General features: G+C 38.3%; 1 protein-coding gene across 1 annotated transcript; it reads right to left on the bottom strand.

Moving 5' to 3' along the window:
- Window positions 1–25,475: 25,475 nt before the first annotated feature.
- Window positions 25,476–27,614, bottom strand: LOC113295860. Its single transcript, XM_026544190.1, has 2 exons — window positions 27,414–27,614; window positions 25,476–27,260 (listed from the first exon to the last, which is right to left on the bottom strand). Exons 1-2 carry the CDS (start codon window positions 27,612–27,614, stop codon window positions 25,476–25,478), a joined length of 1,986 nt encoding a protein of 661 aa, XP_026399975.1.
- Window positions 27,615–72,089: the final 44,475 nt, after the last annotated feature.

The following is a 72,089-nucleotide window of genomic DNA, read 5'->3' as shown; positions in this document are numbered from 1 at the left end:
TTTCATGAACTCATGAAAACTCCTTGACTCTAGCAATTTTCCTTGTTTGAGCAAAACTCATGGTTTCACGGTTTCATGAAAAATAATAAAAATAGGGAAAGGTGTTGCGGGACCAGGCTACCTGGCCGACCGGCCATGCCCTAGCCGTGGCCGGTCCCACACCTTACAATCCCTAGTCTTTCATAATTATTATTTCCCTCATCTCATGAAACTCCTCAATTTGAGCAAAATTCATGGTTTCTTCATATCTTCTCAAATATTGCTCAAACCATGAAAAAGCCAAAAAGTCAAATGGTCAATTTCAGTCAAATATCAAACTCTTCTGAAAATTCAAAATATTGCTCAAACACACATCATAAAATGCCGAAACTCTCAGGACTGAGACAAGAACATTATGGTGACACGGGCATGCTTCCTTGACCGACCAAGGACGGCCCTAAGGCTTGTAATGATCCGGTCCCACACATTATTATGATTTTGACCGAATTTCCTCAATTGCTCGTATTGGGTCCAAACACTTTCCAACCAACTTGGAATTTGCTCAAACGACCGTCCGCTAGTCCCACAACCACCAAGGGCCGGTTTCATGCCCTCTTGGTCGGTCCCTCACTTTTCCATAATTTGGTTTTATTACCTAATGCTCAAACGAGCACTATTTTAATAAATGTGAAACCGACATTTAATCATCATTCTTTCACCAACTGGTCAACTCAGAACCCTGGTGCACGCTCACTCTAGAAATTGGGCATCATATGGTCGTCCATTATCCCATGTGGTCGGTCCCTCCCTCACTCATGACCTATTTTCAGCAATTCATCAATTGACGAACAATTGACCAAAAATTAGGGTTTTGAACAAACGCTCTACAAATCATCATTCTGAGCAAGTTCAAACACTAATAAATTTATGTTGATCCAGCAATCAACATCTGAATTAATTATATAATATTCGATAGACTACCAATATTTTAATTAATATTTTATTGGGTCAAGTCACCAATAAATAATTCGCTGAATTGAGCAATACTTGCTCAGTTGCCCGAATATTGATCCAATTATCAATATTCCGTAGTTTATCAGTAATTCGCCGAATTGAGCAATACTTGCTCAGTTGCTCGAATATTGTTCCAACTATCAATGTTTAGTGATTTGACGAAACTAGCAACACTTGCTCAGTTGCTTGAATATTGATCTAACTATCAATGTTCAGTAATTCATCGAATCGATGCTCAGTCGTTGAATTTACAATCTTTTGCTAATATGCGCAATGTCAACATCATTCAAAGAAATATACGTCTCGACATACATGTTAGATCCATGAATCACTGAGCATTCATCAATCATGCTCAATTCAACAAAACCTAGACTCATTGTCTAATGAGTCAACAACTGACGAATAAAATACACGTAAATCATGCAGACTCCACGATTCATGAGACATCAATCACGTCACATGGGGGGGGGGGATATCAATTAGGGTTTTTGGTCTGGCGGCCTACGGCACGTGGATTCATCCACGATGAGAAATGTGAGTAAGTCGTGCAAACGGTTGAAGGAGTTAGCAAAGTAATGAGTGGACGGTTAACCAAGTCTTCGCACGACCTGGAACTGGTTTCACCATAATATCCCACTTTTCCACTCTTTCACTCAAGAAACCGTCATACTTACTGGGATCAATGTGTTCGCTATTCTGACAAAATAAATAAGTCTCTGGATCCATGATTAAAAGAGGATAATTTTTCAAGTCATCACTCTCAGAAATTCCATCAATCGACCAGAACTTACTTTGAAATCAACAGTTAACAGAAAACTTGCAGAAACCTTCAACACATCCACAACCCTTGATCATCATTGATCCCATACAATTCTCAGCTTCCCTCCTACAGATCAACCCATCTCTCTCTTTGTGACCGAATTGACTCTGGAACGGCCATTGACTTGGTTTAGGCCGGAGTCCTACAGGTTGGTCTCTCGAATCTAAGCACTCCCTTTGAAGTGCATCTGTGTGAGGTTAAGCAGTTTGCTCGGTTGAGGAGTCTCGACAACACGTCTGTCTCTTCAATTCCCTAAAAAACTAGTAAATCGTTTTTCCCCATCTACAATTCCCCGGATTGATATTGAACTTTTTTGTCCCTTTTTAAAAAAAAAAAATGGTTAACATTTGTTAGTACATAGGTGGTAGTTATTTATCCTAGTAAAAGACATTTACGCCCTTGAATTGACTTATTATAACTGAGTTAAATTGAGTCACCATGTTGAGTCATTACCGAGTTAAGTCGTGAGTCAGAGCAAAATCAGAACTCAAATATAACTCGATCTTTTGATAAGAGATGAAAAACCTTTGCAACTACTGTACGTGATTAGTGATGCAGATCGAGAGAATTTGTGGTGTGGGTTATTGCAAGCAGGTTATTGTGCGATAAAATTGGATATGGAGCTTTCACAAAAAACTGATGTATAGAGATCATCAATGGATACATTTCAGTTGTTGCATTCAACAATCAACACTTTTTATAACATTTTTCACCTGTAAATTGGATTAAATAACAAGCCATCTATCCTAAAACTACCATGAATATAAATTCTCTTCATTCCAAGGTCATTCATTCACAAAATCCAACGAAAACAAGTCAGTTATTCACTGTATTCTCTGCAAATTTCAAGATTTTTATAGCTTCAAATCTCAGTTGATGGTAGTCTAGGAGTAGTATTCTACTGATTTGAGATCTTATATTGGGTAAAAATATGGGATTTATTCCCTTGAATTCATCCAAAATTCGATCAATTCCATTGATGAGATCCCAATTTCACTACCAATTCCAAAAAAGCTTCTTTTGTTTCCTCACAGTAGAAGAAGATGTAATTGAATCTCCAATTACACCAACTTCACAATCCACCACCCAATCTCCATCACAACCCTAACCCTACCCAAAGTAGTTTAACTGGCTCCAAGGTCCTACTCGGTTTGGGAGCTTGGAGCAATGAATTCGGAGCTGGAACTCGCCTAAAATCGGCCTAATACTCGGATAAACTTACTAGAGGTTGAGTCCCGTTGATCATATATATTGCTACTAACATGACTTAAATCTAATTAAAATCATAATTTTAGCATTGTCATGTATTGATTAAGCAACACCAACAATTAAAACTATATATAAGTTCAACATAACATGCACTCAACATTACAACGATTAAAATAAATAAAAAAGTAAAATCGAAGAGTCGGCTAAAAGATCGCCTTAAACTATCGGCTTGGAATTGGAAATCACCAAGGTCATTTATCTTGTAACGAGTAATCGCTTGGAAATCGGGCTTGGATACCTTGTTGAACTAATCAGACCCTACCTCGAACTAATTTTAATTTTTGTTGTTGCTGATTTTTGTTTGAAAATTTGGTTTTGGTTGATGTGGATTTACATTTAAGAATGTGTACCAACTGTTCAAACTCAACAACAATTTAAAATAAACTTAAGTAATTTAGCCATTGTTAAGAAATCAATACAGTGGTAGGAGTCTTTTCTTTTAAAGAGCTCGGAGAAGGAGAAGGGAGAGGCGACAATGACAAAGTAGTTTTAGGTTGGGGAAATTGGGAATATGTCCCGTTTTCACTAATTTGTTTGGGAATCTATCCTATAACGGAAAAAAATTAAGAAATCTATCCTAGAGAGAAAAAACCGTTAGATGGTTAGTATCGCACATGTGTGGGATTACACATATGTCAATTTTACATTTTTACCCTCATAGTTGTGTATCTCCTGTACTCAACGTCTCTGTTGAGAAAGAAACCGAGAGAAACATTAGGGATTGACAGAGAGAAATCGAGAGACCAAGAGAAATAAAGAGGCAGATCGAGTGAAAGAGTTCAGATCAAGTTTGTTTTTGTGTTTTTGGTGATGAAGCAAGAACAGCTCGAATGGAAATTGGAATAGCTATTTTTTACATAAATTTGGTTAAAAAGACCAAAATCAACAATTCCTGGGTGAAAAGGACAGTTAGATTTTGATACTGTTTAAATGGACAAAAATATAAAAATATCCTGGATGTAATCAGTTTCATCCTGCCCATCTTCAAATATTTTTTTTATTTTTAATTTACACAGGATGCATCCAGTTTCATCCTTGCTATTTTTTAAGTTTATGTCAGGATGAATCCAGTTTCATCTTTGTCATTTTTTTTTGTGTCCATTTCACCCAAACTAATTATTACTTGTCCATTTGAACCGTGTTTTAAAAATATTTGGACAAATGACCCATTTTCCGTATTTTTTTAGCTAGGTAAACTAGTGGAATAGCTAGCATAGTGCATAATGCGATTTGTCTCCAATAATTAAAGCTACTGTGTGATCGATAGATAAAAACAGGATGTCAATCCACTATGCTAGCTAAATATACTGACTTATGTTATTTTGATTTTCTTTTACTTCAAAAATAAGAGCTGGAATCACTATCTTGGTTTGTCTGCACAGTTGGAATATTTTTTTGTCTTTGTTGAAATTTTCCCACTGCTATGTTCTCCCTCCAAGGTCTATATGCTCACTTTTGATTATGGTACTTGTTGCTATCTCATCAGCAGAAACAGTATATGGTGGTCATTTTTGCTAAAACTAAGAATTGTAGCGTATTTTTGCAATGAACATACAATTAGGTATGCAACTCAGATTTTAATTTCCAAATTCAGGTATCTAAGTTTGGATTCCAGGGAAACACTATTAAGTGAATGCCATTGTAGTTTAGTTTTTAATATCAACTTTTTAAGAGTGTACCATTAATTTCTAAGAGTGTACCATTCTACTGTCTTAACATAAGTTTACTTGTAAAAATATACAAGAGTAATAATACTTCTATCTGAAATTGTTTGTCATATACAGAAGTTTACAGCTAATGGTGCAAAGGTGGAGAGGTTAGATCCAACCCCAAGAGGAAGAAAGCTAGAATTGAGTGTGAGGTGAATGGAAGTTCTTTTGTCGCTACATCAACACCAAAAAAGATGCCCACTGGAACCAAGAGAGCAGGGCAAGTCTGTCCAACGACAACTCCAAAGGTTGCTACTTCATCATCTATACATCGGTTAAAAAGACTTGTATACATCAGCAGCAACTAGCAAGCTAAAAGGGAAACAAGACAACACTAGCACTAGTCAATGTTTTTGTTAAGATAATCTTCGTTCTTTTTATTTGTAGTCAAATCATCACAATTTTCCACAGTTGAGTTTTAACCTGGCTTAATTGGGGCCTATGCCACTTAATTGGGGTCTATGGATTTTTTCATCCACCCTATAAAGAATGATAAGGGGTGTCTAAGTTTGATGAAACTACCATTTTACCCTCTATCAAATATTAATACTACTAATTTGTCCCCATCAAATCCTAATCATAAAATTAAAAACTAAAATCAAAATCATAAAACTAAAATCATAAAATTTAAAAACTAAAATCAATCAAAATCATAAAACTAAAATCATAAAATTAAAAACTAAAATCAAAATCAAATTCATTTCCATCTCCACTTCAACTGATTTTTCTTCTTTTCTTCTCAACCTAATCCTATAAACTAGGTTTTAGTAACATAAAATTGCTCAAAAATTGAAAATTTTGAAATCAAATTTTTCCTGGTTTATCAGAATCGGTTAACGTTAATGTATATGTGGTCCGATTGCAAATAGAAACGGTTTATGTTGAATGCGAAATTGGGGGATATTGATTATTTCCCCCAACCCATGGTGTGTGCTAAGGGGTGATTTTTGGTATGAAAATACTAAAATACCCTTTGATTAATTTAAAAACATTATGAAAAGACCATTATACCCTTTCTCCTAAAACATAAAAATCAAATAACCAAAACATATCCCCCATTCTCTTATTCACTACCGGCACTCTTAGGGTTAGGTTTTGAAAAAAAAAATTCATCGTTCTTCATCGGTTCTTCGTCGATTCAAAAATTTCTTCGTCGATTAACCTACCCGAATCATAAACAATGCATCCCTGAAAGAAAACAAATGCCCAATCGAACTCAAAATCGATTGCTCAACAAAAACAGGAACAAAGAATTGTTAAGATTTCTCAAGAGCAAGAAGAAGAAGATTCGGAGAATCAACCTCTCGCAACCATGGCTTCTGTGAGAAGGTAAGTGATTTTAAACTACTTTATGAGTGTTTAAATCGATTTATAGCAGTGGGTTTAGGTTTGAATCGCGAACCCTAACTGAAACAATTGAGTTTCAGTGAGTACTGGCACTGAAATATGTATGAATACAGTGCCGGTTTTGTGTTCCGGCATTTAATCTTGGATGAATGCAATTCCGTTTCCAACCCCAGATTCACCTGAAACTGAATTTTTCCTACCGGCATAGAATTTGGGTCGAAGTCTATGCCGGTTTTTAGTACCGGCAGTCTTTAATAATAATTCGTGTATGCCGGTAGTGGACTTAAAACATAAAGGAGAGTTTATGAATTTGTCACCAGTACCGGCATAGATTTTGGGTTGCATTATATGCCGGTTTTGGGTACCGGCATTCTTTTGTAATAATTCGAGCATGCCGGTAGTGGACTTAAAACATACAGGAAAACTTAAGAATTTGTCACCTATACCGGCACAAATTTTAGGTTGATTTGTTTGCCAGTACAAAGTTACGACATGGAATTGATTTATTTCGAGACTGTCGGTAGTAGTCTTTTGATATCCAGGAGAATTACATATGACTACGGGCATTCTCGATAGTCAATGTTCACTGCCGGAACATTTAACCGGCGTGGTTAGTTTAAGTAAGTCAATGCCGGTACAAAAACTGAAAGTGAGTTGTCTCACATTCATTTCGTGTGCTTATGATATAGGTCAAAAGCCAAGGAATCTATCAAAAGAAAAACTAAAGATGCGGTCACTAAGAGAAGAAGGAAGGACGGTCTTGATACTCCTCAATCTCTCCCTCCTCGATGGAAAGATGAAGGTCGCAAAAGCGTTTGGGGGCTGAGACAAGAGGGATAATTTGGGAGAGTGGTGGTGACCGTAGTCGAGTTGTAATCCATGAGCACGATGATCAAGATGAGCAATATGAATAGGAAAGTGAGGATGAAGATAATGTGGTTCCTCCAAGTCAATTAGCAAGCCAAAGCGAAGTTGGTGGGCCAAGTCAACAACCAACACAAGGCAATGGCAAGAAGGGCAAAGTGAAAGTTAAAGGTTCCCACCTTCCTCATATTAATGACATGATACCTTACCTTGAACGTGGTAGAATTTGGGGTGAAGCTCCGGAACCGAAAACACTATTTAGATACAAGCACTCGTGGGCTCGTACTATCTATCAAACCTAAGTAAGCATTTTTTATCTTGTGCATATGTATTGTTGTGTATTTATGTAAAATATCTTAATTTTATTGTCTCCTAATTGTAGGATCATAAGAAGGTTGTACGTGTTTGCCGAAACCAAGCCGCGGATTGTTGGAAATTTTCCGAGGAATGTGAAGAGGTCCAACAAATAGTAATGGATTATGGTATATATGATTTGGTTGAAAATTATGTGAAGCCTGATTCTGTGACTGTCAATTGCTTCGTCGAAAGGTATCATGGTGAAATCGATACCATGCACTTCCCTTTTGGGGAGATGACCTTCATCCCCGAAGATGCTCAGGACATTCTAGGCTTGAGTGTTATCGGAAAATCAATTGCAGAAGGAGTTGAGTCTCTGGACCTAGAATGGTCGAAGTTGCACGCTCTGACTAACAAGCTATTTGGTTGGGACTACAAAACTTCTGTGGAGAGCTTTTATGAATCCACGTCTGGTAAGACAAAGACAATCAAGTTGACGCTGCTTAAGAAGAAGTTTGAAAACACAAAGCAAAGAAGTTTGGAGGATGGATGGGACCCTAAACAAATTCGTTATACTGCCGTTGCGTACCTGTTATACATCTTGGGCACTAGGGTATTCCCTGACACTAATGGCAACAGGGTTAGTGCGAACTACCTTCAGTACTTGGATCCGTTGGAGGATGTCTATGGGTATTCTTGGGGTACCACGGTAATGGAACATTTGATGACGGAGATGAGAAGGGCCTCTAAGGCTAAAACCAACCAATTTGTCGGGAATTTCACTCTACTGCAGGTAATTTTGTTTTTAAACTTATGTATTATGTATATTGTTCACATGTACCCTTATCGTGAACTTAGAAACAAAACTTATTGCTTCACCTTGGAATAAGTGTGGGCTTATGAACACTTCCCAACCTTGTTCAAGGACTGGACCTCCTTGAAGATCAAAGACCTTCCCGAACCCGATACGCCTATATCTAAGAGATACGAGTTCAACAATACTCCGATGCCCGGTAACATGGGTCGACTGATCGATATGAGATTGGATTTGGACGCGATGAGTACCAAAGATGTTGTGTTCGACCCTTACAAGGAGGTTAGATGAAACCACCAAGTTTTGAGGTTTGGTAACGTTGCATTCTACCATGGGTCGTTGTTCCACCCAAAAGGATACGTTATGGCCAATCCTACATGTGTGATGCGCCAACTTGGATATAAGAAATTATCACATATCTAGACGGACTCTTTTCAATGTTTTGTTCTTGACCTTTCTCGGTGCTTTTCAACTCCTAATCGGTTGCATGTAGAGTATAATCCAAAACCGGATCCAACAGATTGGAGGGATAGGGAACCACGTCGTTTGATAGATATTAGTCAGTGGGATAAATGAGAGCTTGCGGAAAACGGTGATGACGTTGATGCCGACTACATGGAAGATTACCTGCAATGTTCACATCCTTTTGTCGTCCGCCCGGATGACGTCCAAGTTCCACCCCGGAAACACCCTCCCGTTCCAACTCCCGCACAGGCATCACCTACGATCGCCCAACTTAATAAGACCGTTGGATTGCTAGTAAGTATTGTTAATTACTTAGTCGTTTAATGTAGACATAATTTTATATTACCATATATATACTAATTATGTGTTGTATGTATGAAACTAGCGACGTCGGCTTGGCAAGTTGAGGAAGCAGTTATGTTGCAAGTACGATGAAAGAGAGGGGCTATCCAATGAAGAAGTGAAGGAAGTCGTGGAGAAGCTTGATAAAATTGAAGAAACCGACCCTAGTGCAAGAGATGTGTTCGGGGAAATTAAGAAGAAACCGGCACAAAAGAAGCAAAAGACCAAGTGATTAACTATTTAGCTGTTTTCTTTTTCTGGATGGTGGTTGTTACGTCTTGAACAATTCCAAACTTGTTTTCGTTTGTACCTCATGGTTAACTCTTTAGTTGTTTGGCTTTATTTTAGTTTATGTTACCTGGATTAAGAACATTTAAGCAGAATCCAGTTGTTTGGTTTATGTTGAACATGTTTAGATTTCTTATGATTGCTTTATGTTGAACATGTTTAGATTTCTAGTGAAATGTTATTTTTGCAAGATTTATTTACGACTGCTGCCGACATGGAAAAGCTTAGGTTCAACAACGCCGGTACTCGTTCCGGCATGCACGGAAATTACAGTTCATTGCCGGTTCCTCGTACCGGAAATGAAATGTTTTATAAAACCGTACCGGAACTAGAAGATTAAAAATTTCATGTTCCTGTATAGAAATTGAAAGGTACCGGCATAGTCGTTTTTCTAACATCTATGCCAGTTTTATGATTTTTTCCAAATTTTCATAGTTGACAGAAAACCGGCACTGTAAGCTTGGTTGCTTCTATGCCGGCACTCTGCTAGTTTTGAGTATAAATCCATTTCAAACACTCTTTTATTTCATTCCTAAGTAGTCTATTACATTGGATTTGAAACTTTAAATTAAAACATGCTAAAAAACATAGAATGGATTACATTTGGTTAAAGATTATCTATTTCCATCCCTTTTCAACAATTGCGGAACCTTTGAGCGTTTCCCGAATCTGTTCGAAGACATCGTCCGGGATGGGGGTGTCAAGGATCATCTTCATTGGTTCTTCTTCTCTTTCAACATATTCCTTTCCCTTCATATAACACCCATCGATAGGCTTGCATTGACCCTTGTGGTTTTCTCTTGACTCTGCTAGTTCAACAGATTTTTCAAACCATTGAAACTCATCCCACTTTGGGTGATTCAAACACCTTAGAAACATTCTTCCATTTTCAGCATCATCAGTTTTTGCAATCCAAAACCGGCATGTTCCATCACAGCTTCTACACTTTGAATAAATAAAAGGACAGTCCATGGCTAGATGAGAAGGTGACTTGCAAATTTGACACTTGCAATGATGACTATGTAAGAGAAGATTATATTAGTTATGCGTCATAGTAGTGAAGATTATACTGTTAGTAATGTTTAATCTACTTACTTTGCAAATAGAGATAGATGATGAATATCCCATCCCTTGTGAAGCTTTAACCGTCTTGCTTTCTTGAGAGAAGGATTTTTTTTATTTGGTGGGTGGTTTGTGTAGATTTTTCCCAAGTAATGGGGAGTATTATATAGAAATGAATCACCGACGATCTTATTTTTCAAAAAAACTAGTCGTTTTTTTTACTGTTACAAACGCCGGCGTAGTCGCTATTATAGATCCAATGTCGGTTCCCTGGAACGGCATTGATTATTGTTGTAAAACCATGCTGGTAATGGTTGCATATTTGGCCCAATCTCTGTAAAGAAATTCCCTTGTACCGGCATGATTAGCTTATGGCAACACTGTACCGGTACTTGGTGCCGGCATCTTATGTCACAATTACTACAATGCCGGTTTTGGTGATTTTAAAAAAAAAAATAGTCGTTGAGGTTTTTCTCTATATAAAGTAAGCTAATACTTGGACCCAAAAGTCCTAAACTGGTGTGTTCTTATATATCTCCTTGAGCCTCTTAACTTAGAAACCCTAAACCCTAGAATAATTATCTATAAATAGCTTAGTATAGTACCTAATCCCATATACAACAAATGGCATCGTTCAACTTGGAGGAAGATTTAGCAATCACCCAAGCATGATAGCCGAAACTCGTCCTTCAACTATAGATAACAACACGCGGGATTCCATGTGGTTGAAGATTTTTAACAAATTTATTCACGGTTACGGTAACCGAAAGGAAGAACTGCCAAACAAATCGAGGAACGACACGACATCATCTTAAATGCGGTGGTTGAGTATCTAAAAATGAAACACCGGATCAATCACGCTACCCGCAATATATTGTCCCCTCAACAACTCGTAAGTATATTTATGATTAATTCGACATAATCTACTCGTTTGCAAATTTTATGTAACAAACAAAGTTTGTGTGTTGTTTTTGTAGCATGAAGCCGTGAAAACGCGTTACTTACAAGAAAATGGGGAAGCATTCATGTTTGAAGCCAACGTCAACCATATTGTAACCAAAGTCACGGAGTACCACCAGCTGGGTGAATCGGAGACGGATTCTTCTTAAGAAGATTAAAAGTTTAGTGGTGTTTGCTTAGGTTTTTAGGGCATTTGGTTAGGTATTTCGTAAGGTTTTGTGGGTAGATCTCCATGTAAACCCTCACGAGACTATAACTCGTCCACTAGGGTCGCCTAGGGGTTTAAAGGCTTGATGCACGTGCTAAGTGCATTCGTTGTTCCGTCGACAAGGATTACATTTGAAATAAATTAAATTTCCGGCATACTATGTTTACATAACCGGCATAGATCTTATATATTTATTACATGCCGGTATATAGTGTCAAAAATTATATGGTTTCTGTGTATAATAAACCATGTACCGGCATTGATGTTATAGATGACACAATGTCGGCTCCGTTTTCCGGCGGTTCGTTTATCCTTATTACTATGCCGGCAAATTCAAAATTCAAATTTTTGCAAGTACAACTTCATTGATTCAGTACAATAACGGCCATATTTGGGCACCATCCTATAAATACACTTGCTCTCCCTACAAAACAACACACACCTGGTTCCATATACTCTCCAAAGCTGATATCATTATATAATATTTCTAACTCTCCCAATACCTCAACATACAAAGCAATGGCATCCTTTGACTCAAATGAAGATTTGGCGATCACCAAATCTTGGTACGCGGAAACTCGAGCTAGGAGGCAGTCCTCCGTAAGGGTGGATTCCGTAACCTTTTGGGGTAAGGTATACAACAAATATATGCAAGAGTTCGGGAATGCGAATAGAAGAAGTGTTCAACAGATTCATGATAGGCACCAAGTCATTGAAAGTGCGATACTTGCTTATTTAGACATCCAAAAACCAATTTTCAACGATCCCACTTTAACTTGTCCATTGACCAATTTGTAAGTATTGTTGTGGTTTATTTTACGTGATCCATATTATTTGATCTTCCTACTAAACACCACTAACCAAGTAAGTTTGTGTTATGTTTTTGTAGCATGAAGTCATCAAAGCGCGCTACTTAGAGGAAAATGGGAAGCATTCGCATTCGATTCAAGCTACCAATTCATGGAATCCAAAATCCCGGAGTATGCCCCTGAGATGATGGAGAGTGTATCGTCCTCAGAAGAAGATTGATGGCTTTAGAAATTTTAGTGTATGTTTTGTGGGTAGATCTCTATGTAAACCCTCACGAGACTATAACTCGTCCACTAGGGTCGCCTAGGGGTTCAAAGGCTTGATGCACATGCTAAGTGCATTTGTTTTTCCGTCGACAAGGATTACATTTGAAATAAATTACATTTCCGACATTCTATGTTTCATAATTCCATGCCGGTATCCGGTACCGGCGTAGATATTATATATACTCTATATTATTGTATGCCGGAATTCAGTGTCAAAATTCTGAGTACAATAAACAATGTTCCGGCTTTTTAGTTATATACATTAGCGTGCCGGCAATTGGTTCCGGCATTGTCGAAAATATAACGTACACTGCCGGAATAGAGCATTCAATGCATAACGGATTTTTTTTTGAACCATAAACCAGTAAAGACCATTTCCGGCGTGGGATCTAAGATACTGACAATGCCGGAATGATAAAGTGGAAAAGAGCCATTGTGTCCTCATCTATTTAAAGGAATGGATACACCTGTTGCAGTTGATACCTCAAAAAAAAAATAGGTGAGCTCCAATACATTTCTCTCATGGCAAAGAAATCACGAACTACCGATTTCAGAGAATTTTTATATGAAAAAAAAAATCCACTCCGATAGGGAATCAATCATCATCCACCACCAACTCAATTCCCATGATACTAAAAAAAATTAAAAGGAAGGAGAAAACCACCAAGTCACTTGCCGCAATGGAAGAAGAGATACTTAGAAGGAAAAGATTAGAAGAAGAGGAAGCAATACAAGAAAAATATCGCAAAGAAACTAAAGAGATAATCGAACGTGTAAAACAAGCGAACACAGAAGCGGATGTTGAGGAAGAAACCGAATGGATTAAGAATTACTTCATAGTTTCGGATTTGCCGGAAGACCACCGCCCTTCAAACCTTTTTGGGGGTCTTGTTGCGGATGGTCCTTATATGTCGAGGTTATATGACGGTAAGTGCAAGAAACGCAAAATGGATTACGGGGATGAGTTTGTAGCGAATCAGACAATTGCCCTCATAAAATTGTTTCGCAAATACAACGAGTTTCTCGCAACATACCGAGATAATAGGTATCAAGCTCAGGCCGCATATACCAAATCGAGAAAAGAGCCTTTTAGGCATTTCGAAGCTGCGTTGTTTGTTGAATCTCGTACCAAGAAATTATATTAGTTGCAATTATCTTGAGATCTTTCATTTTATGTGTTTAATGTTTATGTGTAACGTTGTTTATGTGTTTAATGTTTTTTAGTTTATTTCCTTAGTATTAATATGAAGCCCAATTTGGGTCAGTTTCCTTGCTTAAACCTTCTGGAGAAGCGTTAATAATGAATCAAGAATCACTACCGACGTTGAACTTTGATCAACTTACTACGGCGGTTTTATGGTTACAATTGAAACTTATTGTCAGAATGACGACATTCAATTGTGCCATCTTTCCATGCCAGCATCCTGACTATTACAAACACAAGTTATGTGGCAGTTATAAACTCCTTCATTCCACTAATTTGACGGTTACAAACTATTTTATCCCACTTATTTGACGGTTATAAAATCCTTAATACCAGTTTATGCGTCGGTTACAAACTCCTTCATTATATTTAAGTGACGGTTATAGAAAGGAAATTATTCAATCTCCCTTTGTATTCACTCTCCCTTTTTGTTTCATCTTCTATACCAAAGACAATGGGTCGTCGCAAACCTCGTGAAAAACCCATAACCAATCCTGAAGAATCTGCTGATGATGGTGGTAAATCGAAATCAAAAGCGCAAGAAATTCCTGAGCCTGGAGAGTCTATTGGTGAGGCGAGAATAACACAATTGCTCCGGTAAGTGATGTATATGTTGAATTGAAGTATTTTTAGGGCTTATCCAAAGTGAAACTTGGTTGTTTAGTCTTTCTACTACACTAGAAGTAAATTTTGAAATCGAAATTTGAAGTTCAGTTACATGTTTGTTTCGCGGTAGAATTCAATTTGAAAATCATGCCAGATTATGTGTCTTGAATCCCTATTTTATTGCGTGAGCCTGCCGGCATGAATATTTAATTGAATACCATGTCGGTTGTAGTTGCCGGCGTTGTATATTTGATCAATACTATGACGTTTTCGTTAGCCTATTTTGTTAAAAACTCTGTACTAAAATTACATAGATCCGGCATACACAGTATCTATCTTACAATGCCGGCAGCGGTTCCGGCAGTGTCTATATGTGAACTTACTATGCCGGTTTTCTTTACCAAAAATTGTTAATTTTGTGTCTAAAATTCAAGACAACCTGCATGGATTTTTAATTATTTATAATACCGGATTAGTTCCCGGCATTGATGTTATATCCAATATATATGCCGTTTGTGATTATTTAACTCAGTTTACATATTGGAACATAGGTCTACAGAAGAACAAAAGAACAAAGGAAAAGGCAAAGCTGTTGTAGAAGCAAAACGTAAGTCTTCTCGATGTAGTCGTCCTGATCCAGCTACTGCTAAGGTCACAATTCGGATCAACCTATAAGCGACTCAACCAGCAGTGATGATGATGATGAGTGGGAACAATTACCTGTACCGGAACGAGCAGGTGGCTCATCCTCACAAGCAGGTGGCTTAAGAAAAACTGGTGTCGTAGTTGAAGCCCCTAAGTATAATGAAAAGGAACCCCCAGCCCACCTTCCTGATAAATATGACATGATTCCAGACCGAGATGATGGCAAATATTTGGGTGAACCGATAAACCCGCAACTCTTATTTGCTTACAAACACTCTTGGGCTCGTTGGATCTATCAAACTTATGTAAGACGTTTGCATCTTCTTATTATATTATTTATCTGTGATCGAGTGAATTTAATTAAGTTTGGTGTGTTTTTATAAGACCACAAGAAAACCTTCCGTGTTAGACGCCATCAACAATTGGATGTATGGCCTTTGAAGCTTGAGTGTGACGCTGTTAAAGCAGTAGTCAAAGCATCTGGGTTGTATCCCGCGATAAAAAATTATGTGGGCACTGATACCGTCGCGACGAACTGTTTTTTGGAGAGATTTTTTGGTGAAACTGATACCATGCATTTTCCTTTTGGCGAGATGACCATTATCCCTGAAGATGTCCAAAGGATAATAGGTCTTCAGGTTCTTGGGAAAGCCGTTAAGGTAGGAGATGAGTCTAAGGACCTAGGATGAGACAAGATCTATGAGCTGACTAAAAAGTTGTTTGGATGGGACAAGGAAACCACTTTGGAAAATATGTACAAGACAAACCGTTCCCAGACAAAGACTATCACATTCTTCAAACTCATTGAATTGTTTTGGAATACGAAGAATAAGGAACTGAATCCCGAACAAGTTCAGCAAACTGTCGCTGCTTATATGTTGTTCATCTTGGGAACCGCTATATTCCCTGACGCTAATGGTAACAGGGTGCATATGAACAACCTACAATACTTGGATCTGTTGGAAAAGGTTCATGAGTATTCACGGGGCACTGCTTTCTTGGCAGAAATGCGTCGAGCTTCTAAGGCGAACGCCCGTCAATTTAATGGGAATTTCACTGTAATTTAGGTATACTTTTTTGGTGACCGTTTTCATTAAATTTGTTAATTTCCAATTATTTATTTTCTTATACATTTCATTGGCATATGTGTGGGATTATGAACACTTCCCAAAATTGTTCATACGGTATAAAGGATTGAGTTCTTTCACTGAATATAAACAGAATAGGCCTCTAGGTCAGAAATACTTCTTCAACAATACTCCGAGGCCCAATAAAAAGAAACGTTTATGTGCAATGAGATTGGCTTTGAAATCGGTGGCTGTCCAAGATGTTGTGTTTGACCCATATAGGAATGCCAGAGGAGTTTACTTGCAAAGGCGTGACAATGTTTCATTTTACAACGGACCGTTATTTCATCCAAAAGTATTTGTTATGCAAAATCCTTGCCGTGTAATGCGACAACTTGGGTACAAGCAGAAAGATCTCACGGATACATCTTATCAGAAATTCTCTCATGACTTTCCTCAATGCCAATCAAATGATAACCATACTCTCATAGTTTACGACCCTAAACCTATTCTTGCGCATTGGAGTGAAAGGGAAGAACAAGGACTTGTGTTGGATAGGGCTGATTGGGAATTGGCTGAGAACGGTTATGAGAGTGAACCAACCTTCTTAAGAGGCCATCGGAAGTTCTCGCATCCTTATGTTGTACGCCCGGATATCGTAGATGTTCCTCCACCACCAGCACGTCCCTCCACAACTCCGGAAACTGTACCCGCACTTCTACAACTCGTTACATTGTTGGTACGTACATCTTGTTCATTATTATTCTTTTAATCTATATATATGAACTTATACAATTGTACATACTAAGTACATGTTTAAAATTTCCTTAACAGCGTCGGCGGATTGGAAATTTTTCAAAGTTCTTTAAGAAAAAGAACAAGAAAGGGGAGGTGCTGACCCAGAAAGAAATGGAGAACGTCGAGCAAAAGATAGACGAAATTGAAGATCCAGAGGAAAAAAACTTGTGGGGCGAAAGGAAGAAGAGGGTACACAAGAATCCAATAGCCGAGTGATCGTGTGTTTCTTCTATAGTATTAGTTTGGTTTGAACAATCTAGTGTTGGTTTATGTTTGTTTGTGAGTCTTGAACAATGTGTTTGTTTGTGTGTTTTGCTAAACTCTTTGCTTGACTTGGTTTATGTTTGATTTGTTTTCGGTTTGGAACCACATAACTTTGAAGTTTGTTCTTGTATACAATCTAGTATTTTTATTATATTTATTATGTTGACAAACTTGTGTCAAATTACCTCTTTTACAGAGTTTGAATGTGGCAAGATCACATAAATTTCTAAGTTTTCTCCAGTACCGGCATGCTCTAAAAGAGTAAAATCAATGTCGGTTTCCTAAATGAAAGAGTTCCGACATTCAAATGTGTTTGGATACTATGCCGATGGTATGCAATCTCCTTGGCAAATATGTTTTTCACAGAAAACCGACAATGTTATTATGTTAACTTCTATGCCGGCGAATTTACTGATTTCTCTGGATGTTTTTCTGTATTTCCGGCATGATTTCAAAACAATAATCTACGCCGGCACCATGGTTCCGGCGTCATAATTATAAAACACAACTACGCCGGTATTTACAATTCAAACTTCCAAAAAAACAAAAGGTTGCATATTAGTGAACCACATATATCGAAATTACTCATCATCGCTTCCACACGTATTAACTTGAATCTCCTCCTCTTGAAGAGGTTTCTTTGATAAGGCCAACGCATCCCAAAATTGGTGATTCTCCTCATACAATGCCATCCATCCCTTCCAGATATTGGGATCTAGATCCTTGTTTTTTATCATCCCACAAACAGGTGGAAATGGACAATTGTCCTTGAGTTTTGGAATAACGAAATGATTACCGTTCACGAACGCCAAAACAACTCTTCTCTTCTTAAGGTATCCTTCGCATTTTTGCCACTTTGGGGTAAATGTTACTTCTACGGCGGGGGTAAAATAATGAATAACACATCTAAATGTATCCGCCACTAGATGCCCACAAAGAGACATTCTCATCCAATATTGAGAAGGAAGAAAGTTCATCTCTTGCTCGGGCCCTAATACTTGGGCATGCATATCATCAAACCCCTCGCCTACACCGAGCAATTGCTCATAAAATCTCCTCTTGTTCACAAGTTGTTCGGCCATCCTCGTTCTATCATATCGACATGGTGTCATACCTTTACTAAACGCTGTGTCAAAGATTCCTAATTTTTCTGTCACAGCATGATAGCCACAATTTCCATCTCGATCGACATCATCCGTATATACAATATACTCGCGAATAACCTCAGGAAGTTGGTCTATGTAAGACTGTATCTTGGTATGATAACTTCTAATTGTCCTACCTGTTCTGGGATCCTTATACATCTTCATATTACCCTTTTCTAACTTGATTATATCCAAACCATCCTCTGCAATATCTACACTTGCACTGTCTTCGATATGTGATGGGAGTCCGTACTTCCTAGGCCTACCCCTTCGCCTTGGAACTAAAACTACATCAACTTTGCTATCACTTGGGTTTGTCACCACCTTTGCCTCGTCACCTTGTTGTTCTATGTCACTTGATGTTGATACCTTTGGAGGCCTACCCCTTTTCCTTGGAACCTTCGCTAGATTCGTATATGGGTATGGCTTCAGAATGCTCATCTTGTTTTTCTATGTCACTTGATGTTGATACCTTTGGAGGCCTACCCATTTTCCTTGGAACCTCCACTATATCGTCTATGGGTATGGATTCAGAATGGTCACCTTGTTGTTCTATGTCACTTGATGTTGATACCTTTGGAGGCCTACCCCTTTTCCTTGGAACCTCCGCTAGATCGACTATGGGTATGGCTTCGGAATGCTCACCTTGTTGTTCTATATCACTTGATGTTGATACATTTGGAGGCCTACCCCTTTTCCTTGGAACCTCCGCTACATCGACTATGGGTATGGCTTCGGAACGCTCACCTTTTTGTTCTTTGTAACTTGATGTTGATACATTTGGCGGCCTACCCCTCTTCATTGGAACCTCCGATGAGTTGGATTTTGGTGTGGATACGGAATCCTTCGTTTGTTGTTGACTTGATAGCGGTTCCTTCCTCGGCCTACCTATTTTGTTTGGAACCTGCGCTTCCACGAACCTTTGTTCCGAAATCTCACATGCGGTTAGATCTCGTTTCTTAGTTGTCGCGCGTTCTTCTTCACGTTGAGTCATTTCTTTCAATTCTACCCTTTGTATTCTCCTTGACATTTTAGTTTGTGGTCTACCTATTGGATCTCCCTTTCTTGGCTCTTCGCTTTGTGCGATCCATGGACGAGTAATTAGCCTTAGTTGGCTCAACAAGACTTTCCGGCTTACCGATGTGCCACATGAGTAAGCTTCGAAGAATTCCTTTGCTTCGTTCGTATCCCATGGAGATTGCCCGGGATCTCCCAAAGGGGGAGGATCGAAAGATAGTTTCTTCCAAAACGGATCAATAACCTCAATAGGTATCACTTCTTCATACTTCACAAGCATATGACGACACGGAAGCCCCAATGAAGACATGTCGGGACAAATACATACATCACCCGGTTTTCCGTAATTTACCTGATATTCTATTTGTCTCATCATATGTTTTATTGCCCAATGAGAGATGTTGAATTCTATTCCTTGGAGCAACTTACCATAACGAAGAAATTGAGTCATCCTTTCCATTGAGCTTTTCTCAAAAGCCTCCTTGATCCTATTGATATCAGCCTTAAAGTATTGCTCCATTGCCTTGACCGGACTGGATGAGATCAATAAATCTCCCATGAGCGGACTCCGCTGCACTAGTTGCTTCATTCTTGAAGTGTCTATACCGATTTCTCCATGCACGCACAAATTTTTTTCTTGAACTTATCCAACCATGGAGTCCGACAATACCAGACGGCAGTCGGATAAACTTCATTCCAATCGGCAATAAACTTCTCCAATCTCTTTTCGTACATAACCTCGGTAAGAGACCAATAAACTTTGTCCCATTCTCTTAGGAATTCCAACCACTTTTTATGATTTTCCGCATGTTCTTTGACCACTCGCTCCTTTATCTTGCCTCTCTCATCTTCTTCTTCTTCGGGGGATAGTTTGTTCTTTCGAACATCTTCCTCTAGTTTAACAATCATTCTCTTCTTAATATCCGCCTTAGTGGGTTCAAACAAGGCATGGAAAGTTTTTATGATATTTTGACGTATATGATATGTACATAGGAAATTGTGTACGTCCGGGAAGAAGTCGGATATTGCTTTCATCAATGCGTCATCTTGATCGGTTACGATGACCCTCGGAAGTTGATTTTCCCGGAAGAATAATTTTAATTGTCGTAATTCCCAATGATAATTATAGTCCCTCTCGTTTTCCATTAAACACCAAGCCAATGTGAATGTTACCTTGTCCGAGGTTTGCCCCACGATGTTGAACAACAGCATATTGTACTTGTTTGTCTTGTAGGTACAATCCATCAAAAGAACACCACAACATGTATTTGCCAATTGTGAAAGCAAAGGATGCGAAATGAATATTTGAAGGGACTTCTCGTCCGGCCCTCTTTTAGTGATACGCGTGTAGTTGTAATCCCAAGCTATCTTCTCAAATTCTTGCATAACGGACCTCCCTTCCCATTCCACCCTTCTAATAGTTCCTTGTGCGCTATAAATTGTACGTAGAGAAGACACGTTAGACACATCCTTTTCCTTGAAGCCTCTGAGAATTTGTCTAGGTTTGATAAGTGCTTTGGTCAATCTCTTTACATCCTCGAACTCATGAGGTTTTAGCTTCACAACTAGGGAGTGACCAACAAAATCTTTCAGATCCCGGTGGTTATGACAGCCACACAAAACCTCACAATCCCAATTGTTCATGTCATTTAAACGGAATACAATCTTAAACGGGCAATTATTCTTCCTCGTACGAGTCTTGTATACCCTATTAGTCTTCTTTGGATATACATAATCCTTTCTCTTGTGGCTATTCTTCTCCTTGTATTTCCCACTTCTCTCGCAAGCCATCTCAAAACGCCTCTTTGAACCTTCGATATTCCTCACCAACACACACATGTTCTTAAGAGCCGTCTCTTAAGCCCAAGCGATTGCTTCATTTCAATCTATTATTCCCTACATAAGATCAATTTCACGTTCATTAGAAGGTTCATTACTAGCAATCCATTGGTGAAGTTCAAGATACTAGGTGAAAAGTATTCTTTGGTCACATACCAGATGTATTTTATAGTATTCCGATGTATCCCGATGAAGCGGCTTTGCATTTTTTGGATCAATATATGTCACCACCTAAAGATCGAATGAAAATTAGTTCCAAACGAAATTAAAACACTATGCCGGAAACCCGTACCGGCATGCTCAACCAATGTTCCGGCATAGTCGAACTTAACCAAAACTGAAGACCAAATTTGAAACATATTCCGCATAAAAGATTCATTAGACAGCAACGCCGGAAGCCAAGGTGCCGGCATTCTCGTAATTTATTGTCCCAAGCCGGTACACGCTTCCGGCATTAAAAATAATTGATATGTAATGCCGGTATTTAGCTTTGGAAAACATTTATTCATGTATGTTTTTTTGGTAGGTACCGGCATTGTAAAATTGAAACTTAACAACGCCGGTTGCGCTGCCGGCATTCTCGAGATTGATGGTACCACGCCGGTAAGGAGTTCCGGCGTTGAGGTTTAATAATTTCCCATGCCGGTATTTGGTTTTAGATGGAAATGTTTCCTATATGTTTTTCATGCAGTTCCGGCATAAAAACCTATCAATGAAACCATGCCGGTTGAATATTCAGTAGTATATTCCTTGGTAGGTAAAAAAGTTAACTACGTACCGGCATAGTTTTTTGGTAGAATACTATGCCGGATCAATGTTCAAAATGGGGGATATCGCTCTACCGGCATGGTCGTAGTATGAATACCATGCAGGTATTGAGTCTGTCGGCATGGTATTCATACCATTTTTATGCCCGCACCTAGGTTTTACAGTTGAAAAAATGGCGGGTTTAAAGAAAAAAATCAATTTTTCAACCTCCTAGCAGCTTTACCTGTGTATTGGGGATGCTTGCATGTTGTGCAAGTTTACTTTCTTGTGTAGCTTCTTCGAAAAACTCTCCATACTCGTCAAAATCATCATTCAAGGGTGTTGGCTCAACAAAGAGTTGCAATTGAGAGTTGTTGTTGTTAGCTCCTTGTTGTAGTTGAGCTAAAGATTCAGCAGCTGCAATTCTCTCCTCAAAATCATCTTCCATTTTCACAAAAAAATTTCCACTCAAAAATATTTTTCCCTCCTTCTACTCTCACTCACTCACCCAAATTCAAATAAAACACACACTAATCATTTATCAAAAATCTTATGATTTTACTAATTATTATTAATCACTAATCCTGATTAGTGAGGGGTAGATTAGGTAATACGTAAAATACTTAGATAAGGAGTGACCCCGAATTGATATCTGGATCCAATTTTTGTCCTTTACTCATATCCCCCAATTGTTTTTTTATCCCCCAATTTCGCATTCTTTATGTTCATGCCCACAAAGACCGATTGTCCTTGACATGTTTTCTGGTTCGAGAAATTTGAACCAGAATCAGATTACATTAGCACTTATAAAAACCGATTGTTGATGTATAATGTTAGAATCGGATTTTATATGTGTGTCGAGTAAACCGATTGCTGTTCTTAATTTTTCTATATTTTTTTTTGTTAGAATCGGATTACATGAGCATTCTTATAAACCGATTCCTGTTGTGCAATGTCAGGAATCAGTTTTTATATATGTATCGTGTAAACCGATTTTGGTTAACCCAAAATAATTCTGCATGATTTTACCCAATTTGAAAACGAGTATAATTATATACTCGATTTGGAAACGAGTATAACTGTATACTCGATTTGAAAACGAGTACAACTTCTAATTTGAGTATAAGTTTATACTCGTTTTCAAAACGGGTACAACTTCTTAATTTGAGTATGAAGTCATACTCATTCTTAACTCGGGTATAAAATGAATTATTTGATGTTTAACAACACATAATTCACAGATAAAAAAGAAAAATTTTATCCCCAATCGATTTATGTTCATGCCCATATAAACCGATTCTGTATAATCGGTTAATTTTCATGTCCATATAAACCGATTCTGGGCAGAAGCAAGTTTCAAAAAATCTCTGTATGTTTTTGACGGTACAATCGGTTGATATCAATTACAACATAAACCGATTATGAGTTGGTGTTCTTCAAAAAATTTCAAAATTTTAAATTTTTTCATGTTTAGATGATTCACTAACACAGGTTAATTTCACATCTAACACAATATTTTACCACTAATCACCCGAATTAACACTAATTAATCAGGGATAAATTAGCCATTAAAAAATAGTTGATTAAGGGGTTTTTCATTTTACTCCAAAATGTCTTTTTTTTTTTTGTCACGTAGTGATAGGCCCAATTAATCCTTATAAGCCCCAATTTAGCCAGCAGTTTTAACTTCAGTTCTCAAATTGTTTTTAATGTTGTATTTTCCGCTCTTGCTTGATAGGGCGATGGGTGATTTCATACACCTAGCAAAGTTTGTCCTTCGTTGGACTTGTCAATGAGGCACGTTCATCATTTCACAGTGATTATTTCTTGTGAATACAGGCATGTTAAACATTTAGCATCGCTGTGCGCATTAATTAATTAATGGTTTTGTTGCCAGCTCCACAAAATTAACACAAACGCATTACACAAGAACTTCACACTTCAGATGATTTTATGCTGATGAAGCATGCAATAAAGCTAGCAGTCCGCTAGAAAACTCTACATTACTCCTGCTCGGGGAGTTGGTCAATACTGATTAATATCATTGCCAAAAGCGCGTGCTATCAAATGTTAAAAGTCCCCTAGGCCAAGGGCAAAAATGTAAATGTCAAGGGCAAGATTGTAAAATTCACGCATGTGTAATCCCACACATGTGAGCCGTTAACAATTTAACAGTTTTTTTCTCTCACCAGGATAAATTTCTTAATTTTTTTCGTTATGGAATAGATTCCCAAACGAATTAGTGAAAACGGGACATATTCTCAATTTAGGTTTATATCTGGATAAGGGTAACAAAATAATACTAATCAATTTTCCATGTTTTCTAATGAAATATAGGCTTGTTCCAACAAGATTGATTAATTTTGGTGGGTCCTAACGAAATTTATAAAAGTTGAGGCGTTTTATATGATTTTGAAAAAAAATGGGCTCTTTCTTATATCGAAAAACAAAGTGTTGTTGTTAGAGCATTGCTCGGTTGGACCCACCAAGCGTTGGTATGTCAAGGTTGGTTGTCATATTTTAGTATTAAAACTCAATTAGAGTCGCTTGATTAATATTACTAGAAACAACTTCATTTAGGTTAGACTAGAAAGTCTAGGAATGTTGAGACATACAAGTATTACTCTGAAGACCTAAAGAACGCGTAGACGTATCGACTACAATGAAGACATCATCCTTCCACTTGAGGTTAGTAATATTGACTTGACTTGTTTCCATTCCTATCGTTTATTTCAAGTCGTTCAGATTGAAAAAACAACATGCGAGGTTATATATATGATGCTTTAGTATTAGACTTGGTCATATTAGTATGATTAAAGTGTCAAACAAGTATATTGAATTACGAAGTATAACATTTATCTTTTGAACCTCGTAAATACGATATCGACATAATCTATATAACTTGTTACTTGATTGTTATTGGATATAGGTTTGATTTTCATCCTAGGAAACTATGTTTTATTACATTGGTTTAAGGATGTAGATATACGAACTTGTTTCATAATCGAAAGGAAATCAATAGGTGTTTTGGTCCGGTTTTCTATTGATACGTAATCGATCAGTGGTACCTAGAGTCAGTACTGCCCTGAACAAAGATAGGAAGAACACAAAGAAAAAAAAACAATAATAAACTGAAAAGAATACGTTTGTTGCTACTAACTTCATCTTCTTCTATTGATTTGAAAGAAAAACTCTACAAACCAATAACCTGGCTGCTCTCTCTCGTTTTTCTCTGCCTTTCTAGCTTACAAGTCTCCTCCTTTTATATGAGCGAGAACTTGCTGTAAAAGAAATAAAACTATGATTTTTTAGAACTCATCTAAACTAGGAATCCTATTCAAGTTAGGAAACCTCAAACTTCTAGGCTAAGTTAACAAACTTTACACCTCTTCTAGTATCTTCTAGATACTCTCTATCCGTAATATGACTCAATTAAATCTAGGATAATGATTAGCCTCAGCTAACAGCCTTAGATGTCCCTCTACTTCTCTTACTTTGCTTGTGTGAATATAATCTCCATGCTACTTAAGTCTTGTGCATATGACCTGCACATCTAATTCTAACTGTGAAGCTAAGGTTCACAACATTCTTCTTCTGCTACGATACTCTTGTATCATGGCTCCCCCATTTTAGGAAGCTGGAACTCCTGTGTAAGCTCTAAATTGCAGGTGAGGAAATTCAGCCTCCCCTTGTTCCTTGTTGAACCATCTTGCTTTACTTGGCACTTGTCCGACTCGCCCTACACGAAACATTATACAGTCTCCTCTTCTGGTGGGTGTCACCTTTGTTTCAATAATACAATCTTCTTCAAGAACTTCATCTCGTTCTATCCACAAGTCTTCTGCTAAAACATGTACTTTACCTTTCTCCTCAATAAATCTTTGAGCTCTAGTGCCTTCTTCTTTAATTCGCACTTGGTTATAACCAGATTCGAGATCAAGTTTGGTAAAGAACATTGCATCTCCAACAAGTGCAATCTCATGCTTAACACCTCTCTTGCGTGGTAAAATGACTTCTTCTTGGAACAAATCCACGAACTTCTTCTTTAGGGAACTTGGTTCACTTTGTTGCCTGGTGGAAAGTGTAGTATGTAATACCACTTTCTTTTCCTCTTTGATCACAGGCCTGATGACTAAAGAGAACTTCTCACAAGCGTTGATCAATCTCTTGACTTGGTTAGTGGTAACCAGTTTCATGGGTAAATGGGTTTTACTAGCCTGAACCCGAAAATCTTTTCCATCTTTCTTGAACAAATACACACGTTCTCTATGATAGAGAACAGCGTCACGTTCCCATAAATATGGATTTCCAAAAATAACTTGTGCTACATCCAATGGCACAACATCACAAACAATCTCATCAATGAACTTGTCAGTGATAGCAAATTTGAATCGACACTGCATTGATACCTGAAGTTCAGTATCCTTCTGTATCCATCCTAATGGGTAGGGTTTTGGATGTGGAGTTGTTGATAATCCCATTTGTTCCACCAGCTTTTCTGAAATTAAGTTCTTTTGGCTGCCAGAATCGATGATAGCCTCGACGATGCTTTGTTTTATTTTAATCTTGACATGGAACAATTCTTCATGTAGATTCTCTTGTCCTGCGTCTGTTAGCTTGGTCATCAACAAAAGCTTTGGGTCTGGATGATCTATTTCAGATATTATTTCGGTATCCACAGCTTCTGCAATCATAGTGTTCTTCTTAAAACTTCTTTGTCTTTCAGCCTCACGCAATTTCTTTGGTTTGAGATGAGGATAAAGAGTCCAGCAAGTGTCTTTTATATGACCTTTCTCCTTGCAATGATCACATACCTTTTCTTCTTGTTCATCTAATAGAGATTTGTCTTTATTAGTCTCAACCCTTATTTGAGTCATATCTTTCCCTCTCGTAACAAGTCTATTGTTGTCTGATCCTGCAGCACCTTTAACCTTCTGTTCAATGGCCACAGCTTTGTTTATAGCATCTTCAATGTCTTGTACACTGAAAAGTTTTAATTCTCTTCGTATATAATCTACGAGTCCACCATTGTATTTCCGGAATGTCTCATCACTAGTAATATCCACATCTAAAACTAAAGCTTGATTGTAGAATTCTGTAGTGTAATCTTGGACACTTTGTTGATATCGCTGTCGAAGGTGCTGCCACTTATACCATCTTTCATCCAAGTATCCCACAGGATAAAAGTGTTTCCTCATGAGATTCTTAAATTGATGCCAAGTCATGTTTTCTGTAACATACCTCTTCTTGTAAGCCTTCCACCATGTTGAGGCATGGTTTGATAACTTCAGACTTGCAAAACTGATCTTTTGTGATTCCACAAGTTGATGTACTGTGAAGTACGTTTCCAACTTGTCTAGCCATCCATCAAGTTTTTCATCTTCCATGACTCCATTATAGTCATATATCTCGAGCTTGAATTCAATTTTCAACCCTCCATATGGATTTTTATTGATTATGTCATCTTCTTCTTCTGATGAGCTTTCTTCATCATCTTCCTTTAAATATTCTTTTTCTCCCTTTGTAATTTCTTTTCTATGCTTAGGTTTTGACTTAGAAGTACTTGCCTTCACAAACGCAACAAGAGTATCTGCTAAATCTTGTATCTTGAGTTCAAGTTTAGCAAACTTGTCCTCATCTGACAGTTTCAGATTCTTATCATCTTCACTTCCCATCTTGGTTTTAGTACTTCCTCTAGGTTTTCTTCTGTCTGGTAGAACGACAATTGCTTCTCCTGATCGCGTATACTGTTCACGTGTTAAGACCATGTACCACAACTAACCCTAGAATTCAGAACGTGGCTCTGATACCACTTGATACGTGATCGATCAGTGGTACCTAGAGTCAGTACTGCCCGGAACAAAGATAGGAAGAACACAAAAAAAAGAAACAATAATAAACAGAAAATAATACGATTGTTGCTACTAAATTCTTCTTCTTCTATTGCTTTGAAAGAAAAACTCTCCAAGCCAATAACCTGGCTGCTCTCTCTCGTTTTTCTCTGCCTTTCTAGCTTACAAGTCTCTTCCTTTTATATGAGCGAGAACTTGTTGTAAAAGAAATAAAACTATGAGTTTTTAGAACTCATCTAAACTAGGAATCCTATTCAAGTTAGGAAACCTCAAACTTCTAGGCTAAGTTAACAAACTTTACACCTCTTCTAGTATCTCTAGATACTCTCTAGCCGTAATATGGCTCAATTAAATCTAGGCTAATGATTAGCCTCAGCTAATAACCTTAGTTGTCCCTCTACTTCTGTTACTTTGCTTGTGTGAATATAATCTTCACGCTACTTAAGTCCTGTGCATATGACCTGCACATCTAATACTAACTGTGAAGCTAATCTTCACATCATTCTTCTTCTGCTACGATACTCCTGTATCATCTATGAATATCTATTGGATGACCAATTCGAACCTAAGGAGGGAATTCAGGTAGAACCGATCTTAACTTATGTTGAGAGTCAAGGTATAACCAATCGCTACCATTATTTGGATACTTGGTAGAACCAATCCTAGCTTTTGTTGGTAGTCGTGGTAGAACCGTTCCTTACCTATATTGGGACTCATAGTGGAACCGATCCTAGCTTTTGTTGGGAGTCATAGTAGAATCGATCATTACCTATATTGGGAGTCATGGTAGAACCAATCCTAGCCTATGTTGAGAGTCATGGTAGAACTGGTCCCTAGAGCAAAACCGATTTTCAATATTCACATATTACTTTAAGATTTTGTGTGAGTTTGGAATTAGGGTTTGCGAGGTCGGAAAGTTTTGGATGTCTATATAATTTGAACATATGCATAATTCTTATAATTGATTGTTTAAAGATATTCCTTGATACTCAAGGTGATCCCAAACTGAAATATTGGAGAATCCTTTAATTAAGATTTTCGAATTATATGTTTTTGATTTTCCAGCAATCAAAACATATCTCTAGAAAAACTATATTAGTTAAGTGCTAAATTAATATTAGATATTTTTTAAAGAGAGATTTCAGAATTACAGGTCGGATATTGGTTGGAAACATGAAAACCAAAATTAGGTACTTTATTGCATATCTTGAGAATCTTTTGGTTTTGGAATTTCCTGGTTGTCCAAACAACCTTGATCTATTAATAGTGAAGTTTGTTATTCTTCCAAACTATCTTTAGCCAAGCAAACTTCATCTTTTTGTTATTTTTGGTGGAGCCGACTACTAGTATTATTTGTAATATAATGTCGAAGAGGAAAGTTCTCTAATTAGGAGAAATCTCTTGCGTCCACTCGTTTAAAGATTTTTGTGGGATCAAGAAGCTCTAGCAAGTACCGTTAGTGAGAAACTAGATAATTTCATTGTTATTTTAGTTTTCGATTATTGATTAGATTTACTAACGATTGTTGAAACCTTTATTGCACCTAGTTTGATTATTCTTGAGAGCCTTCTCTTCTGACATAAGGTCACTCAAACTAGATCAAAGTATTGACGGGATCTTCAGAACTGTTTTTGGATCTGAGGAAAACTTGTGATAATCCATTGTTAACAGACTCCATTTTGTGCGTGATAGATCATAAGTGGAATCAAGTTTTGTGTGCAGTTACAATTGAAGACAAGAAGATTTTTCTGATTGGTTTCAAATCTTGTGATATTAGTGCACGTATTTTAATTGGTTGGGATCAGACTACGATCATATTTATCTTTGGTAGATTTGATTAAGTAGTCGTATAAATCGCCAACTATCATTTGGTGATATTCTTCAATATCCGAATTTGATAGCTTGTGAATCTAGATCTGATTATTTTGGATCTTGATTGATCTTATCCGACAAAGGAGTTTACTTGTTAAACGGAAGAGCCTTTGTCAAAACTCAACATATCTTTATTCTTAAACACTAGGTATCACCCTCGGCCTACGGCCAAATCTCAACCTTTTTCGACTATTGTTTCTTGTTCAATAGGTCAGACCATATCCTCCAATAATATTTTAATCATCCTGTAAGTTAATAGGGCCCATGACCCTGGTGTTTAGTTAGTCGATCGGGTCATAGTATCGTGTTTCGTTACCCAGGTTCTAGTAACCGGGAACTACCAGACATTAGTAACGGCCCAATGTTTAATTTATCGGGTCATAGTAGCATGTTTACCTAGTCGATCGGGTCATAGTATCGTGTTTCGTTACCCAGGTTCTAGTAACCGGGAACTACCAGACATTAGTAACGACCCAATGTTTAATTTATCGGGTCATAGTAGCATATTTACCTAGTCGGTTCATAGTAACTGGTGCTACAACTCCGACAATTGGGAACGGCCACAATGTTCTGTTAGTGGGGTCATAGTAGCCGTGTCTAGGGCCTTGATATTTAGTTAGTTGGCTTATAGTACCATGTTCAGTTAATCAACTGGTCATATATAGTAAGAACAACACCAAATTCTTCTGGAGTAATGAATAACAATGACTCATACTGATGCTCATTTTTTCTTGAACACCTTTATCTGCCAGAAGAGTTAATTCTTCTCTGCTCGATGATTTCTAGCTCATTACCTTGAGTATATATTGATGGGTTAGAAAATGAATTACCTAGTGACTGACTCTGCTAGTTTTGTCATCAATGAATCTCTATTATTAAGGTACCTTGGATTTTGTAATGACCCTATATGTACGAGCAACGACTCCAAACAAAGGCATTGATTGAGATCTAATAGCAGTGTCTGTAAATTACTTGGGCTAATGATAAAATCAGGTAGCACTTTAATCTCAGAATGGGAGAGACGAATGTGCCTTAAATTTTTTAAAGATCGAATATCTTTGAGAATCTTTCCAAAGCTAATGCATTGACGCGGTTATTGATGGTGGTTTTTAATTCAGGGTTAAAACTATAAAATTTTATATATATGTGCCTTTGTTCTGCATAGAAATAGAGTCATTGATCGAATTTTAGATAGTGGTAAATAGAGTTGTCGTTCACTCGGACTTTGTTGGATTGATTTTAGGCTTAAATATAAAACGTACTCAAAAATAAGGATATATATATATACAAATTTTGTGACGGGATGAAGAGATGACTGGGACTCGGGATTCCACCAATTCTCACATCCATGCGATTCAACTATTAATTCCAGACAATTAAAACTCATAAAATAACAAACATCGACTAAATCTTTGCCAAGGTAGATTTTATAAAGAATTATATGTAAATCACAAGCATGACGCATCTAAAGTACCTAAGACTAAGCATGCGACATCTAACGAAATCACAAATAATCAAGAAAAATCATAAATCAATTATAATAATGCAAATAGTCATAAAGGAATTAAATAGAATTACCACATGGGTGAAAAACAGCTTCCTCCGTCGTCCCAGGTACAAAGCAGTGTGTTTGTAACAGTTATAATTGTTACAGAACCCACTGTTACAGACATACACTTAACAGACTGTTGCGAGTTCGAAATAGTTGTTACAAAAACTGTTACAAAGATATTGAATTTGAAACTATAGGTAACGGTTTTCTGCGACTGCTTTTAACTGCTGTTTCGTATTCTTCTTCTTCAATGGCAGCAGCAGAGACAAGCTCTGCAACTCCCAATCCTCAGCCTCTGTTCGAACCCCTCACCCTCCATTCTCTCTCTGATGTCAGCTGCTCTCTTTAAACTCGACAGGCCCATGAAATCTTCGAGAATATATTCAATTAATTCATTATTTTTCACGACAATAACATGAGAATAATTTCCCTGTTTAGGTTCTTTACGCGTCTGCTGGCCATAGAACTCTCCCTATTTAAATCTTACACGCTCTAAACACGTTTCCAATTCAAGTGGAACACCTAAAAACTCGTGCCATCCTCAGTTGAACTCGGGAAAGAAGAAGGAAAACCCGAGACTCTCTGTTTCTTCAAACTCAACGTTCTAACCAAACACAATCGATTCCAACACACGTACCATCCCAGTTAAGTCGTAACAGGATAATCACACCCCAATCCAATGAAAAAATCCGACCAAAGCCTTCCCAAATCACTTCTAGCAATTCCGATAATAACACCCAATACTTGCCCTGTATCACTCAAATCAGTGATTCCAGCTAATTCTGTTTGAAACGAACTCCATTAGCATCCCTGTTGAGCCCAATGGAACAACCCAAATCAATTTCAGGGTTTAAGTCTCATTAAAACCGATCCAAAAAGCAAACCTAATTCTGCCAGAAGAGAACCAGTTTTCCCGCCAAAGCACAATATCTGAATTCTTGAAGATGGCCTCCCCTTATCCTCTGATGGGGTTCCATTAGCACTTCCCTGGACATGGGATGCCCCTTAGTAATTGAGGTGCCCCTTAGTAATTCTTCCGGGGTCCAAATAGCACTTTTTGAGCAACTTTTCTACACAAGTGTATTTCTCCAAAAACACCTACACAAACATAAAAACACCATAATAAGTACAAAATCAAGCACTAACAATAGAGACACTGAGGACAATTCAGACACAAAAATGTGTCTATCATCCATTTAAAAGTGATGAGTGCCTACCACCTCTTTACTTACATATATATTGAAAAATTCAGTATACTTATATAGATAATTTATTCAGAATAGTGTTGGTTGCAAAATCCCAGACATTCCGTAAATTTTATTAATCTCCCACCTGCATTATTCACTAATGCATGGCTTGCTGAGTATTTTTCCGATGCTATGTTCTCAGTTGAACTCTTAAAATTGACATGATATGACAACTAATGTTCGTTCTCAGCTAAGCAGCATGAGTTTCCCGAAGTGTCAGGACTAAGATGTGCATGAAAGTACTCAATCAGAAGCACGCAAGCTGCGCTGTTCTCTGAGAATAAAACTAGTGATTTTGTATCAATCCACAAAATTCAAAAAAAAAATTGATTAATTTTTTCTAACCTAATTTTATCAAATTACAAAAATTTGGTTTTTTGCGACCTGCGCAATATCTCGATCCCTATTGGTCAAGACTAAACCTAGGCAAACTAAAAAATTGATCCATCATGGAACTAGTAGTAACAGACTCCTACTAAAAGTTGAAAAACAAGAAATAAAGGGGAAAATGCGACAAGTGAAGACAGCAGCAAAAGGGGCGCGGCCGCGCCACTTGGCCGGCCGGTTTTCCCTAGCTTGCGCCGCCTATTACCGTCCGGCCATACCCCATGTTGATGTCTGTCGTCCCCTCTTTCCCACTGGCCAATCAAATTGCTCCAAAGTTGCAGCCTACACTTTTAGTTAAGCATGGAAGTTGGCTGGTCGGTGTGCTTAGTTTCTTAAGAAATTGATCTAGACTGTCCACGTCAGTCTTAAAACGATCACGACCATACAGTTTAGCCGACCGATTTATCAACCTTAGCCTCCTCCTGGCGCGACCAAACAAGCTCCAAGATATTCACCGACGGGCCTTCTGTTATTTCAGTCAATCAGAACTCTCCTAGCCCACAACCAACATCCACAATTGCTAGCCAAAGTAGGCTAGTCGAGCATCCTGAAAAGGGTCTTAATTAGGTCAAGACCGCCCATCGCAGTCTTAAATTAATCACGTCCATCCAACTTGGCCGGCCGGATCGAACATCTTAGATCTAATCTGGGCCGACCAATGGGGTGCCGTTATGTTCACCAGCGGCCCATCTTTGACTTAAACCAGTCACATTGCTTCTAGCCTACGCGATGCGTTCCGAATCATTAGCCAAAGTAAGCTAGTCATGCGGCCTATAAAAGTGTCACATAAATTCAACGACAATCAATAACTGTCGCAGATCATCCCAACCATCCAACTTGGCTAGCTGATTTGACCGACTGAGATCTGATTTTGGGCGACCAGTAAGATGCCGTTGTGATCACCATCCGCCCTTATTCCATGAGGACTGATCGACTCTCTCTCAACTTGCTCGAATGGCCCCTGAAAGCTGCTCAAAGATGATCGGCCGCGTTCCTCTTAAGACCGTAAAATCCGCGACCAACCAAAACAGACTCTAAACAACGATGCTTCATGAGCATCGATTATTTTGAGCTGCTTGCTTAAAAGCGATGCTTTACGAGCATCGAATACAAGCAATATTTTATGAATATCGATTTCACAATTAACTTAATTATTTAACTTAAGAGAATTGCATGCTATTTTTTGCGGCAAGTCTCACGACTTGACTTGTTGCATATGACTGCCCGCCGCCTAGCCTGCACGTGATTGGTCGAAATATTTAGGTCTTGCAAACAAGACTCGTTCAGCAACTACCATGTAGGATTTGTTTCATTCCTCATGTAACTTGCTACATATTTTCTACAAAATACTGGAGGCATCAAACATGTCACAAACTGGGGGATGTTCATCAGGGTATTGGTCTGGCGGTTTACAGCGTGCGGCGTGCAACACGCCTATTATGAGAAAGTGTCAGGAAAGGCAGACAGTTAGTAGTAAGAAGTAGTGGGAGTAAAATCAACCAGTCTTCCCTTCATAACAGGGACGTGGTTTTCACCATTTTGCACGATCTCCACTTCTCCAATACTTAACTGCTTCCACTTCCTATGAAATCAGATTGTTCGATTATGACTTGTACAAATAGATTTTCAATCTATTTCAACAAACATGAGTTCATTAACACAAGTATCCAGAAAACACCAAGAACTTATAGCTTACATTCTGCAAGCGGGTTCTACATTCTGATACAAGTCATAAAACAACCACATTTTCATAGTTCATCATTCTGATCTCAACACCTTCTTTGTTTCCCTTTCTAAGATCAACCCTTCTCCTTCATTTTGTGACCGAAGCAAGACTGGAACGACCATTCCTTGGTTTAGGCCAGAATTGTACAAATTGATCTATCGAATCTAAAGTACTTCTGTGCAATACATTTGTTTAGGGTTTAGATTCGTTTCTCGGCGGCACACCCAATTTACCATTTTCAACAGAATCAGTCTTTAACCTACTACAAATTGGCGGCCATAGTGGGAGATTAATCTCTCTGTTACAAAATCAATTTCCCAATTTTCATTTCAATTATCCCAATTTAAAAATGGTGGATCTTAGGTCTGGATCAGTAACTAATCCTGATGCTACTGGCGCTGGCAATACTCCAGGCACCAATATTATTGTTGCTGACACCAATGTACCGCTTGCCAGCACCGTCAATACATCCCATGGCGTTACATCCTCTACCACAAACACCAGTGGCACCAGAAACATACCCTATGGTGTGACACCTCCTGTCACTAGAGCCAGAGCCGCTGCTACTTTTCCTAACGTTTCTTCGAGCGTAACACCTCCAATCACCACTAGAGCTACTACCACTCCTCCGTCAGGAAAGGAGGCTGGAGGAGACCGAGGAAACCAACATCCCATTACCATTGTTGATTTAATGGAAAGACAAGAAGTCCTTGCTAAAGCTCAAACATACATGGCTACAACTCAGAAAGAAGTGCTCACTTTCCTCAAGACGCTAATAGAGCGGCTACCACCAGAACCGCGTCAGCCTCAAGTGGAGTAGACAAGGAATGCTTTCATGACTCCTGGCGCAAGCACTTCGACCGGGCGTGACTTTATGGATGAAGAGGCTCGCGTTGCTCCTGAATGTCCATCATAAAGGAATCAATGATCCAACTTTATTACACGTGAAAAATTGGAACGACTTCTCCAGAATCGAGGCAAGGAAAACCCGGCTACCATTCATCATCACCAACCTCCTTACCCTTATAATGTGCAAAGATTTCCTCTTCCAAGAGAATATTCCTATTCTCAGTTTTTCCTTAATAACGGTACTGGTAACGCTCGTGAATCACATATCTCGTTTTTTGAAATCACTAGGAGAACATGAATACAATCACGTCATTCGCCTGAAAGAATTCTCAAAATCACTCACTGGAAGAGCGTACACCTGGTACAACAACATTACACCAAACAACATAACCAATTGGTGTGAGATGGTTACCGCTTTATACAAGAAATATTTCTTTGTGTCTGAGCAAATCACTCTATCAGACGTAGGAAGAATGTTTCAGCGAAACAATGAGCATCCAAATGATTATGTCAAGAGGTTCATAATTTAGGCACTGGATTGTCACGATCCAAATGTGGCTGAACAACAATTGGTGGAGTTATGCATTAACGGTATGGTACGCGTCTATCGCGCTTTACTAGAGAACCTGCGCTTCAAACATTCTCTGAACTCCATGAACCTGCTAAGCGGTTGGCTACAACAGCACCATCCTTGATGGAAAGAACAAGACCCTCCAGGAATGAAGATGCACGCGAGACTCGAGGAAGCATACGTCTCGTCAACAAAAAATACAATACTCAACCCTCTGTAAGCGTGGTGGGTGAAGGAGGAAAGAGAAAGTCTCCAGCTGTGGAACAACAACCCAAACGTGCGGCACCAGCACAGCAGACAACTCAACCCCGAAAGGCTGCGACTAAGACTCCTGCGCAATAACAAGAAACTGGAGAGGCTGCTCCAAACTTTCTATTTCCAATCGAAGAAGTAATCGAGCTCCTAGAGGAATGGATTCAAGATGATGCTATTAAGCTACCTCTTATCAGACGTCCACCAACCAAGAAAGAAATGGAAGACCCCAAATATTGTCGTTACCATAGGTTCGTCAATCACCCCACCAGTAACTGCAACAAATTGAAACACAATTTTAAAGAGAGGGGAGCTTCAAATGGGCACTGAGGGAGTTCACAAAGATCCTCTTCCTGTTAGGAGCTGCATGCTTTCTGGGGACTCCATCCACAAAACCGTGCAGTCTATGATGGAGCATTTATGTGAGATCCTCTATTTCTCCAAGGAGCAGCGTCAAGACATGTTTACAGCCCTCAACCCTGTTGTATCAGGCAAGTGGCTGTTTTCATTTGGGGAAGCTGCTCCCAAATCCCAACCTCTCCTGGAAGATACGGCTGGTAAATGTAAATGGGACTCCTAACCATTGCTCATTTGAAAGGTGTCGAGTTCGGTAGCACATTGATCGATGCGGCCTCTGACTTCAAAATTGTCACCATCAAGACTCTGAGAGCTGCAGGGATTTCAAAGCAAGAAGTTATTCACTGCCTAACTGTGATCAAAAACTCAGAGTGAGTGCCCAAAAGTGCCTATGGTTACATCAATCTCGAAATCAAGGTAGGAGACGCCCTAAAGTATGCCAAGTTTCATATTGTTAAGGAATACCCAGATTATGATATGGTTCTGGGGCGCTTATGAATACATGACAACAAAGAGAAACTGTGAGTATGTCCTTTGCCAATTTCTATATCTGAGAGGGTCTCCAACAAGCCGTCCAATCCTGAAGATTATTTGTTGTCGTATGGACAACTCGCAAACGTGACGCAATTACCTGGAGAGAGTGTAGCAGCATTTGTTCGCATATTTTAAACGCAAGTAAGTCTTGTTGAACAACCCTTTTTACAACCAGTCATTCCCCATTCCGTCAAGACCTGGGGACTTGATCTGATTATCAACCCAGCTATCACTAGGCGATGTGAGTGGGGTGCCAGTCCTTTCAAATATTTTATCAAGTTTTTAGAAATTGTCTCAGCCGAAGATAATAAATCTAAGAGTCAAGTACCTATACAACACCCAAATACCTTTCAAGTTAGAGATATGGTAGTAAGGATTACTACTCAACATGCTCCACCCGATTTCCCAGAAGGAAAAGACGAGTCGTACCTAGTGACAGAGTTATCTTGGGAGGCTACTGCAAGCTCATCAACGCTGACGAACTGGAAGGCGTCGTAATATACGCCAGGTGGCTCAAATCTTTCAATACCTAAGATACCGTGTCCCCTTTTCCCTAGAATTTCCTCTAGCATTTCCATTTTCATGCAATATTTGTAATTATCCCAAAATGATTGCACTGGCTTGCATTCATAATTAGGATTTTAGTTTATCAGTTAATCGAAGCATTATTTCTTTTCAGAAAATTACTCTTGAATCATTTCAAAACAAAGTCTCAAATAAACTCAAAATTCTCACGAAACAATTATCTACTAGCTCAAAACCCGAAAATCGAACCATGGAGGAAGCATCTCCTATCTTTCAAAAAGTACCTAAGAGGGGAATATGTAAAGGGAAAAGAAAGAACAAAATATTCAAGGGAAATCTTCCAGTAGTTGTACATCCTTCTAAGAGAAAGCATTCATGCCCTGAAGAGCAGCCTGCTTCAACTTCAATTCCTGAGACAATCTCTCAACTTACGCCTCTCTCTTACTAATGGGATCCGTGGAAGAAGTCTCATCCATTTTAATCTGAAACTTTTGGACTTTAGAGATCCCTTCACATATCCAGCGAGCGTTGAATCCGAAATTAAAGCACATGTACTGATAATACTCTCAATATGCAACTACTTTTTCAGAAACGCTAGCACGCTAAAATCTCTAAGCAACGCGTGATCTGCAAGGAGAATATCAAAAGAAAAGTTACAGGTTCACGGCTGAATCCTTAACCATTATTGTTGTTTTTGCTACTTTAGAGTTGTTGTTACTAGGGTTACATGTGTTAAATATCATCATGGAAGTGATATCCCTTCTCATGAAAAGAAAGCACGGTTCTCCCAGTCTTCTTGACCATCGCCGCTTATGTGTCATCTTCTGTCTGCCATATCGCCTCAATAAAGTGGGAAGGGATTGAATTGCAAAATAAAGATACTAATCATGACATTCGAAGAATGGATATTGTGTGCGGAGATTCTATCGTAACCATACCGAAGAATGCTACATCTAAAGTTTCAAAGTATTATGAGGTTTTTTTATAAATTTGGATTTCTTAGTCATGGAGGTTTCATTCATTCATTCAACTGGAAACATAAAATCATGAAAGCAGCATGAATGAAGAATTATTATTCGAAGAAGTCCTAGATCCAGCCATATGAAGCAAAACTACTAAATATCAAAGGAGCATCTGCAAACTACGAAAAAGATGCTCATCTACGAAAGAAATCACAAAGTGGAAAAATCTAGTTATCAGCATTAAGACTAGGATTAATTTCGCCTTCACCGGAGTCCTCTTTAGAAACTGCTTCAACATCTCCTTCAGAAGCCTCTCTTCTATCCTTTTTGGAAGCTTCTTCCAGATCTCCTTCAGAAGCCGCTTCTCCATCCTCTTCGAAAGCTGCTCCAACACATTATTCAGAAGCTTCTCCTACATCCTTTTCGGAAGCCGCTTCAACATCCATTTCAGAAAATTTTTCAACAACCTTTTGAGGGCATGCCCCATGATAGGGTTCTTCCACATCAGAGTTGAGAATTATGACGCCGTTATGAATAGGGTAATCATGTTCATGTTCATCCGGAAGCTGTTTATGCTCAACCCTTCGTCACTTTAGTCGAGCAGCAAATCTCTCACCCTGGAGATCGTTGGCTGAGATGCTTCATCGCGTCTCCACTTTTCCTCCATGCTAACCGAAGCCAAGAAAGCTTGAACACGTTCTCGAACGATACTCATATGTATGGGGGACATACCATGTATAGCTTGTCTAGCTTCACGAAATGGATGATCTATTTTAGCCAATACCTCTTCGAATACGGTCATCCTGGGTTCGTCGACTTCAAAATTCTTTTCCGGAGAGTTGGATGAATATTCAGGGGTTCCCATCATATACTGCAGAAAGCATAAGATCACGGTTATGTCAATAACCAACGCGGCGGACGATCTAATTTTTTTTACAAAAGAAGACGAAGTACTTACCTGCCAATGGAAGAAAGAAGAAAAGTACAACATTGTGATGATTGGTGTGAGAAGAATGACCCAAGTGCTTCCTTTTATATTCAGCAAATCTGCAAAATCCGGGAAAGGAAAGGACTCTCTATCTGCCGTGTATACAGGCTTTGAATGCGGGATATCATCCGACTATATGCTCATCTACCTGGAACTAATTGGCGCATGCTAAAGAGGACGATTGCTACTTGTCTCGATATTTCACTAAACATTTCATGCTCAAAGACCAAACGGCCTCTCTCCTGGTAACGTCTGTCTATTATTCTCATGAATTTTCATCTGTCACCATCTAGTGCTTACCCCGCAATAATATCACTGTTACGTGCTAAGCATGGGACTTAATGTTGATGGTGGTTTTTAGTTCAGGGTTAAAACTGTAAAACCCTATAATTACGTGCCTTTGTTCGACAAATAAATAGATCAATTTAAAAGTGATGAGTGCCTACGCCTCTTTACTTACATATGTATTGAGCAATTCAATATACTTATACATATAATTAATTCAGAATAGTGTTGGTTGCAAAATCCCAGAGATTCTGTAAATTTTATTAATCTCCCACCTGTATTATTTACTAATGCATGGCTTGTTGAGTATTTTTCCTATGCTAAGTTCTCAGCTGAACTCTTAATATTGACATGATATGACAACTAATGTTCGTTCTCGGATGAGCAGCATGAGTTTCCCGAAGTGTCAGGATTAAGATGTGCATGAAATTACTCAATCAGAAGCACGCAAGCTGCGCTGCTCTCTGAGAATAAAATTAGTGATTTTGTATCAATGCAAAAAATTGATTAATTTTGTGTCAGCTTGCAAAATTCATTTTTTCTAACCTATCAGATTACAAAAATTAGATTTTTTGCGGCATGCGTAATATCTCGATCCCTATTGGTCGAGACTAAACCTAGGCAAACTAGGAAATTGATCCATCATGGAACTAGTAGTAGCAGAATCCTACTAAAAGTTGGAAAACAAGAAATAAAGGGGAAACCGTGACAAATGAAGACAACTTCCAAAGGGGCGCGGCCGCACCACTTGGTCGGTCGGTTTTCCCTAGCTTGCGCTGCCTATCACCGTCCGGCCATACCCCATGTTGTTTTCTGTCGGCCCCTCTTTCCCACTGGCCAATCAAATTGCTCCAAAGTCGCACCCTACACTTTTAATTAAGAATGGAAGTTGGCTGGTCTGCATGCTTAGTTTCTTGAGAAATTAAATCTAGACTGTCCGTGTCAGTCTTAAAACGATCATGGCCATACGGTTTATCCGTCCGATTTATCAAGCTTAGCCTCCTCCTGTAGCGACCAAACAAGCTCCACGATATTCACTGATGGGCCTTCTGTTATTTCAGCCAATCAGAACTCTCCTAGCCCGCAGCCAGCATCCATAATTGCTAGCCAAAGTAGGCTAGTCGAGCGGCCTGAAAAAGGTCTTAATTAGGTCAAGACCGCCCATGGCACTCTTAAATCAATCACGGCCATACAACTTGGCCGGACGGATTGAACGACTTAGATCTAATCTGGGCTGACCAACGGGGTGTCGTTATTTTTACCGGCGGCCCCATCTTTGACTTCAACCTGTCACATCGCTTTTAGTCTACGCGTTACGCTCCGAATCATTAGCCAAAGTAATCTAGTCATGCGACCTACAAAGGTCTTAAATAACTTCAACGTCGATCAATAGTTGCCGCAAATCATCCCAAGCATCCAACTTGGGTAGATGATTTGACCGACTTAGATCTGATTTTGGACGACCAGTAAGATGCCATTGTGATCACCGGACGCCCTTCTTCCATGAGGACTGATCGACTCTCTCTCAACTTGCTCGAATGGCCCCCGGAAGTTGCTCAAAGATGGTCGGCCGCGTTCCTCTTAAGACAGTGAATTCCGCGACCAACCCAAAACAGGCTCTAAATAACGATGCTTCATGAGCATTGATTATTTTGAGTTGCTTGCTTAAAAGCGATGCTTTATGAGCATCGAATACAAGCAATATTTTATGAATATCGATTTCACAAATAATTTAATTATTTAACTTAAGAGCATTGCATGCTATTTTTTGCGGCAAGTCTCACGACTTGACTTGTTACATATGACTGCCCGCCGCCTAGCCTGCGCGTGATTGGTCGAAATATTTAGGTCTTGCAAACAAGACTCGCTTAGCAACTACCATGTAGGATTTGTTCCATTCCTCATGTAACTTGCTATATATTTTCTACAAAATACTTGAGACATCAAACATGTCACAAACTGGGGGATGTTCATCAGGGTATTGGTCTGGCGATTTACAGCGTGCGGCGTGCAACACAACCATTATGAGAAAGTTTCAGGAAAGGCGGAAAGTTAGTAGTAAGAAGTAGTAGGAGTAAAATCGACCAGTCTTCCCTTTATAATAGGGACGTGGTTTTCACCATTTTGCACGATCTCCACTTCTCCAATACTCAAATGCTTCCACTTCCTATGAGATCAGATTGTTCGATTATGACTTGTATAAATAGATTTTCAATCTATTTCAACAGACAGGAGTTCATTAACACAAGTATCCAGGAAACACCAAGAACTTATAGCTTACATTCTGCAAGCGGGTTCTACATTATGATATAAGTCATAAAACAACCACATTTTCATACTTCATCATTCTGATATCAACACCTTCTTTGCTTCCCTCCCCAAGATCAACCCTTCTCCTTCATTTTGTGACTGAAGCAAGACTGGAACGACCATTTCTTGTTTTAGGCCAGAATTGTACAGATTGATCTCTCGAATCTAAAGTACTCCTGCGCAGTACATTTATTTAGAGTTTAGATTCGTTTCTCGGTGGCACAGCCAATTTACCATTTTTAATAGAATCAGTTTTTATCCTACTACAACGGTATTAATGTCTCAAGATTTAAAGACAATTGATTAACCATCATATCCTTCACCAATAACAAAACATAATTACGAGAGGTACCTCAAATGTTTAAACTCAACAACTGAAGATGGAATTTATTAGAGTGTGTAAACCTAGCAGCAGTTCATTGGTAGAAGAGATATGCTTATTGGTCTAGGAGGTGGTATATATATGGTGCAACAACATCTGGTTTTCATGCAAATCTTACGGCGGTTGCGGCTCCCACAATTTCCACCTGGTGCATCAAATTGTCTTCCAACAAATCTTATGTCGTTGTGACACCAATAAATTGTTGTCCACCAACAACAAACATAGTCTGATTTTGAAGTATCATCTTCTTGTTTTACTCCTCCAAGGGTTCTTCCAGATGCTCATAATTGTTTGATGAGGCTTATATCGCTAAAATTAACAAAGCGTGTGAGCTTATGAGATCTCTACCTGATGATGATCCACGTATTTTAAAATAAAAAACCAAGTTGATCTCCACTGTGCTTATTGCAATGTTGTTTTTGATCAAATTTTAGTTGGTTTCCCTCATTTGGAAATCCAAGTTTATAAATGTTGGTTTCTTATTCCATTCCATAGATAATATCTTTACTTCCATGAGAAAATCTTGGGTTTGTTTTATCGTTTTCGAACTGGGATTTTCCTACGGCTATAACAAATCTGGGTTCTCTTGACACAGATTTCGTGATACTCTGCTGCATCAACCACCAACGTTACTTGATCTTAATGCCAGTTTGGTTATATCCAATCACTCATTACACGTAGTCTTACTACTATGTAGCCCCGAGCGGAATCTGGTGGAAAGAGACACCCACACTTTTCCTAGGATCTCGAGATTAATTAAGCAAATTAGGAAAGGTAGTCCCTGCAATAAGGTTAACCATGATTAGTTTAAGTGGTTAAGTTTGGGTTAGCTTTGGTCGGGCCTGGATACTCTTTATAGATGTTTATGGATGTCCGGATTTGTCTCACCCTTTTTCGACGTGTGGATCTTTCCACAGATAGAGGAAACATTTTCTTATAATATAGATTATAAACTAATTACCGAACATCTTTGTTCCTTTATCGTTTGGAACACTATCAAAAGAAGTTGAGTGCTTAAGACTTTACATAAGTAAAGAAACTCAAGATAGTGACTGTTATCTTGGGATTCACGTGCGTTGGCCATACAGTTGTAGGCGCATAGATACTGATAGAACTAAGTAACTAGGGGTAGATTACTTGGTCTCAACTATACGAAGTTGGCTTTGTTTTTTTTCTTCATATCGGCTTAATTATGAGAGTATTTAAAACTGGATTAGGTCCCAGGGTTTTTCTGCATTTGTGGTTTCCTCATTAACAAAATCTTGTTGTGTTATTTACTTTACTTTAGCATTATAATTGTTAAGTTATAATAAAGTAAATAACACTTGTTAATTAACCAAGACACTTGATAGTAATCCTATAGTATATCGGTTTTATATCGTAACTATTATCAAGTGTATACCTTGTTGTCGTATTGTCTCGAATTTTTCCATAGACGATCGCTCAAGGTATCATACTTATAGGTTGATACGAAAAGATTGTGGTGTACTTGGGTATCCTCGTCATTTCAGTGGCATTTCTTTAAATTCTCTTAATAAAATTAAAAATAAGGGATAATAAAATTAATTAAAAATAAGAAAATCTAACATGAATGGAATTTATTGTAATTCTAACATTGACCATGGGTTGTTTTTTTTTCCTCCAAACCTCATTGCCGGATAACAGAACTACCACCTTGTTGTATTTCTTTTTTCAGGGGTTTTTGGAATAATTTCCACATCCGAATCAGATAATATCATTTTCTTGTCTCGACAGCTGATGCTTGTCGTGAGTGCAAAAAATTAAATCACTTATTTCCACACAATTAACTGATAACATAATGGAAGCAAGGATCGTTCCCACGAAGAGCAGGGAGTTTCCAGTTGTCAAATGTCACAAATGGGGGGTTTTGTTTATAGGTTATAAAGCAAAGTAAATAATAAAACAATTAATAAAGATGTAATCAAGGATGAGGAGTATGATCGAGAAATCCTTCTTCGTTACTAAACATTCATCAAAGTAATATATTTATCTATTCATCATCAATCACATATTATCATCAACTGTAGGATAACAGCTAGATCAATGTTATCCCCGAAATTCGTTTTACCGCTGGGTACATAAGTTCTCGCCTACCAGATTCTATTTTTCTAAACCACCTAGATGTAACATAGTCAAATGATTTAAGGTTTATGAATTTAGGTCAATCCTAGCTGTTAAACTCTTAGATCAAGGTCCACTTAGTAGTGTTGTCTTTATTCGCAAATGCTCCACAAAATCCCTCTGCAAAGTTGGTAGGCTAAGAAGAGATACCTACAATTATACTAACCGCAAGTACATGGTGTCAACAATGTAAACATGGCAAATACGGATCGAACCCACAGAGACTAGGTCGGTGTAATGTTGAATTTCAGAGCCTTACTTTACTAATTCAAATCAGGGTATTTGTCGATACGACGAGATGTTTTGCAAAGAGAATTGACTCAAGAACAGAATGTAATTTAAATGAAAGTTTAAACACTTGATAATATGGCACTAGAGCTATTAATTCCACCACTTAACCTACCCTAGATTATTAAGCTAATGAACTGTTCTTGCTCCTTATAATGGACATCAGTTAAGATTCAAGTCTGTTGCTAGCCTAAGGTGGTCTCAAATGGATAGTTTAGTCACAACTAAGATATCAATTCCTAGCATCAATTGTCTTATTACAGCACAACTAATCACAAATTGAAAACAATCAATGAAGCATGAGTTGATACAACAACAGATAATTGTTTTAACAACCTAGGATGCAATACATACTAGGTGGAAGTTATAAGTTGCAACATTAAGATTAAACTGATCCCTATTCAACTAAGCTCTTACAAGAACATTTTCATTATCATAAACAACTAGAAGTAAGCTAAGGGCTTCATCTAAGCCCTAGCTAAGAAAGTTAGAACATGGCTTTGATAGAAACAGATGAAGTTTTGATATTCATAAAATGCAGACTCTTCTTTTTTCAAATGATTTCTACTAAGTCACTCAACAACAAAATCAAGAGATGAAAACTAAGTTATGCTCTCCTCACTCCCTGCTTTCCCAATACACAACATAACCCCTCATTTTATACATAGATTTCTCCCCCTTTTCTCAATCCCTAATATCAACAGAAACAATATAAAATTCTTGGGATTTTGTTCTCGAAATTCACCACTTTGTAAGACTCTTCATTCATGTACCGCCACTGCACTATCTTCACCCATTTGACTGATGTTGTCGCTGTTTGATTTCAAACCTAATTGTATATTGCTTAATCATCACATCCACCCTATTTCGTCAATTGTGCGCAGCTGCTGTTGATATTTGCAGAGAGTAACAAAATCAAATCTCTAGCTTGTCAATTCCGTCGCTTTTGAAAACCAAACAACCGACCTCTTCTTGTAGGAGTCAAATCCTAGGGTTATGACTGAAATGGATGGTAGAGATAAATATAAAAGATAAGCAACTAGACTGACAGGGGAAAAGTGGTGATAGAGGTATGGGTTTGATAGATTTGACATGCTAAGAAAATTGTGAGATAAAGATAAGCCAAGTAAATTTCTGGGAAAGAAGCACACAGAGAAAGAAACTTGTTTCTCGTGTGTGAGATCGGGTTGAGATGAACGATGGTGATGTACTCTGGTGTTTAGCATGAATACTTCGTTTTTGGTATATGAGAATGGGACTTGGACCTGGCTTCCTTTCTTTAACTCCCAACATGGGTATCACTTGGATTTCGGACCATTACTTCATTTCATGATCAGATTCTTCTTCTTCTTGAGCTTCTCATCCACTAGCAATGTTATTAACTTCATAAATCTACCGGCTTCCTGGATGTCTTCTCCATTACACGCATCTGCTTACATCTAGCTCGACAAGGTATAACAGCTCCACTTTATGCATATCCCATGTTTAGACCATTCTTTTCATTCCCCTATTGTTACAAAACAAAAATCAGGACAATTGCCACACATTTTACTTGCAACGAAAAAGAGATTCAAAATACATTATTTGGCACAAATACAAGCAATTAGTGCAACAAAATATCATAAACACCTACAAAATGATAAGAAAGTATGCAATATTAGGTTCCCATCAAAGGTATCACGATTTCTAGTTGTGTATAGGTTGTTCGACTATCATACTTATCTCACAATTCTTTTACAATCAATAGATCAATCAGCTAATCGATTTAGCATGCATCCCAAACCATCAATTAATCAATCATAAACAATAATAATGATAAAAACAATCGATAATCTTGTGAAGAAATCAAAATAGATTCATATATTAAATCAAATCATGTTTAGAACTTAAAATTCATTCTCAATCAAATTAGAATTTAGCTACTCATGGATTTAATGAAACCCATGAAATACATGAGAGATAACCAAAGAGAAAAAGATTCGGTGATGGAAGAACCCAAAACCCTGGCTTTCTGTCCTTGTCTTCTTGTCTCCACTTTTGTTCTAAATTAAACGTTTGTTCGGAGCTCCTTAGAAAGTATTTGGAAGTATCCTTATATATCCCTAAGAATATTAGGGTTTAAGAATACTTCAGAACTAAGTTTTCCATATTTGGCAAGTATTTTCGTCACTTTTTGGAGGTGGGGATTAGTCCTACCCTAGATCCCGAAATAGGTAGGGATCAATTCCTACTTGATCGCCAAACTGTTTTTTCCCATAATTTTTGCATACGAACTCGGAATGACCTCATTATTTTTGCGTTCATATCGTCTATTCATTCTCTAAAACATATAAATGAATACTCCTGAATTTGATAGATTTCATTTTGGTCCTTAGTCCATGCTCACGTTTATGTCCGTTTCAGCACTTTTTTCGCTCCTTTTAGATGATTCTACATAAATAAGACAAATAAAAGAAAACAAGAGTAACAAGTGATGAGTGCCAAATATTGTATATATTTATCCCTTTTTGTTGGCATTTTAACTCATCTTTTGTGCATTAATTCTACATTTTATCCCATATTCTGTATTTTCATTGTTTTCAAGAATAAATATTTTTATTAATTAATTTTGCATTTTTAGGTAATAAATAAAGTTCGGATGAGTCGCGGAGCGAAAAGAGCAGAAAAGTAGTGAAAAGCCGGGAGAAATCACGCAAGGAAGCCGCGAAGAATGGTACGCACAACCTCATTTTCTACACACAAAAGCGCCTCCGTTCTCAGCCGTCAGATCAGTTCTCAGAAGCATCCGATGGTCGCTCCTTCATAGAGCATCAAAATCTGAAGTCTCTGCCAAGCACCACAGCGCTGAAATTCCAAGCCTTCAGATTAGATGGTTGTTGAATCCAACGGTCGCTCCCTTGCTATTCATCAACGTTTGATATCTCCGCCTTACACTACAACACCTAACCCCATCTAGAGCCGTTAACTTCGTCGTATAAAAAAATCCAGCGGTCGCTACAAGCTTCACTTCATCTCACCGTCCGATTGATCTTTCATCTCCCTATCCCACGGCTCAGCGTCGCAGATCATCAAACTCGATACACTCGCCTCACACCCTAGCGACCGAGCACCTACACCTCAACCAAACGCACCCTTCCCTTCTCCATCGAACCATCTCCTCCATCACCCCCTCTGCAGAACCGCCATGCCCCGTACCACCACCATCATCACCACCTCTCCCTGACGCCCCCAAATCACTCCACTATTTTCTCCCCAAATCACTCTACCTATACCCATCATCACTATCACGTTTTACATCAACTAATCTCCTCAATTTCTCATCTCTGCCGACTGAAACCCTAGGTGAGAAATTGAAGATATAAGTTGATGTTAGAGCAACAATTGGAGCGGGAGATGACTCAGGAAGAGAAATAGAAGGATGGGTCGACGAGATGGAGCGATAATTTCATCAACAGTAGGTAATTGGCAAAACCTAATTTTACTGACTTTGGGGAAAATTGGGGGAAAAGCTAATTTTGTGTAATGGGTATAAATTGGTGTTGGGGGAAGCATTAGGAGGAGACTTTTTACCTCTCTGGACTAGCCAGTAGAGAATTGAACAAAATTTTATGAACTGAAAATTTCAGTGCTTGTATGTTTGTATGTTTGTATGTTGCAATTTGCTTATGTGTTGTAGTCATTTGTTTTGCTGCAATTTATGTTTAAATTATCTATGTTAGTGTATGCATGTTGTCACTTCATGGTTAGCATGAGCTAATCATTTTCAGGCCAAGGCTCAGTGAAGCCTTGTGCACTGTCAAGTGTGAATGAACTAGAGAGTTGCTTCCTGTTGCTGTGTTGTGAAGGTGTATTTGAGAGAGGCCAATGCTTATAGAGCCTGTGATTGGCTGTACTGTCAAAAGACAGCCAATGCTAGGGGTAGCCTAGCAAGCAAGTTGGTGTTCTCTCATTTCTAGTTGTATGCTTAGGAAAGAACTTAACCTAGACCATGTTACTTGATTAGGATACAAGGTGGATCATATGCTTTGGCTTGCCCACCACTTCTCTTTTAATCAATCTTAATTTCAGTCACTTTTTCAAGTTCTGTGTTTTTGCATTTCAGCTTTATTTTCATGCCTTTTATGTTCCTGCATCTTGTAGCTACTGTGCACTGAAGGCAGTGCACAATCTTGCCTCTTGCCCTTGGCTGCCAAGCCTTGGTAGTTTGTTGCTTTTTCTTAACTGCTCCTTTGTTGCCTTACCCTGCATTTTTGGTTCTTGCTTATCTTTCCTTGCTTTGGTTCTTAACCTGCTTCTCTTTTGCCTTACTTTATGTTCTTGTTTCTCTGCCTGCAACCTTGCCTGCCCTTAGCTTATTACACATCTTAGTTAGGAAAACTTCTCATATGCTCCTCTCCCTGTGGACAAACCCCTACTCACTCTTTTATTACAAATATTGACCTTGTATACTTGCAAGCATATTGTGTGCATCTAGAATTCACACCAACAAGGTAATATGAAAGAAACATAGCAAATACAAGCATGTAATTGATAACAAAAGTACAGTAAATCATGCACTTATCAACATCGGGTTACTTTTTTTTTTTCTGAAAACATTTTCTTATTATAATTAGATAATATGATTATTGTTTCTTCGGTGATCCCTGGAGATATACTTATTTGTGAAATTTTATGAATCTCAAAATTATTCTTCCCCCAATGTCGCTTGATCGGTAATCCCTGGAGATATACTTATTTGTGAAATTTTATTAATCTCAAAACTATTCTTCCCCCACGTCTGCTTGGTTACTCTTATGCATGTGGAATACATATTGATAACCTTCTATCTTTTCTGATATCTTCTTTCAGATCTCTTCTCTATTTTCCCACATTTGTATAAGATATTTATTAGTAATCATAAATAGAAAATAATATAAGTTTACCCATGGTTTGGTTATTAAATAAATGGTTCTTTCATCGTACGATGAAATATGCATAGAGAATTACACGTGTTATGTTCGTAGTAGTAAAAAATAAATTACTTTGTCTATAAAAAATATAGTGAAAATGCATATACATTGAACGGTATTACGGCTACTCTGAATGTTTTAATTCCATTAAATAATAAGCTGGTTTGGCAAAACTGGCTGTTAGACCTGATTTTTATCTACTTGAACAGCTTCGTCAAGGCGAGCCTCCTTTTCAGGTGAACGAAGGGTGATTGGTGTAGGTGGTTCCAACTTTTTGTGAACAAACTTGATCAGTTTCTATCAGTGATCACTCTCCCCAAGTGGTCATTTCAACAATTTGTGCAAATGACTTAAAGTTCGCACACACACAAAAAAAAGATGAGCTACCACAATACAAAATAAAAAACTAAAATTAATAAGTGAATGAAGTACAAAATAACTTTCCAGAAACATATAATGCATTATCTATCTGTATCATCCTATAACTTCCTCAAACCTATGATAGGGTCGCTAGTACTCTTTGTAGATGCTAAAGACATATGCCTCAAAGACTCAAACATGTCGTTGTTAAAATGGAAGATATGGACTTCAATAAATAACTTAGAAACTGCAATACATAATGTTTACATACCATGAGAAGATGAAGAATCAAACATGTAGTTGCAGGAAATCCTACAACACACCCCTTGTATTATCATGACTATGATTTCTAGATCTAAACTTATTTGATATGAAAATAAAGATAAAGATAATGAAAATAAAAAAATAAGACACAAGATTTACGTGGTTCGATCAATTTGATCTACATCCACGGGGTTAGGTTTCACTATGATCATTGAATTACATATGAATTACATCGAGACTCCATTAATGAGTATTTGGAGCTCTCTCCCTCTCTCTGGTTTTTGGGTAAGAATAAGAAGATAATAATAATACAAGTTACTTTTCTCTCTCCTACCTTTCTCTTTATATAGGATGCCACCTAGTGGATGACAACTAATGTACAACTAACATTTCCCCTAATTTCGGATCTGTCTTGTGGTATTTTCACAAGCTTACAAATGTAACATTCACAACATTCCTAATTTTCACACGATCATCATACTTTTCTCATGTTTAAGTTAATGTCATCTGTTATGTCGTTTCTGAAATCATCCTGCGATGTCTTCGCGATGTGTTGTTAATAATTTCACAAGCATATTCTTTTGTGCGAGATTCTGATCCTAAATCTTGCCTCTTTTTTCTTGAATATTGCTTGAAAAGCGATCTTTAAGAAAAAATCCACCTTGTTGTAGTTGTTGGAGGAACGAGCGAAAGAATATTGGACTTGAAAAGTACGTACTTGCCTCTATTCTTTTGTGAAGTTCTGGAACGTTGCGAAATAAATAAGAAGTATCAACCCTTGAAGTATGCGAAGTATGAAGTATCCTTGAAGAAGTATAAGAAGTACTCAATCCTCGAAATATATAAGAAGTATGAAGTATCCTTTGAGAAGTATAAGAAGTATTCAATCCTTGAAATATATAAGAAGTATGAAGTATGAAGTATCCTTTGAGAAGTATAAGAAGTACTCAATCCTCGAAATATAAGAAGTATCCGTCCTTGAATGAGGATAATAAGTATTGCCTCTATTCATGCGAAATTATTACTCCATTTTTGGAGATTCTTGCCGAGAAGATAAAGAACATAAAATGTTTTCTTGGTAATCCATAGTTGCCTATGTTCTTTATTTATGAGGGTAGAATCCTTGAGAAAATGTTGAATGTGCGAATTGTTTCTTCATTCTTATCTTGCCCCTGTCTCATGTTTTGTGCTCATGCGATAGTATAATCTCTTCAAATTGCTTATAATTGTGCGAAATAATTGAGCGAGATAATCACATCATTCGAAATAATCACATTCTGCGAAATTCTGACACATTCTACGAAATTTCGAATCATTCTGCGAAATTCTGAGTAATCCTGAATAATTCTGCTAAATTCTGCGATATTATTGCGAAGTTCTGCAATATTATTCCGTACAGTTTTGTAAAGTACTTGTGCGAATATAATGCTTATGTGATGATTATGTTATGAAATGTGTATGCGATGTTTATGCTATGAAATGCTTATGCAATGCGAGTATGATGCTTGTATGATGAGAATGCTTATCTATTGCAATGTATAGCTAATGTTTGTGTTACTTAGCTCATTTTGCACGCTAAAATTGATGTAGCTTTAAATTTCCTCCATTCTCCATTTCTCTGGCTTTTTCTTTAGTGTATGCATTCCTCTTCGTGTAGTTATTGTTCCTCACAAGTTCTTACTTGTGTTTCATCTTTCCTTTTTCCTGCACTATTAGTATCTCATAACAGTATGATCATAGTATCAAGTCTGCGGCATTTTCACCGCCTTAGTTTCATTTCCATATACATATTCGCAAGCTTATTTTCTTACATATAATCATCTTCGCAAGTTTATTTGCGTACCCTCTTCTGTGGTCTTATTTTGCCTTCCTAGTTAAAGGTCTTATTTTGGCACCTCTTGTCATTGCGACAAAATCGCAGGACGTATTTGCACTTTCATGCAAAAGCGCATTGATCTTGCCTTAACTTTTTTTTTGTATTATTTCCTCTTCAGTATTGTTGCGGAAATATGGCAGGCCTAAATATTCTTGCGAAAATAAAGCCCCATGACATTGCCGTCTTGCGACGAAATCGCAGGACGTCCTTACACTTTCATGTACTGACCCATTGATCTCGTTTTATCTTTTTCTCTAGTATTATTGCCTCTTCAGGATTGTGGCACAAATATGACAAGCCTTAATACCCTTGCGAGTAAAAAGACTCATGAGATTTGCGTCTTAAGACACTTATCAGCTCCCTAATGGAGGGTGCTGCCCTTATCTCCCCCATGGTTGCCCCTTCAAGGAGGCGTACTTCTACCATACAAGGTTAGCTCCTCCCATCCGGTCTTAACAACAACCAGTTATTTTCGCAGCCTCTTATCCCTTTTGCCTATAGGGCTTATGGTTACGAGACTGCACCCTAAGTGGGGTTTTCTTCGGGCCAAGTGCAGTATAAGCCAAGACTTGTCAAGAATGGCAAGGTACGCTCCATACGCCCCTGACACTCTTGACTCAACCGTGTACCTCGGCGCCTTGATCATATTCCGCACTCCTTGGGAGAGTCCTTATTACCTTAGTCACCCAACCTAAGTCATATGCTTAAGCTGAGAATCCAAGGTGCCTTTCCCGGATGGGCTTTATTGACCCCAAATCTCCATGACTCAGGTTCCGGTGGCGGTGTAGCCTTTCCCTGAGCCATGCAACAGGTACCCCCTTATATGACGTACTTTAGGTCTTACATTTTCCTCTTGCGAAATTGTATTCGCGAACTAGGGTGTATGCCATAAAGGTTCGCCCCTTTCTCTTTTTGTTTCTGCGAAATTTTCGCGTCTCTTTGTTTCTGCGAAATGTTCGCGTTTCTTTATTCTCTCATTCATATTTTCATTTTTGTCATCTCTTTCATTCATTCTTTCATTTCTGTCATCTCTTTCATTCATTCTTTCATCCTCATAATATCATATCATTTGAATCAAAATAAATATTCAAGAGAAATTCTAATACATGGTAACTCTGAAATCTTTGTAGTTGTGAAATCTTTGTAATTCTGCGATCCTATCGCGTTTTGTAAATCAAATCAAAAATCTTTTTATTCTCTGCAAAAGAAATATTCTTGAGAAACATATAAATTGAATTTTCTCAGTTTTCTGTAATTTTGAAATCTCGAAATCTCTGTAATTTTGAAGTCTTTGTAATCTTGAAATCTTAGTAATCTTTATAATCTTTGAAATCTTGAAATCTTTGTAATCGTGCGATTGAATCGCTTTTTGTAAATCAAATAAAAAATCTTTTATTTTCTGTAAAAGTAAAATGTTCAAGGAAAGTGGTACTTAGCTTTTATGTGATTCGCTGTTGTTGTCAATCTCGCGCGAAAAATACGTTGCATGAAATATAAATGTCGCTTAGCAAAAATAGATGTGAGAGGCAAGAATTGAACCCGCGACCTGTTACTTGCATATTCTCACACCATACCAATTGTGCTAAGCCTCTCTTGCGAAATAATCAGAGTTCTTGTGAAGTAATCAAATTCCAACTGTGTGAGAGGTAATTCTGTATAAATTTCGCGTAAAAAAACTATCATGCGAGAAAAAAGAATTGATCTCGCGACCTGCTGCTTGCATTCATGCCTCCTGACCAACTGTGCAAGCTTCTTCTTTGCGAAATATCTCTGCGAAATTATCATCAACTCTCTTCTGTACGAAATAATCAAAGAAATATCTGTGCGAAAAAATATGCAGGTGTTGGGAATTGATCACACGACCATGAACTCGTTAACTTCGCAGATGACCAATTGTGATGCCTCTTGTTTGCGAAATAATGAAACAATATTGCGAAATTATTCATTTCTTCGCTCTCTGTAAAAAAGAAGAAAACTATGTTCGCAGGCGAATTCGAACTTGCGACCACTAACGCACATACTGCTCTCTGGACCAATTTTGCAAGAACCTCTCTGCGAAATTAACGCATAACCTTTTTCCTTATTCTTTTATTCTCCCATGCAAATGAGAAGAAAATGAAAAATATGTGTCTCTGCGAATTCGAACCCGTGACCTAGTTGTTGTTCACTCAGCCTTGAACCATCTGTGCGAATTTTTGTTTGTGATAGAAATTGTAGCATCTGCCTCTTATCTTTTCTTCGTCCTTCCTTAACTTCTTTCACATTTGCCTTCTTCTCCTGAACATGAAAATCTTCCACTGAAACTTCCATTTTTTCCTTAAATTTCACCACAACAACTAATTTTTTTCTCTCCCTCTTTTCATGTCTTTGAATTGTTGATGATGTTTACTCCCTGAAAGTGTGATTTCTTCCATGAAATTTCCATTTTTGAACTTAAACTTTGTAGATCTAGAAAATATGAACAATAGCTAATCTTCATGGAAATTTTTTGAACCAACAAGCTACAGGAGGGATAAATCCTTTACTCCTCCCTGTTTCTAGCGCCAAAAATGTAGTTGCAGGAAATCCTACAACATACCCCTTGTATTATCATGACTATGATTTCTAGATCTAAACTTATTTGATATGAAAATAAAGATAAAGATAATGAAAATAGAAAATAATACACAAGATTTACGTGGTTCGATCAATTTGATCTACATCCACGGGGTTAGGTTTCACTATGATCATTGAATTACATATGAATTACATTGAGACTCCATTAATGAGTATTTGGAGCTCTCTCCCTATCTCTGGTTTTTGGGTAAGAATAAGAAGATAATAATAATACCAGTTACTTTTCTCTCTCCTACCTTTCTCTTTATATAGGATGCTACCTACTGGATGACAGCTAATGTACAACTAACATTTCCCCTAATTTCGGATCTGGCTTGCGGTATTTTCGCAAGCTTACAAATGTAACATTCGCAACATTCCTAATTTTTGCACGATCATCATACTTTTCTCATGTTTAAGTTGATGTCATCTGTTATGTCGTTTCTAAAATCATCCTGTGATGTCTTCGCGATGTGTTGTTAATAATTTCGCAAGCATATTCTTCTGTGCGAGATTCTGATCCTACAAAAAAATAACGATGATTATAGTTTCCAGTACTCTACCTACTACATTGCCATAAAAAGCAGCTGAAAACCAATAACTAAAATATTTAGTTTCAAAATAGGCCCATGCCTAGTCGTAACGTAATTAACGCAATTACTTCAGCATTCATGGCCATAAATAGATTGATAGTGATTGGCCTAGAACTGATGAACAAAACTTGCACGGTTAATGATTTATCAACCAAACATGAACGTCGAACTCATGTCATGGTATCAACACGGAGGGACATAAAAAATTACAAAGCTGACAATGGTAGTTCAAATTTTCACAAAAGAGAAAAAATGATTAGGGTGTGTCGACCCTATTTCTCCCCTACAATGACTGTGAAAATGAAAATAGGATAATTCAGAAATCCAGAGTCGTTCTTAGGGAATGAAAATACCAGAATCTACCTTTCAATCATTCATCTTATATTATTATTGGACTTCATCGAGCAAACCGGCCGCAATTCAAGCTCCATCTTATGCCAAGAGGATAGCTGGAGTAAAACTGTAAAAGCAATTAAAATCTTAACTTTTTAGGTGAGTAAAAAACTCTACATATTGAACTTCGTAGTCCTACGTGAAAAGAGAGAGGTATCCAAATACACCACAATATTTTAAATGTCAACCTATAAGTCTTATACATTGTGTGATTGTCTATGGACGAGGTCGAGACAATACAACAACAAGATATTTACTTGACAATAGTTACGGTAATAAAACCGATCTACTATAAGGATCAATGTCAAGTAATTCGGATTAACATACAATGGTATTATTTACTTAATTATAATAACAATTGTAATACGAAAATAAAGTAAATAACACACACAAGATTTTGTTAACGAGAAAACCGCAAATGCAGAAAAACCCAGGTGCCTAGTCCAATTTTGAATAGTCTCATAATTAAGCCGCTATACAAAATCTAATGCCAAATTCGTATAGTTGAGACCAAATATACTATCCCTAGCTACTTAGTTACCTCAGTATCCCTGCGCCTTCGACTTTTAGAGCCACGTTGTAGATGGGGGAAAACGATTTGCTGGTTTTTACGGAATTGAGGAGACTACCGTGCGGAGACTCCTTGAACCGAGCGAAATGTTGAACCTCACACAGATGCACTGCAAGAAGGGAGTGCTTTAAGTTCGAGAGATCAATCTGAAGGACTCCGGCCTAAACCAAGACAATGGCCGTTCCAGAGTCAACTCAGTCACAAGAGAGGATGGGTTGATCTGTAGGAGGAAAGATGAGAAATGTGTGAGATCAATGGTGATCTGAGATTGTAGGTGTGTTTTGTATTCTGCGTAGGAAAGTTCTGAATGATTGAATTTACTCAGTTGAGAGTGATTGTTCAAACGATGAGTTCGTGTAGACGAAAGATTGTATGTATGAACTTGTCGAGAAATTCTTGTGTAGCAGAATGTTGTCCCTTTCAATCATGATTCAGAGGCATTTTATATTGCTGAATTGAAAACATCATGATCCCATGAAGTGTGACAGTTGTCGGAGTCAAAGAGTGGGGAAGTGGAAATCATGTTAAAACCAGTTGCTCATCGTGCAGAGACTTGGTTAATTTTCGACCCACTACTTCGCTAACTCCTCCAACTGATTGCACGACTTGCTCACATTCTCATGGTGTGCATGAATACACGTGACGTAGACCGCCGGACCAAAACCCTAGTTAATATCCCCCATGTGACACGATTGATATCTCGTGATTGTGGAGTCAGTTGCTGACTTTATGGGACGATGAGTCCTTGTATTGTTGAGTTGAACGTGATTTGCAAATATTCTGAGACTCAAGAATTGAACATGTCTGTTGAGACAAAGGTTTCATTGTCGAATAAATGTTGATAACCTAAGACGAGCAAACTGTGTTGCTGAATTGTTGAATATTGATAGTTGAACCAATATTCCTTAGTCTGAGCAAATATTGCTAGTCTGAGCAAATATTGCTCGTCTGAGCGAATGTTTCTCATATGATGAATTGTTGGTGGCAGGACTAAATAAAATATTAATTTAAAATACTGGCGGCTAGGCCGAGCATAATAATAATAAAGGTGTTGATCACGAGATCAGCATAAAATTATTAGTGTTTGAATCTGCTCAGAATTATGTTGTTGCAGAGCTCTGGATTCGAAACCCTAATTTTGATAAATTGATGATTTATTGACAATCGATCACAGATTGAAGGAGGGACCAGCTACACGGAATGACGAGTCCACCATGTAACGCCCAGATGCTCGGATGAGCAAAATACCAAAGTATCCTGAAGACCAGTTGGTGAAAGGATGATTAAATGCTGGTTTATTCATTTATTATAATAAAGCTCGTGTGAGCGTTAGGTAGTAAAACCGGATTATGAAGAGATGAGGGACCGACCAAAGGGTCATGGGACCGGCTCTTGGTGGTCGTGGGACCAGCTGATGGTCGTTTGAGAAAACTCCCAGTTGTTTGAGAAGAGTTTGGATCCAATATGAGCAATTGATCTAATTAGGTCAAAATTATTAAAACATATTGGACCGGATATTTACAAGACTTAGGGACGGCCTTGGTCGGTCAAGGAGACATGCCCGTGTCACCATAATGTCAGTGTCTCAGTCCCGACAGTTTCGATATTTTCTGATGCGCGTTTGAGCAATATTTCGAGAAAATATGAAGGATTCAGGGTTTTGCTGAAACTAGGAAAAATTCATGAGATGATGAAAATAATTAATAAAATAAGGGATTGCAAGGTGTGGGACCGTCCATGGCTAGGGCATGGCCGGCCATCTAGCAAGCTCAGTCCCGCAACACCTTCCCAATTTTATATAAGTTTATGTATTTTCCCTGATGTGAGAGAAATATCATGAAACTGAGGAATTTCATGAAGTTACGGAATTTCCATGAGATCATGGAAATAATAATAAAATAATAGGGAGTCATGAAGTGTGGGACCGGCTATGGTCAAGGCATGGCCGGCCGGCCAAAGGGCCCGTCCCAAGGCACTTTTCCCAATTTTATAATATTTTTCATGATTTTAGGGAAATATCATAAAACCAAGGAGTTTGTTGAAAACCAAGGAATTTGTTGAAATCAAAGAGTTTCCATGAGATGAGGGAAAAATAAAAAATAATAATAATAATAAAGTAAGGGACGTGTGGGACCGGCTAGGGCATGACCCGCAGACTAGGGGCCGGTCCCACAAGTTTTCCTTAATTTTATATTATTTTTCACGAGTTTAGGGAAATATCGTGAAATCAGGGAGTTTTCATGAAACGAAGGATATATGCTCAAATGAAGAGATTTTCATGAAATCAAGGAAAATAATTAAAATATGATAAAATGTAAAATTGGGCGTGGGACTGGCCACGGCACGACCGACCGGCCGGTGGGCCCAGTCCCCTAGCGCCTCAATTAATATTTTAATATTTACTATTTTCTTCCTATTTTCCATAGGTTCATCATTCCTTCGTGTTTTGGAATGCTCGTTTGCGCATTCAGGTGCTCGTTTGTGCATTATTGCTGAGTACACTTGCACCATTTTAATTAGGGCTTACTCGATAGCTGCTCAGATGCCTGTAAGATGAATATTTATCACTAAACCATGGAATTCTGCTGGGAAGAACCACAAATTGAAGTGATGAAATATTACGAAGAATCGTAGAATATTGTTGAATATTCAGTTAATGATTATAGATAATTAACTGATGGTTATACTAGCAGGCATGCTGTCTAGGAGCATTAATTATCCGAGGATTGGGAGATATGATCTTGTTGAAACATCATGTCTCTCCTATATAGTTAGGGAAAACGTTGTTGCATCCTGAAGACGTTGTTGCTCTATACTAGAAGGCATGCTGTCTAGGAGTCGTCCAATCTTTCGATTCTATATAGAAATAATTACTGATATTGCTCAGTATTCATGAGATGTGTCGTTGCCTAGATGAGAGAATACACATCTATATATACTCTGAGAGACAGCCTTCTCAGTCAGAGATTTTATGGCATGAGCTTTCATGCTTCAATGAGAGACATGGGCCTCAATACTCATCTGATTGCCAGATCAGGATCATGTATAATTTTGGTTTTACGATTTTAACCCTTGTCGAAAATCCACCATATATATTAAGTCTCCTTCTTAGTGAGGGACAGTCATGTTCCTCAGTCAGCACTGAATGGTGATTTTCCAGTTACAGATAAAATAAGTAAGTGAACTTAGTCATAAGATAAGACGTTACCGGATTTTGACTGAATGAGCAAACCATGATTTGAATGGAAACCCCAGTGGCATAATAGAGTGTCACCCAACGAGAATAAATCGGTGTAGAACCGCTGATTTGATGGTGGAACCTTTGTCGGTTTAGGATTCGCGGGCCGGGCCCAAATAAGGAAATTCTTGTGAAATTAGGTTTTGGAAATAAAAATTGATATAAAAGGGAATTAATCCCTTTTTTTTCCCCACACAACCTTCCACCACCTTCATCCCTTCTTCATCCTCATGTCCGAGCACAGGGGAGAGCAGGGAGATTCTCGCTGGAGCTGTTGATCGCCGGCGCCGTCCGTCCACCGGCCGACCATATTCCGGCCGGCACCGACCAGGTGAGTTTTTTTTTTGTTGAGTTCATGAGTTATTCATGCTTTGATCATGTTAAAATTATATACATGTGTATATATGAGTGTGAGTTTTGTTGAAAACCCTTATTTTATTAAACGTATGTTCGTTCGATCATTAGTTCAAGAGACTAGCAATAATCCCTAACTTGAGAGAGATTTTTCTTTTGAAATAGACTTGTGTCCAGTGATAAAATATTGCTTATGAGCTTTCATGGAAACCAAAACTTTATTTTAAAAGGTGTGAACTTTTCACAAAACCGATATAAACCTTCCTTTCAAAGAAAATGCTCACACGAAGGAAAAGATTTTTTTTATTATGAAACCGTGGCATATTATATAAAATATAATGCCATATATTTATTTACGTGAGTTTGCTCACGTTTGATAAAAAAAATTGAAAATTTACGTGAGTTATTCACGTTAATTATTATTTCGTAAAATCAAAACATGGGTTTTGAGTAACCCTCGAAATTAGACAATTCATTTATAATGAAATATTATCTTGGTGTAAATTTCATAGCCCAATTGTGGATGTTTATACTATGAAAATTATGCTCATGATTTTATGAAAATCAGTTCCCATTTTCAAATGATAATGCTTTGTTCGTTATTGCAGGTTTCAAAGAACGAACTAATTTGGAGTGTTAACTCTTATATCACAATTACTGTGTTAGTGAAATTGTAAAGAGGTAAGAGTTAAGAATTACCATTTTTGTAGATGTCTGCATAAGTATTCTGTTGTCGGATTATATAACTCCATCATATTGTCGAAGTTTGCACCTTGTATGATGATACACTGAAGTAGAATACTTTGTGCACATTACAGCTACTTCCCAAGGATGTCCGACTCCCAGGAAAATGATGCCTCCAGAGACGATAATGTATGGATGATACTTCCGCTGGTGAAGAAGAAGAAGATACTCCTGGGCTCAAAAACGTTCCAAAATATAAATGATGCATTTTTCGCGGTTCAGCAGGGAACTGAAAAACGTCTTCAATCTCCAGCATTTCACCTTCTGATAAATCCCAGAGAGGTTGTTCAAAAGAAATTAGTGACTCCTCGAGCAGCTATTCGGTTTTGTCTTGAACGAGGACTTTTTCTTGCGTCCATTATAGAATTCAAGCTTTCTCGACGACCTTTAGAAAAATTCTCTGGATGGGCGAGACATATGCTGGATTTTCCTCGTGTTAGAGCTATATTGGATAGAGCACAGGTAACCAGGGCTATCCAAACATCTGGAGATTTTTTCATTTTCCATGATGCGCGAGGTACTATAGCTCTTCTTGATCGCTGGTGCGTTCCAACTCACACCTTCATATGCAGATGGGGAGAGTTTACCATTACTTTGGAGGATGTAGTTGCTTTGCTGCATCTCCTAATCACGGGTAACTTCCCTGAAGAGCTTTCAGCAGAGGAAACAGCAGTTTCCAACATCTTGACAGTCGAGATGGAGAGAATTAATAAGGTGTCTGTCAAAGGTTGTTACGCCCACTGGTTAACACACTTGTGTCCACGAGATACCCCTCTTGACGAACCTGACGGTATGTTATCTATTGTTGCTTTCTTATGTTTATGGATGTCCAGGGACGTGTTTGAAGACATCGGAACTTTGTTAAAGCAATTTGTAATCCCTTTTGTCATTAGGATGGCTCAAGGTGAACAACTTCCCATAGGTAGCCTATTCTTGGGTTCTTTGTACTCTAACCTGGACTCCTTGGTTATAGACTCCAGCGTTTCGAATGGCTTTATGAAGATTGAATGCTACGCCAATATGATGCTTCTCCGGGCTTTGATGTGGGAGCGCTTCGAGAACTATGCGCCTATTCCTCGTAATATCTTGCAAGGGCTGAATGCTGCTGATTCTCGTCGTATTTTTCCTGAGAAGGATAATGCCAGGATTATGCGCTGGTCTACAAAACAACCTCAATCCAAGACACGTCTCATTGATGTGTTAGACGATGAATCTGAGTTTAATTTCGGCCCCTGGGTACTAATTCCTTATCATGTTTCTCAATTGAAAACTTTCAATACTGAAGAAAGTATGGCTTTGAAATCTGGTGCTGCCTTGAGCGATGGCGAGAGATCCTTCATGTTGAGTTGTACTCCGGGTCATTTGATATCAGCAATATATGGAGATTTTCAGTAGAAGACATCGATAGAACGGCTCGTCAGATGGGTATGGATCAATGTGTTCCAACTTTTCGAAGGAGGAAACCATCAGTGGAACAACTTAAGACTTGTTTAGATCGTACACATGTGAAAGGGAGTTCTTACTGGTTCCCTTATTCTGAACGAATTACATATGTAACTCCAAATTACATAGATTTCTGGAGTCAGCAGATTGAGCGTTTACACGATTTCGTAATGATTGGCCAACCTTTAGTGAAAGAGCCTCCTTCTGCCGAGATGATTTCTCTTCGACCAAGATTGAAACATATTTCTGGTGGTGACAAGCGAAAGACATCTCCAGGGTGTTCACCGGTATGTACCTTTTGCGTAATCTTCATAAGATCAAAATAATTGCCTTTAATTACCGCATCAATTTGTTTTCTGCAGGACGGTCGTGCTGTGAGACCTCAAATTGAAGTAAACTTCTCTGAAGCAGAAACAGTCATTCACGGTGGAGAGGGCAGGAACAAGAATTGCAAGTTGTTGCCTAACACCATAAAGTCCCCCAGTTGTTTCTTTGGTGAGTTGTCAATACTTTTCCACCGTGACCCTTTCTTATCCGTGTTATTAGGATCGTAAAACCAATATTCATTATTTGGTTATAGAATTTTGCTCCATAAAGTATTGATGGTCTTCAGTTCTCTGTTGCTGGGCGGACGGTTTCTGACTTGAGTGTTGAAGAAGAGAATGATGTGAGTACTCCTCCACATAACCAAATATGATGCTTCATAGATAAAATACTAATTGTTTGAGAATATATCCAGGAGGATGTCTCCATGGAAGTGGAGAGCACTGATGATATTCGTTTGGAGGATGGCGATAAAGGAAACTCCCAAAGCTCGAAATCGAATGAAAATAATGGTGATGTTGATACGAGCAATTCTGATTCTTCGAACGCTTCAGAGGTCACTCAAGTAAGTATTTCCCTTGAATTTTATCCATAGAAGCATAAACTTGTTGATTTATGAGTGAATTAATGAGAATGCATGCGAATATATGAAAATCTTTGCCGAAAATACGTCACCAGAAAATTCAGAACTCAGCCTTTTAGCAAAATCGCCATAAAATCTTCGTCCGGTGTCAGATTTTCGCGATACACATATGTACCCTTATTCCCAGGAAATTTCCAAGCTTCGGTAAAGAATCTTTTTAAGTTTTGAGCACGTTTAGGGGTCGAAATAGACGAAACAGTAAACATCCAGGAAACTTTCAGGAAGTTTTCAGCTGTCATGTAGTTGGATGTTTTGACCACATCGTTTTGCTCGTTCATTCGATTGTTATGAAATTTTGATATGTTTTATGTAACATCCATACAAATAGAATGGTATATAACTCAACCCTTGATTCTTCAGAAATTGCTCCCAGTTCATCGTCTTGTACAGGGCAGTGTAAAATCTTCTAAGACGAGCTTATCGTAAAATATGTTTTTGTGACTTTCACGTTGTTTGCTGATGTCTAGCATGTAACATGAAGAAATTTGATGATGTTATACCACTTGTATGTTGTAGTTCATGATTTCCTTTGGTTTCATGCTTGGATGATCCTAATCTCATGTAATCTTCGTACTAGGTGCAAAATACTGAAGTTGAGAATGAAGGAGCCAATAATGAAACGAGCAACCCTGGGGTTATTTCTAAAGAGGTAACCATGTCAGAACTTCAACTCCATGAGAATGTTGTTGTTGAAGAGACCGAGGCTTCAATTGTTGTTGCTTCAGCAGCGGAAGAAGCTGAACCACGCATTGAAGAAGAAAATGTTGCTATGACTGTAGAAGTTTCTCCAGTGATTGAGAATCGTATAGTGGTGCATGAATACCCGAGTGAAGGGATTTCTTTTGATCCTCAATTTGATGCATCACTCCCATATAACGAACTAGTTGGTGGATTCAGCGTTCCTGTGGGATATGCAGACTTGTACAAGAAGATATGGATGAAGTTTGGTCACATCATCGTTACCACAGACCCTAAGCGTGCTTATTATTTAACAATGAAAGTAAGTGTTATCTTGCGTGTTGTAAGTGATATACGCACTAGGGCCAGAAATACTGTTACTCCAGATGTACTCTTTGATTGGGAGTTCAACTTAGAGAATTCTGAAAGACTTGGCTTCAACGTGAAATGGCTTCGTAAGAAGATAAGTGATATCAAGGACTCGTGTGAGAATAACATACCCTTTCCCAATGATGATGTGATGGAGAAAGAAGATAAGATCGCTCGGCTGACTGAAGAATTGAACATGGAGAAGGAGGCTTTACAAGTCATGAAGGATGTAGAGGAGCAAAAATCTTTCTTTGCTGATTTTCTTTGATTTCCTTTTCATAATCTCTTGAACTTCTGGACTTCTGAGAGATGTGAGGTTTTATTTTGGTTTTGATATTGATTGGTTTTGGATTGGTAGATGATTGAGGATTTTCTTTTGGATTTGATAGAGATTTTCTTTAAGCAAAATGAACTGAACTTTGATAAATTGCTGAATTCAAATACTGATTGCAAGTATTGCAAACGTTTTGGAGAAATTGAAATACAATGAAAGAAAATCCTAAACACCAAATCCCAAATGCCATGAATGATCAAACGCCCAGTACCTCAAATGTCCAATAATTTCAGGCGTCAAATGCCTTAAGCCAATTCTCATGGATCACCGGCAGGGTCCTCCCATCTGTGTTGATCAGTTTTTAGTAGCCTCCAGTTATGGATCTTGCGACCATGAAAGGTCCTTCCCAATTGGATCTCCTTGCAGAATGGAGATCACGCTTAGTTGCCTTAAGAACTATATCTCCTTCCTTGAATTTGTTAGGCTTGGTCATCTGCGCCTTGAATATCTTCTGCTGATTCAGAATTCCTTGCATGATGGGACTCTAGGGTTGCGGCACATATGGACACTCGTGCATAGGGGAGTATCCGGCATACTGTCTGTCATGCTTATCCAAATCTTCAGCAATAAATTTTTTGATAGAATGATCAATTTCAAGAGGCTCTGTACTTAACCATTTGGTGTAATATTATTGAGGTGAGGCTATCCACTCATAGTACTTTTCGAAGGCTAAGATTTTGGTGGGAATAAGTCCCCGGACCAGGGAAATATGGTTAAACATTGGTATTATAGGTGCATGAAGGGGAATCAGACTTTCCTGAGTAAGGAACCTTTTGATGAAAGAGTATGCACTTTCTCCAGGCTTCTGTGTAAGTTTCGTCAAGGCTTTAACTTCCTCCAGATGTTCAAACGGTGGAGTATCCTCTATTTCGTCCGAGTCAGAGTCCTCTTCAACAGCAGGATATGTTGAAGGCGTTGGAGCCATCTTTCAAGCGTGAATCCAAGTTCTTTTGAGGATCATGTCGTATTCTGGGATTCTCGAATTATGTAAAACTTTGTCTCAGTGCAGACTGAGCTTTCTTTGACCTTAAGGGTGATGTATCCATACGTGTCTCTGGCAGTCCCTTTGTGATCTCTGATTGCTCTGGGAGCATGAGTAGCCTCTTGCCAGGTAATGCCAGTGGCTCTGAGAGTTTTCATAGGAATGATGTTGATGGCAGTTCCAACACAACAAATGCTCTCTTGAATTCATTTCCTTTAATATGAACTGTGGTGAGAAATCCCCAGTCATACATTTCTTTGTCAGTGGCTGGAGGTTCAGGAGGTACTTCTGGAATTGGTAGACGCTTCCCAGATACTATGTGGTTCAAAGCCATGAACATGTCTCCCCTTTGCGCCTTTGACAGGTAGAGCAATTCAATGACTAGTTGTTCAGAGATGAAGAAAGTCCTGACTGGGAGAGGATCTCCGTGTACTCTTTCAGTCCCCAAGTTAAGTTCCTCGGATTCAACCTTTTCCCTGAATATACGCTTTATGACTCTGCAATCGCTTGCGGTATGATTGACAAACCTGTGGAAGCGACAGTAATGAGGAATTTCCATGTCTTCTTCAGTTGGTTCTTTCTTGACATATGGCAACTTGATAGCGCCATCTTGGATCCAGGCATCCAGGAGTTCGATCACCTCTTAAATGGAAAGGGGAAAGTCAGGTGCATCTTGATCAGGATCCCATGCGCGTTGTTTAGGAGCTTGTGCATCTTGCTTATCCTTCCTTTGTGCTTTTGAAGGAGTTGAGGTATGCTTGCGCGATGGTTCGGCTTTCCATTTTCTCCCTTCTGCGATAGCGTTTGTGGAAGGCTGAAGGTTGTACTGCTTGTTGATCAGACTTCTGCTACCTCGAGTGTCTCGTTGTTCTTAAGCCTTGGTAGCTTTTGCTCTTTCCAGTAAGGCGGGTGCAGTAGTTGCCGATATCTTTGCCGCTTCATGAAGCTATGATAAGGTATGGAAACGAATATTTTCCAATAAATCTATATAGACTGGAATCATGTCGTTGATACACAAATCTACCAGTTGTTGCTCCGTGACGTTTTGATCATGGCAATCCAGGGCCTGGACTCTGAATCTTTTCACATAGTCATTGGGATGTTCACTGCTCCTCTGAAACATTCTTCCAAGATCAGAGAGATTAACTTGCTCTGATACAAAGAAGTACTTTCTGTAGAAGGCGTTAATCATTTCTCCTCAACTGTTGATAGTCCCCGGTGCAATGTTGTTGTACCAGGTGTATGCCCTGCCTTTCAAGGATTTTGAAAATTATTTGAGGCGAACAACATGGTTATGTTCATGTTCACCCAAGGATTCCAGGAATCGAGAAACATGTTCCCGAGCATTGGCTGTTCCGTCATACAAAGTGAAAGTTGGAGATGTATAACCTTTTGGAAGAGGAATACTTTGCGTCGTAGCAGGGTACGGAGGCTGGTGACGGTGGACATGTGATGTATTGTCTTTTCCATGGTTCTCCAAGAGGCGTTCCAAATCTTCTCGAGTACTAAAAAATAATTATGATTCCTTCGCTGATGGATCCTCTGCAGCTTTGCGGACTTCGCTGTCATCCACTGTATGAATTAGAACTACTTCAGGATCAGTATCTGAGGATGTTTCCTTTTCTTTTCCTTTTCCTTGAGTCTTCTCTGACATCTTGTCAGTGAGAGTCTTGAGATAATTGAATAGCTCCTTCTGCGTTACAGCCATGTCAGTTTGATTTTTTGTAAGAGTCTCTTGCACTTTGATGAGATCAACCATGGTAGGTGGTGGATTCCTCCTGATTTCCTCAGGGTGTCGGCCTAATAAGGGATGATTTTCCATCAGAGGCCGGAATGGTTTCTGGGATATCCTCATTGTTATTGTTGCTAGTGCTAGCGTCATTTGAGTTGGAACCTGTAACTAACCCAGACATAAGACCAGCCATCTTTGTGAATTGAGATTGCAACCGAGAGATTAACCTCCCACTGTGGTCGCCAATCTGTAGATGGGTAAAAACGATTTGTTGGTTTTTACGGAATTGAGGAGACTACCGTGCGGAGACTCCTTGAACGAGTGAAATGTTGAACCTCACACAGATGCACTGCAAGAAGGGAGTGTTTTAAGTTCGAGAGATCAATCTGTTCCAAGAACCGGCCTAAACCAAGACAATGGTCGTTTCAGAGTCAATTCGGTCACAAGAGAGGATGGGTTGATCTGTAGGAGGGAAGCTGAGAAATGTGTGAGATCAATGGTGATCTGAGATTGTAGGTGTCTTGTGTATTCTGCGTAGGAAAGTTCTGAATGATTGAATTTACTCAGTTAAGAGTGATTGCTCAGACGATGAGTTCGTGTAGACGAAAGATTGTATGTATGAACTTGTCGAGAAATTCTTGTGTAGACGAATGTTTTCCCTTTCAATCATGATTTAGAGGCCTTTTATATTGCTGAATCGAAAGCACCATGATCCCATGAAGTGTGACAGTTGCCAGAGTCAAAGAGTGGGGAAGTGGAAATCATGTTAAAACCAGTTGCTCATCGTGCGGAGACTTGGTTAATTTTCCACCCACTACTTCGCTAACTCCTCCAACTGATTGCATGACTTGCTCACATTCTCCTCGTGTGTATGAATACACGTGATGTAGACCGCCGGACCAAAACCCTAGTTAATATCCCCCATGCGACACGATTGACATCTCGTGATTGTGGAGTCAGTTGCTGACTTTATGGGACGATGAGTCCTTGTATTGTTGAGTTAAACGTGATTTGCAAATGTTCTGAGACTCAAGAATTGAACATTTCTATTGAGACAAAGGTTTAATTATCGAATAAATGTTGATAACCTAAGACGAGCAAACTGTGCTGCTGAATTGTTGATTATTGATAGTTGAACCAATATTCCTTAGTCTGAGCAAATATTGCTCATCTGAGCGAATGTTGCTCATCTGATGAATTGTTGGTGGCAGGACCAAATAAAATATTAATTTAAAATATTGGCGGCTAGGCCGAGCATAATAATAATAAAGGTGTTGATCACGGGATCAGCATAAAATTATTAGTGTTTGATCTTCTCAGAATTATGTTGCTGCAGAGCTCTGGATTCGAAACCCTAATTTTGATCAATTGATGATTTATTGACAATTGATCACAGAGTGAAGGAGGGACCGGCTACACGGAATGACGAGTCGACCATGTAACGCCCAGATGCTCGGATGAGTAAAATACCAAAGTCTCATGGAAACCAGTTGGTGAAAGGATGATTGAATGCTGGTTTAGTCATTTATTATAATAATGCTCGTGTGAGCGTTAGGTAGTAAAACCTGATTATGGAGAGATGAGGGAACGACCAAGGGGTCATGGTACCGGCTCTTGGTGGTCGTGGGACCAGTTGATGGTCGTTTGTGCAAACTCCCAGTTGTTTGAGAAGAGTTTGGATCCAATATGAGCAATTGAGCAAATTAGGTCAAAATTATTAAAACATATGGGACCGGCTATTTGAAAGCCTTAGGGACGGCCTTGGTCGGTCAATGAGACATGCCCGTGTCACCATAATGTCAGCGCCTCAGTCCTGAGAGTTTCGATATTTTCTGATGCGCGTTTGAGCAATATTTCGAGAAAATATGAAGGATTCAGGGTTTTGCTGAAACTAGGAAAAAATCATGAGATGATGAAAATAATTAATAAAATAAGGGATTGTAAGGTGTGGGACCGGCCATGGATAGGGCATGGCCGGCCAGCTAGCAAGCTCAGTCCCGCAACACCTTTCCCAATTTTATATAATTTTATGTATTTTCCCTGATGTGAGAGAAATATCATGAAGTTACAGAATTTCCATGAGATCATGGAAATAATAATAAAATAATAGGGATTCCTGAAGTGTGGGACCGGCTATGGCCAAGGCATGGCCGGCAGGCCAAAGGGCCCGTCCCAAGGCACTTTTCCCAATTTTATAATATTTTTCATGATTTTAGGAAAATATCATAAAACCAAAGAGTTTGTTGAAAACCAAGGAATTTGTTGAAATCAAAGAGTTTCCATGAGATGAGGGAAACATAAAAAATAATAATAATAAAGTAAGGGACGTGCGGGACCGGCTAAGGCATGACCGGACGACTAGGGGCCGGTCCCACGAGTTTTCCCTAATTTTATATTATTTTTCACGGGTTTAGGGAAATATCATGAAATCAGGGAGTTTTCATGAAACGAAGGATATTTGCTCAAATGAAGAGATTTTCATGAAATCAAGGAAAATAATGAAAATATGATAAAATGTAAAATTGGGCGTGGGACTGGCCAAGGCACGACCGGCCGGCCGGTGGGCCCAGTCCCCTAGCGCCTCAATTAATATTTTAATATTTACTATTTTCTTCCTATTTTGCATAGGTTCATCATCCCTTCGTGTTTTGGAATGCTCGTTTGCGCATTCAGGTGCTCGTTTGTGCATTATTGCTGAGTACACTTGCACCATTTTAATCAGGGCTTACTCGATAGCTGCTCAGATGCCTGTAAGTTGAATATTTATCACTAACCCATGGAATTCCGCTGGGAAGAACCACAAATTGAAGTGATGAAATATTACGAAGAATCGTAGAATATTGTTGAATATTCAGTTAACGATTATAGATAATTAACTGATGGCTCTATACTAGCAGGCATACTTTCTAGGAGCATTAATTATCTGAGGATTGAGAGATATGATATTGTTGAAACGTCATGTCTCTCCTATATAGTCAGGGAAAACGTTGTTACATCCTGAAGACGTTGTTGCTCTATACTAGCAGGCATGCTGTCTAGGAGTCGTCCAATCTTTCGATTCTATATAGAAATAATTACTGAAATTGCTCAGTATTCATGAGATGTGTCGTTGCCTAGCTGAGAAACTACACATCTATATATACTCCGAGAGACAGCCTTCTCAGTCAGAGATTTTACGGCATGAGCTTTCATACTTCAATGAGAGACACGAGCCTCAATACTCATCTGATTGCCGGATCAGGAGCATGTATAATTATGGTTTTGTAATTTTAACCCTTGTCGAAAATCCCCCATCTACAAACTCACGTGAATCACTACTCCTTTTGATCGCATTCCAAACAACAAAAGAATGAACCTGTTTGGTAACCAATTTAATTAATCTTTGGTAAAAGATATTTTGAGTTGTTGACAAAGGCTCTTCCGTTTAAACTAATAAACTCCTTTGTCTGGTTAGATCAATCTAAAACTTGATTACCGAAATAACTAATTTCCATATTAACAATCAATCAATATAGAACTCAAAGAGTAACTATAAAGTGATGCTGATCTTATCAACTAGATAATCACAAGTCTATCAAAGATAAACAAGATCTAGTTGGATCTCATCTAATCAAAGTGTGTGCACAAATTCACAAGATACGAAAACTAATAAGAAAATCTTATTCGTCTTCAAATATTCAATTGCCTTCTCAATAACCTGCACAACACAAGCTTGAATCCTCTTGTGATCAATCACACACAGAATGAAATCTGTTAACAATGGATTATCACAAGATGTCTTTAGATCCTATCGGAGATAAACTCGAGATAACTCAAAACGATAGAAGTGTAATATCAGGATACACAAACTATCAAAGATAAAAAAGTCGGACCTGGATTTACGATTCCCAAGCGAAGTCTTTATGTCGTAAACCTAATTATGTTCTCAGAAAAATCTAGAAACCTAGGTTAAGAGAGAATCGACTCTAGTTTGCATCTAGGACACATGAAAGCGTCTGTATTAGTTTTCCCAGATGCAAGAGCTTCTCTTTATATAGACTTTCAAGATCATAGGTTGCTTACTACTTAAGTTGAGATAGCTATGTAATCAAGCAAACAAAATTCACCGTTAGATGAAATTATGACTTGAGATTCACGTTAAGATAGCTTAGAAAATAAGCAACCATATCCACTGTCATATGGTTTAACTTGACTTTCACACAAATGAAATATACAATCTTAGATAAGGATGAACTGTACCTAAACATGTACAATGAGTGGGCTCAATAACGGTTAACCAAAGTAATCCATATGAACGTAAGAAGCTTATCGTCATTTACGTAAAATAATTTAGATTCAACTTGATAATCAACCAAAACTTAATCGGCAATCAAATATATATCTAAGATGTGTTTTAGAGAGTTATTCAAATGCTCGATCTCTCATAAAAATATTTTCAAATGCATATGAATATATTCGACTGGGTAAGTACGCATACTGGGTATGTATACTACATCCATTTTATGAGTTATAATGATAAGGTATGCATACTAGGTATGTGTACCCTCACTGCAGTTACAGTTCAGGTACTCTTTTATGCACACTGAGTACGCATACTCCACTGAGTTCACGAGCACACACGTTTTGGTATGCATACTGAGTGTGTGTACGAAGGTGTCTTTAGCCGAACATAAACTGACTAGTACGTGTACTCTAAAGTTCCGGACCTTTCTTAGTCTCG

This window comes from Papaver somniferum, chromosome 7 (genome assembly GCF_003573695.1).
Source record: "Papaver somniferum cultivar HN1 chromosome 7, ASM357369v1, whole genome shotgun sequence".
Taxonomy (NCBI): domain Eukaryota; kingdom Viridiplantae; phylum Streptophyta; class Magnoliopsida; order Ranunculales; family Papaveraceae; genus Papaver; species Papaver somniferum.
Note: the sequence above shows the minus strand (reverse complement) of the source record. Positions and strands in the feature narration are given on the sequence as shown.

What these genes read in the sequence shown, in the direction of transcription:
- LOC113295860 (XM_026544190.1), bottom strand. Translation starts at nt 27,614, where the DNA reads ATGGTCTTAACACGTGAACAGTATACGCGATCAGGAGAAGCAATTGTC. An exon ending in CTCTTGTTGCGTTTGTGAAG is followed by an intron (nt 27,261 to 27,413) that starts GCAAGTACTTCT and finishes ATTGAATTCAAG; the next exon opens with CTCGAGATATATGACTATAA.